Source organism: Scatophagus argus, chromosome 13 (assembly GCF_020382885.2).
Source record: "Scatophagus argus isolate fScaArg1 chromosome 13, fScaArg1.pri, whole genome shotgun sequence".
NCBI lineage: Eukaryota > Metazoa > Chordata > Actinopteri > Scatophagidae > Scatophagus > Scatophagus argus.
In genome coordinates, this window is record NC_058505.1 from 21513261 (window position 1) to 21578826 (window position 65566).

Consider the following 65566-nt stretch of genomic DNA (forward strand, 5'->3'; position numbering starts at 1 on the left):
CTCTTTATGACACCATTAGCAACAGCATCATCATCTCCTGCAACATCATCTATCTCCATCATGGCCCTATACCTAGCAATAAGCAAAGACAAGAGGTGGGAGTTTAAAGAGATATGTACAAAGCTATAAATATCCATTGACATCAAACTGCAGTAATTGTGCTTTCTCAAATTCTACATTCCAAATGTGGCAGCTTTCCATCAAAACACTGTCGTTACTATCCTGTACTGACATGTATGTGACTAGCCCTTAGCCACATGACTCTTCTTCTGATGGCACTTGGGCTCTCAGTTAAACATGGAATTTAAACACTGGGCTAAGAAAATGATCATGTCTTCTGAGTAGGCCAAATGGTGTGTTCTGTCAGGTGATCAGTGCAGGACATTCAAAAGGTTATTTCTCTCCAGTATTCATTGAGAGTTTTCTTTAACCACACATACAAAATACCAAAATTATTGTACAATTTCATGTGGGGGTGGGGGGTTCAACAATAAATTGGAAAAAATCATTATGCTATAAAAGTTTTGAGAAAAAAATCATAATTGTATGAGTATGAAGTTGTAATTTCAGAGAAAAGCTGTAACTTTCAAATAAAGTTGTAGTTTCACCAGAAAAGAGGTTGCAATATTATGAAAATTAATTTGAGATATTCAAAGGAAAATTTAACATTTGCAGAATGATAGTGTAAAATTCTTTTTATATATAGATATAAATAATCCTATTGTCGTAAAATGGTTAGAGTAGCTTACCAGCCTATAGTTTGTTGAGGATCTGAAGTTATGGGTTTCAGAAATACGCACCATTTTATTATCGATTTTAGGACATACACGTCAAGTCTTCTGCAACTATATGAACAGCTGCTTGCAACCATACCATACAACATAAAATATTTTGTTGTTATTTTTTTATTTATTTTTTTTAAATGGAACAAAGCTTTGTTAAAATTATGACAAGGTTCTTGTATCTTGTGCAATTACGAATGAATTCTTGTAATATTATGGCTTTATTGTAAAATTAATTTTTTTACAAATTCTTTTTTTTTTTTTTTTTTTACAAATACTAACATTTTTCTTAAAATTACAATTCTTACAATTCCTTCTGCTTTTGAATGTTTGTATGATATTGTTAAACTTGTATTCTATTCTTGTAATATCATGTCTTCAAAATGACAATTTTTGTGCACAGTAATGATTTTTATATTTATAACTATATCTTTTAATATTTAACTTTTTTGAATCTTTTTATCCATTTTGTCCCTTATTACACTGACTTGATTGCATTTTATTATTACAGTATTTTCATTTTCCCTGTTATTTCCATAATACTGCAACATTTCTGTCAAAATATCATGACTTTATTCTCGATATATTAGCTTTCCAAACATCTGCTTGAAAACTCAACTGTAGTAACATCTATTCTGGGAGACATGATGAGTTCATAACGTTAAGCAAACAAAGAAAATAAAATACTTCCTTCTTTGGACTTGTATATGGTATAATATTGTTCAGATGATTAACATGCTGCATGTGTCAGTGTACAGTACAGCTACTACACAATAAGGATAATTCATACACTGCACACCAATAAAACACAGCATGTAAAAAATAGAGCGCTTATTTTTACTATATTTCAACACGATGTATGCCCCATGATATTGTTCTTATCCAACACAAACACAATACCACCATGAACTAAGAGATACTGTTATTGCCCCAAAGGGACTCCTTATAGCCCAGACACAATTCAGACCATGAATTTCATTTCCACTGTGGCCACCCACAACTCTATGTACAAACACAGCACAGTTATGGACTTTGAATGCAAATTTCCATCTAATGTGGTTACACTGTTAAGGTTATATATGTTACTGTGTCTGACAACAGAATGAAAGCTGAGAATATACTTTATGTATAAATATTGTGATAAGATTGTTATCCCATTTACAGCTGACCTAGCAGTCAGAGAAAATGGGGACAGAGTCATTAGGCTGATTTCATCCTTGCTAGTTGAGAGTTAGGGAACAAGATGAGGAGGCTGGAGTCTCTCCTTCTGTGTGAGTCAAAGGGTCAGCAGTTTATTTAGCCCATTATCATTGTGCCTATAAGGCAAGTGCACTCAATATATAACATTTACAAAAAAATTACTGGTGTATCCAAGATAAAAAAACAAAAAAAAAAAACAAGGAAAAATGTTGAATCCTATGTTGAGTCAAACTCACCCCTGACTATAGTTCTTTCTGGCTGGTTGGAGATCCGGGGCAGGGCTATTTGTATTTGTACTCTCTATGGCTTGTGATCCAAAGTGGATCATGAACCTATTGCTAGTAGACTTAAATAAGCCTACAGTCTCCTAGTAAGACAACATTAATGCTTACTAAATCAGTTGGGATGCTATGGGGTCACAATACACCATATATTGTCCCCTGATTGGTCAAGTGAATAGGTAGTGGGTGGGACTAGCAAGTTTGCCGCCATCTCCTATTAATTGACTCTGGGTGGTGGCGAGAAATAACCAAATTTTCTTTCCGTATGTGAAGTTTTGTTTGGCCCAAGCAGCATCTCCACTGAAAGTAGAGTACATTTTTATCACAGGTGTAGATGGATCAACTTAACACTGAGAGTGTCATTCTTTATAAGCCAACCCCAGGGTAGGAGACGGAGTGTGAGTCAGGATGGGGCGGGGTAAGGTGGGGGGAGGGGTTGGGCCGGGACGACCAAACAACTGCCTGTTGGGGTGGCTGGGGTGGTTAGGGAGGTTTGGGTGGATGGGGTTTTCTTGAAAACTTCGTAGATTTTCATGGAAACGGTTGCTGCTTTCGTTGTCGAGGCGGTTACTGTCATGGTTGTTGTCAAGGTTGGGGGTAGGGGTAGGCCCTCGATCAGGGACATGGACGATGTGGGAGTCACTCTTCCTCCTCAGGGTTGACTCACGGCTGGATGAAGTAACTGACTGGCAGTCTGAGCCGCCGTCGCTGCTGGCAGCTGTTCCCTCCACTGGAGTAACCCTGATGGTTGTAATGGCCTGTGGGTGGGGATGAAAGGGAGGGGCAAAGGTGACAGTGGGGGTGTACGGCATATTGGAGTTAGTGGAGTTGGGGCTGAAGTTAATGTGAGCATTATTAAAGTTGGGATTGTTGGAATTGCTTGGGTTTAAATTGGGGTGCTGGTAGTTGTTGGGGTTGTTGGGATGTAAGGGATGTAAGGGGTGTACAACATGTGGATGGTTTGTATATACACCTCCTCCTCCCATTCCCACTCCCCCTCCATCTCCGCCCCCCTCGCTCTCCATTTCAGTCCCTGTCACACTCTTCCTACCATCCACTGACCCTCCATCCCTCAGTGAATCACAGCTGTCTGTGTGTCTGTTTAGGTCGTTGAGGGTGAAAGTTGACTGTCGCAGCGAAGCTCGTTGTTCTGGTGGTTTCCATCTCCAGGAGCCACTTCCGTCAATGCTGGGAGGTTTCACCACAGGTTTGTGTGATCTGGACTCAGGGTGGGCTTCAACACGAACGATACTGCCACTTCTTTCCAAACCTCCTGATAAAAGAACAACACAAATGAATGAATCAAAAATAACTAAATAATGAATAAATGTCTTCTGTGGCTTAGAAAGAGAGTCCAGAATCAGATTCTATCAGATTCTGATACATCAGCTCACACTCCTTACCATCCTTGTTTATGCTAGAAAGAAAGTATAGAATTAAGCTAGCTCCTTTACCAACTTCAAATCTTTGCGTGAAGAGTAGGTAAATACTCCTAGATGTATAACAGTGCTTGCCATGAATGTATACATACTCTATTAGCAATACAGACCTCCTCCTCCCACTGCTCCAGTGGTGGAGGCTGGTGGTGATGGGTCCTGATCCGTCAGGGCTCGGTACCGTATTGATCCAGTGCAGCTGACAGTGCTACCACCATCCTCTGACCGAGGAGAGTGAAGTAGACCCTGCTGTTTGGATAAGGCTATCACCTAGAATACGAAGGTGACAGTGAAATATGAGTTATTCTGAATTTGGTGCTGGGTGCTACTTAGTCCTGATCAAGTAATCTGCTCTACTAGGTGCCTTTTAACAAAAACACTATGAATGCAGCTGTCCACAAAACCTACAGTATGCACTGACATTTTACAGTTTTATGGCACCTAGAATGAATTTCTAACCTTATCACAAATTGTTGAAAAAAATTTGAAGCACACTGATTAAGAGAGAGCCTGCACAAGGACACTTGGTACTGTGATATACTCAATGGCTTCTCTGAAAACTTCTTTGCTGATAACAGCCAAGTATTCCCTCCCATTTCCCCCATTTGACAATTAGGAGAAGGCACACATCACTACTTGCCTGGCAGGTATGTCAAGGCATTACCAAAGCTCACAAGCCTGTGTTCCTTCAGGGTAAAGGATGCCCTTGCTGAGAACCGTCTATCACCAAATACAACACTGTGCTCAAACTTTACCTTGACACTTGTTGTATCCTAACTATAAAGCTACCAAGGCAGGTAGGGGAAAAGAATGATTAACCTGCATGAGACGAGGCTGTCCTCCAGCACTGAGTGGCCTGCAGGGGATGGTGGTTTTCTCAGCCACTCTCAGCCATTTTTCCCTCACTGAGCCACCTCCATCCATAATGCTGTCCTCTGACTCACTCTCCTGATCCCTGCTAGTGAGGTTTTCCTCCTCAGGAATGTGGACCAATTGGGAGGATCCAGGCCGGGATTGAATAGACACTCTGGCCCCACCAGCCAATCCAGTGCTGCCATTATGGGCCAGGTGATTATGATTGGCCATTGGAATAGAGCTTGCTGCTAGTTTCATGTACTGAGCAGGAATATGGGTACCAGCACGCAGTTCTGTTTCCTGACCAGCAACTGACGGTAGATGTGTTCCTCCACGGAACTCTACCTCTAGGCCCATGGGAGAAGGTTCAGAGGAGCAGCGTAGCTCCATGTTCCTCTGAGGAGATGATGAGGAGGCTGGTCTTATTCCATCCATCACCTGCAGGGACAGCTTCCTGTTATCATTCTTATTCTTCCATTGGCTGAGCAGTTGTTTGGATCGGGTTGAGTCCATTGAGGCATGGATGGAGGCATGACGCCGAGGAATGCGACCCTCGTCAAAAGAGGAACCTCCATGGGACCTGAGGAAGGGGCAAAGAAAGTTTATGAACAAAGAGATTCAAGAGTGATTCTGCATTTTATTGAAGTGAGCTCACACTCTCAATTGCTCACTGCTGACCACAGCTTGCTAGCTTACCAGCAAGCTCAATACTTGGTGCTCTCAAATAAGCAAACTGCTTTCTCAAATGAATATATTGTGCACACAAATGACCATTTAATGCTCTCAAATAAATCTCAGACCAAATTGTACACATTTGTGAATTTTCCTTGGGGATGAATAAAATATAGAGGTTGTGTATCAGCACTGCTTATTTGTTCAGATTTTAGGGGTTTGGAGGCAAATAGAGCAATTTAAAATTCATTTAGCTTGAGGAATACATAGATTTCTTCAGTGTGCTGCTCTGGATCAACCATCCATCCATTTTCTATTCTGCTTATCCGTCAGGGTCACAGGGGGTTGGAGCCTATCCCAGTTGGCTACAGGTGAGAGGCTGGGTACACCCTGGACTGGTCAATCGCAGGGCTGACACACAAAGACAGACAACCACACTGCAACTCACACATGCACTCAAACCTAGGGGCAATGTAGAGTAGCCAGTTAACCTGTTCTGGACCTTTTTAAATCCATGTAAAAAAAAAAAAAAAAAAAAAAAAAAAGTTTTTCTAAGCATCGTGTGCTGTCTGTAAGAATCAAATGAGAGCAGATGTCTGAACAATTTACAGTCTTTAATTCAAAAGTTAGGCAGTTAGCAAAGGCAAACAAACTCTCGCCCGTAGTCAGTTGGGACAGGCTCTAGCCCCCTGACCCTGATGGGTAAAGTGGTATCGATACAGAAAATGGATGGATGGATGGAAGTATGTATATATGCAATTATTGTAATTTAATGTACAGCAAGATACTGTAATTCTACAGTTACATACATCTATATTATAGTCATTTTATGCGCATGGCTGCCAATTTATTGTAATTTACTGTGAAATAGTTCAGGCAAATTACTGTGAAAGTAGTGCAACTAGTAGCCAGTACTTTACTATGAACTGACGGTCAAAAATTTACAGTGCAGTATGCTCCAGGGGTATGCCAGAAACCATGTTTGTCATGCTCCTGTCAATTCTGTCACATCTCAATTCACTTTTCCTGTTCCCTCATTGTTTCCACCACAGACAAAGATGACAGATTGCTCATGCTAATAGAGAAGAGCTGATAAAACATTGTGGGAATGATGGAAGATAACACATGCAATTATATTTCTTCCATGATGTGACCACAGATGACAAAAAAACTGTGATGAGACAAGCTGTTAAGAGACAAACATGAACTAAACCTTTCAATCACAATTTACAGCTATGCTGTAGCCAGTACAGGCTGAGTCAGCCACTGTGTGGGATAATGCTGCTAAATGGAGAGGATAAAGACTCATCATCATCATGAGGTAGCTTTTGAATTGCCCATACCTTGAAGAACAAGACATAATGATCAGTTTTCAGATTTCACCAGAGAGTCAGGGCTTTCAAAAGTGGGAACCATTTCACAACATCAAGACAGCTGCAAAAACTTGTCAATAAGTTATTCTGCAGGCCAGCAGGATAATCTAAGTCCCCCTTATTTGCTCATATGCCAGCAACATTAAAAATACTTCCATAGTTTTGCTGCAGTATTTGTTAAGCAACCAATTATTCAAAATCCTCTAACCTGATACTATAGCCTTAGCTGAAGCTACATCCAGTTAATGTCCAAGAGGCAGTAGGGTAGCTAACGAATGTGCCACCCAGAATCCTTAAGAGGATTATTAAAATACGCATAGTGGTTACAGTGTACAACAAAAAACAAGATTAGAAGAAGACCTCTTATTGAAAACTTTTTATTGAGGCTAACCTTATCTTAAGGCAATTGTGTGTTATGCATCTATTACTAGATTCAATCCTCCCCGGATTAACTGCTTGATAAACCCTTGGTTTATCTTGGCTGTGGATCTCTACAAACCCCATTATTTACTTTAACATGCCTCTAGCTACTTTGTATGAACTAGGTGTTGAGTGTTGGGTGTTGTGAAATATATTGATACACTTGTATTAAAGTATATAAACTATATACTTATAGTGATATTATGATAATGTATCACATATATGTTCTGATGCCATTACTGCATTAAACTCGATCAACTTATTGCCTGCAGTGGTTTCTTCCAATAACTTTTCATGCTAAAAAGGCATGACAAAGTACAGTTCTCTATCCCTAAAATTGAGCATTAAGGCTGTTAGGAAAACAGCATTCAACAGACGGAGCAGTTTGTGACAGCTAAACGTGATGTGTTATGCGTAAGCAAAATTCTAGCACATTATTTTCTCTCCCAAACCATACCTGTGAATAAAAGCTTCGCTCTAAATATTTACCTTGGCAGTGTGCTGCTGCTAAAAGTTGTCATGTTGTCATGGTTGCCCAGGGGACTGGATGGACTTATCACTTCCACCTCAGCACTGGCTCTCTTGAGATTGGACAGAGAGGGCTCTCGGTAGGAGGAACTTCGTGTTAGGATGGGCTGTGGTCGGTTGGGGGACAAGGTGTGGGAAGAAGTCCTTGTGATGATGGGCTCTGGTTGGCTGGGAGCCAGGGTGTGGTGACCTATAATTGGACAACAGGAATAAGTCATACTGCAAAATGTCTTCCATCCAGCCATCCATCCATTTTCTGCTGCTTATCTGAAGTAGTGGCAGAAAAGTAAGCTAGGTAGTCCAGATGCTTCTCTCAACATTTCCAGATCCCCCTGGAGGATGCCAAGGCTTTCAGTGCCAAATGAGATATGTAATCCCTCCAGCATGTTCTGAGTTTATTCAGGCTGTTCTCCAAAGGTATGTGCCCGGATCCACATCAGATGCCCTAACCACCTCAACTGGCTTCGACCCTATCTCTAAGGGTGAGCATAGTCACCTGATGGAGACACTTCGAGTTTCTTTTCCTGTGCACAAAATGACATTTGTGCTTTCCAGCAGCAACCTCTGTGGGAATCGGACAGTCCAAACAATATACGAGCGTGATGACATTTCTCATAAGCACACACAGTTTTAAAACAATTATTATCTAATACAAGATGGAGCAATGGATTGCCACTCACTTCTGACTATAAATTAGTTTAAGTTTACATTGAACTATACTGATATGTTGGATATTAGCCTGGACTCCTTTCAATACCAACAAGGGTCTCTTGAGGAATTCCACCAATCTTGAATTTTTAATCAATAATTTCCATTTTAAACAAAGACATACAGATAGCCTGTTGAACTGGAAATAAGTATGGCCAATTAGCTAGTTTAAAATGAGGGCTTCAGTATCTTATCAGCTGCACATAAAGCATATAGACATATACAACATATAGAAGTGTGTCGTGCTTTTTTACCCCATACCTGCCATGACAGATTTTGTTCAAAAGTAGTGGTTAAGAAGCACTGATCAATAGTGTTAGGACAGTGCTATGCAATATACATGCACCTAACAAGGAAGAACCTGATTTATTTCATGTACAGTAGTTAACAGAATGATAGGAAATATGAAGGGTCAGGACATACTGACATGTGATTTCAATCAGGTAATGGATGGCTTGATTGATAAGAATGAGCCCATTGGTAAGTTTATGCAAGGGGCAGAGCTGCAATTCAGATGCTGACAGAGGATCTGACTGAAGTGGATATAGGGTGACCAGTGAATCCATAAGAGAGAGAATTTACTCTTTACTCTCATTCTCACACTTTTACAAAGGGGGCAATTGAAACAATGGGATAACACTAATAACATTTCAATGATTAAGTGGGATAGAAAGTATTAAAAGGGTAAAAGGTAAAAGATCTTTGCACATGCTAATGTATGCCTAGCACTGAGGAAATGCACTTGTTTTTCTCAGGTTTTCAGTTTCCCACTGTCTCCAGCGAGCAAAAAGAAAACCTGGATGCTCCTGTAACAGAGAAAGAGATTAGAGTCACTGTTCTATCCATGTAAATTGGTAAGTCACCAGGTTTGGATGGCTTCCCAATTGAGTAGTATACACAATTTGTTGATATTCTGGCTCCCATTTTATATGATGTATACTTGGAAGCACTTGACTCAAGCTCACCACTTGGTACTTTCAATGATGCTTTAATTTCTCTTATACCCTCAAAGGACAGAGATACTTCAGATCCATCTAATTTCAGACCTGTAAGCCTTCTTAGGGTAGAGTGTAAGATCTTGACAAAGACAATGGCATTACATTTAGAGAAAGTACTACAAGGCTTCATAAATGGTGTTCAGCTTAGTTTTATCAAAACAGGTCGTCAGCTGCTCACATGTGAAGGCTAATACATCTTATGGGGGTGAATCGCTCTAATCCGACACCAGAGGAAGCTCTTTTGCACATTTGACCGAGTGGAACAGGGATTTCAACTCTTTCAAAATTAGTGTTCGGGCCTAGCTTTTGTAAATGGGAATACACATAAGTGACTTGTATGCAGATGGAGTGTTTTTTTTATCTTTTTCCGACATAGTGCAATGCTTTTCTGAAAGTAGATTGTATCACCAAGGGCCACTTCATTCAGAGTAAGAATCCATTGATGGAATTTATGGATTTACTGAGTATAGTACACAAGGCGGCTGTGCTTTACAAAATCGTTAAAGGATTACAAAAAGATATTTCTAAAAATCTGAGGATCATCTGGCAGAAGGATCTCAGGTGTAATATGAGTAATGAAGAATGGTTAAAAAAATTGTGCAAAATATATTAAGGAGGCTAAGGGGAAATTTATTTAGTATAAGCTAATACATAGGTGTTATTTTACCATCCCTAAGCTTCACAGAATGGGCTTCATGATAATAAAGTTAGGGTGAGGGTGATATAGCTTGTAATTCTGAGAGACACCTGGCAGGCATGATTTTACCTTGGTGGCTGTTGCTAATTGTTGATTGGCTGACATTGGGTAGGGAGGAGAGTGGGGGCTCTCTCAGGGTGGGGGGAGATGGTCGACTTCTGGACCGATCTTCACTGGGCTGGAAATTCCCCACTGCATACACACCCTGCATACAAACGCATACACACAGTGACAGAAGGACATGTAACAAACACATATGCATAAAAATGTTTGGCAAATCCAGTTTCAGGTAGCAGCCATGTAAAATACTAGAAGATGACAGCTAACATCATACACATTATTTAATCTGACATAATGTTTGCTAACATTATATAGGCTACAGTATTATTATATTATTATTATTATTATAGTATTATTATCATTATATACTTTGATAAGATAAACTAACATTATATACAATGTTTCATTTTAACTAACGTTAGCTAACATTAAATATTTCTGTGTAACTGAGAAAGTTTCATGACTTTATAATTACTCTCTATTTGTGCTACAGTTATTGGTGCACAATGGATGCGTCTTAAGTACACTTTTGAAGTACCTGTACATGACTTGATTATTTCAACATGATTTTATACTTTTACTATATTTATTTGACAGTTAATAGAACGCTCAAAGGGACCATTCTGCATGATGACTAGACTTATTTTCATTCTCAATTGCTTTAACTTCTCATACACCATACACCACACTACCACTACCTCATCAGAGCCAGAGCAGAGACACAACCAGTAATATACCAAGGGCATCTGACATGGCAAGATTTACATGCAGTTGAAAACATTCTATTAAAATAATGTAACTGGAATAGAAACTGTTTACTGTAGGTGAAAATTTATAATCAGTAAAATTCCCGCTAAACCTGATCCAGTGCAGCACTTATGCGCTACAGCACAGAGACAAGTGGGGGCTGCCAATCTACTTCAATTTATTTACTTAACACGATACAATGCCAAAAAAGGAACTAGTCCAATGAAACCTGCACTATGCAAAATTATTGCCTGAAAAACAAATATGCATAACTAGAATCACTACGTGAACCCTGTAAAGGGAGGATAAAAATCTTGCACTTTAAGTTCATCACAGAGATTCTTTTCCCACGTCAATAATTCTTTATTTGCATAAAAATAAGGGGCCTCTACCAGTGAAATGTATTTAGTTTAAACTGTGTTAATTAACTGGTGATTCTACATTGTCTGCTGAAGACTTGATGTTTCAGTGCACAACTTCACATTTCTGTAACCAATGTTCCTTCCTAGAGGAGAAGGCATAACAACAAAAGTGTAGGCAGTTGAAAAGGGCTGTGTGTGTGTGTGTGTGTGTGTGTGCGCCCATAACTGTAACTGCTCCAGTGCCACTCATGTTTGTGTGCATGCTGGACATGTCTAGGGTGTGTGGGCTGGAGGCTGATGGTGTGTAGGAGGTATCAAGTATATTGTGTGAATATCCACCAGTTTCTACACAAGAGCTGAACATCCATGTCTTCTTTCAAATCCATAAAATTCTACTGAATAATACACTGACCCATATATACCCCCCACTGATAATTTAGAACATAACATCTGCCTATCACATCCTCTACAGGAATTTATTAACAAAATTAACAGAATATACATCATATCATGGAGGAAAAATACTCTTCTTGGCTGATACAATCCATGTAAGGTAAATTTACATTGTGGGTAACTATAGCAACTGTAACACATGGTACCACTGATGAGATCATGGGTTAAAGTGCGTACAAACAAATTATTAACAACTGAACATGAAGAAGATTTTCTTTCTTTCTTCCTCTGCGATGGAATTAAGTGGTCATAATTTCAGACAGTAAAAATAAGTGTGCCAATATAGAAAATAATACACTCTAACACTAAAAAGGAAGTGCCTACAGCTTATCCATTATTTTTTATCACCATACCTTGTGTCACCCATTATGCATGTACATTTCTGACTTTTAATACTCATTAAATATTTATTAAATACTAATATTCTTCTAATTCTTCAGGGGTTGTGTTAGGCCCCTTACTTAGAGTACTTGTGCTTCAGCATACCAATACATTTTGGTCAATTCTGTGCTTCCAACTTTGTGGCAATGGATTGGGGTCCTTTTCTATTCCAGTATGACTGTACCCCAATGCGCAAAGCAAAGTCCATAAAAAAAAAAAAAGAATTTTTTTTTTTGCAGTTTTGCAAATGTGTTTCTTCCATAATCTTGGCTATTTCAATGTAGTAGGAAAGTGTATTTGTAAGAATTACTAAAATAAATGTAAAAAAAAACACAAGAAAATAAAAGTTACACAAAAAACAAGCTTGTAACTATGTGACAGTGTTACCAGATAAACTGCAATGGCAGCTCCCAGTATCCATCCGCAGTAGACGTCGACGGGATGGTTTCTGAACTGGATGATCCTGGTTAACCCGGCCAAGATGGCCAGCATGACAAACGAGAATACCAGGAGAGGCTTCAGCAGCTTGGCCGAGTCTGTCAGCACTGTGTTGAAATACATCTGAAACATACAGTTTCACTTGAGCCAATCATATATAAAAACAGATAATCCTACACCTGTGATAGTCAACTCAGATAAGTGAAATAAAAACATGTATTTTAATATTTGTAAATGTTAAAGGCCTTATGAGTGTGTGCTTTAACCGCTTACTGAGATGTAGACAGCAGCAAAGGCAGCCAGAGTTGCATGCTGGGAGGGGAAAGACTTCCTAGAAAAAAAGAAAGAAAATAGTGTTCTTTCTGCTAATTAACATGTTAAGACAGCTAAGGACAAAGCTGAATATTCATCTGCAACTGGCGAGTGACTTTCAAAGAAACTTGGACATGTATGTGTGATTGTGTGTGTGTGTCTGGTGGTAACTCTGCCCAAGCAGTTGCTTCATAAATGCAGTGTATAAAGGACAAAGGGAGGCCAACGACTCAGCATCTCTGATGTGTGTTTTGCTACTTTGTAGCCAAGTATTACAAAAGTAAATCCTAGTAATGAACTAAAGTCGTACCACTTACGCTGACAGTGCAATGTATGATTAAAATGAACTGTGTTTAAATCTAAATAATGATGAAACATTAATAACTCATTAAAAATTTAGACTTATTTTTTCTAAAACGTCAAAGCAAGCTGATTTTGAGAATGCATTGATAGCAGAATGATTACCCGACATGCAATGTGGCCACATGGCCTTTGCAGTGTTGCTGGTTTGATTCCAGTGGTGACGTTTGTTGCATGTCATAGCCCTGTGACTCCCCTGTTTCCTGTCTGCTTCTGCCTCTGCTTCTCAATAAAAGTGAAAAGAGCCAAAAACAATCTTTCTCTCGCTTATCGTTTCACTGAGTTATGGTTATGAGGAGTGTGATTTTTCATGCAAATAGTAGCAATCTGTGTTTTAAAGAGCCTTAGTTGCCTCCATGAGTTGTGTTTCCCAGGCTGTGCTGCAGCTCCAACTGCTGACTATGTTGACAAGTGAGTCAAATCAGTGGGACAGATTGCACACTCTGTCAAGACAAGTAGTAGGTAGACAATGAAGTTCCATTTGCAAAATGTTAGTAACAGAAGTGTCTATAAAAAAGTAAATAAACACAGGTCTGTTTGTTTAAATGCATGTGTATTGGTGCAATATATACTTTATGATTTGAAGTAATTCATTATGCCACTGCTTTGTCAACATTATTGGAACTTGTCCCCCATGTGTCTACCAAATGGAAGAAAACATCCTTGACAGGCGGAGGAGACATGCCACTTTACCAAAGGACAGTCAGCAACCCTGCTGCCACATGGCAGTCCACACTTCACCACAGGAAATTATTTTTCTTGGGTATCATAAAGAGACTACAGCTTGGATTTCATTGTGCAGCCTTGTGTTGTGTAAAGACAAATAAATGAACCCTGAATCTTTTTACTTTTTAATGCCGTTGTTATAGTTCACTAAAATGATTGAACAGCTTATATTGGAAAACTCATATGCACAATCATGTTCCAACAGCAAAATTGCAAATATTGAGAGAAAAGTAAAAGCTATTTATTCAGTAAACACATCTGCATGATGAAAGCCCCTCCAAATAGTACTGTTTTCATGACCGCCAAAAATAGTATTCTATTTGTGCAGAGAACTTGATGTTTTAGAGATTTATATATATTTAAAAAAAGTAAGATAAAATTAACAAGAGATTTTTGAAAAGCTCAGGATGTATTTTTGAGGATGCCTGCAACTTTAGAAAATTTCACTGCACCAACTAAGAGTCTGTGTGGAACAGCTGATCAGTCTGTTGTGTAAAGAAGTACAGAACATTCTGTAACATCTTCTCTAAAAAGCCTGCCTCTCTGTCAGAAGGTTTAATTGAAGCACACCCACATTTTGGGTTGTGCACAATTGTGTCATATTTTGGTAAAATTATACATTTTACATTTGAGAGAGGTTTTGTGCTTGTGCCTCTTACATCTAATACTGTGAAAAATGCACTGTGCTACTTGCTATCTATATGCATATGTTTTAGCAGGCCAGTAGCCATTTTATACTCAGCCTTAGCATTCGTGTAGCTTTGTCTTCTTGATAAAGTTTGTCATATAATAAAAGTCTGTCTGTGCTAAGTAAAAAATAAGCTTGACTAAAAGCAGACAAGCTTCCTGCATGCATGTGGTAAGGAAAGGAGCAGAATGCATGACTAAACAAGCTGCCACTGAAGCTGATGATGAAGTGGGCAGGCAAACTGTGGTCTCCAGAGCAGAAGTGGCATTTGCAATAGAGTACAGTATAGCGAGAGCTGTATATATTGAAAGCAACTTTAACTTGCAATATAAATAGCAGATAAAATCAGTTATCCCTGAAACAGTGTTTCCAGAATTTAATCATATTCCTGCTTAATGGGTGACAACTGCATGCTACAGGCACACACACAAACACACACACACATATATATCTATATATATCTATATATATCTATATAGATATATATGTATGTATGTGCACTATATGGCATGCCGTTCAGGAAATTAATATTTGAATATAAACCTGACTGACGTCATCATTGCTGAATATTAATTTCCTGAACTATGGCATGCCGTAATATGCCGTAATATATATATATATATGTTGAGTATGCCAAAATTAATGAATAGGAAGCTACATGCTACACGCAGTCACACATGCAGTATCTGTTACTAGACAACAGCAGCACTGGATTGCTGTCATTTGTACCTGGCTGAAATAATAAGATGACTCCAACAGCGGCTCCACAACTCCATTCATCTCCAACTGCATGTTGATACTGTGATATCTTCGGCCATTATTATTTTGTACACTTATTGAACTACTGTAGCGCTCTTATTTGTTTACATTCTTTAATGAGCTGATTAATTATTAAGTAACTGTTCTTATTAATTACCCACCATCAAAATATGCTTTGAAAAGATCATTATTATTATTGTTGTTTTTAAAAACACCAACATGGCAGAGCTTGTTGGTGACAAAGCAGCAAACGACTGTGAGCTAGTGTCAATGAAATCAGGCTAAAGAGCTTCTTTTAACATGAACATAGACCACGTAGTATAATTCATACTACTCTTTTCTGAAATGCACATAATAGATTTCTAAGCTCTGTATGTGTTACCACATGCCTTTATACAGTAACTAAAATATGGTAAATGTTTTGTAAATATTAAATAAGTTAAATTTGAGTACAACAGTGCTTTATGATCATGTCCTATGCTTTGTTCATCTGTTCAGTTTCAACATTTTGGAAAATTTACATATAAAATTCTATATGTAAAGGAACATCAACCTTTGCCATCTCAGTTACATCAAATCATATTCAATCAGCAAACAGTATAATACTCACTATGAACAGTAAAACAACAGCATTAAGAATACTTAACAATGCTCTATAGAAATCCAACTATACAGAAAGTGTGTATATTTCAATTCAATTTATTGTCAGACTGGAGCACCCGGAGTAAACCCTACCATCTCTCACAGATCTGTTGATCTGTTACAGCCTTTGTGTGCGCGTGTGTGTATGTTTAACTTTCACTTGTACATGCGCCAGTGTTTCGGGGTGAGAAACTTTTTGAACCGTCTCCTCAAAGAAGGTCTCTGTGGTGTATCTTCAACCTTCTGTGGAGTTTTCTCGTCCTCATCTGGTGTTTCTTGGACCAGATTTAATGTTTCCTACACCATACTTGGTGTTTCTTTCTGGAAAGTATCTGGTTGTTCATGCACTGTATCTGGTGCTCCCTGGACCATATCTGGGGTTTCTTGGACCACATCTGGTGTTTCCTGAACAATATCTGAGGTTTCCTGTACCTCATTTGGTGTTTCTCGGACCATACCTGTGGTTTTCTGGACCTCATTTGGTGTTTCCTGGACCATATCTGGGGTTTCCTGGACCTCATTTGGTGTTTCCTGGACCATATCTGGAGCATCAACTTCTCCAATGACCTCTATGGTCTCCTCTATGTAAAAGACCTTTCTGACCTGCTCACATATTTGGATTTGTATCTTCCCTTTGAGTGGCTCCACTTTTTTTTCCATGTGTGCTTTCAGCTTTGAGTCCAGCTCAAGGCAGGTGTGAGTCTTTTCCTCCAGCTCCAGACAAAGGTGTTCGATTACTTTCAGCCAGGTTCAGGACTGTGTAAAGTCTCTCCTTAAGCTCAAGCCTGATTTCCGCCACTTCTTTTTTTTCTGCCTGAAGATTTGCAACCTGAAGCTGAATGTTTGTAAGTACAACAAGTCTTTGCAGTTCTCTCAGGCTCTTGATGAGCTCCTCTTTACTTTTACCATTGTAGGTAGACTCATCTGAAGGCTCAACTGGAGGGGGTCTAAAGCTTGCAGATGCAGATTCAAATTTTGGATGTACTCTTGGAGCCTCAGCAGTTCCTTTTCCTGCTTGAGTCTCAAGCACTCTTGCACCTGTGCTTTCTTCTCCATCTCCTTGAGCTTGGCTGTGTCCGTGTTTCTCAGGTTCTCTGCCATTATCCTCATGTGTCTTTCCTGCCACAGATTTTTTTAGAGGTTTCGATGTGACACTTTTCCCCTCTCTGGGCCAGTTGAGGATTGGGACTGGGACATATCCTCAGCTGTTGGTTGTGCGGGGAGCTCTTCATTTTCCTGCATTTTTGTTCCTAGTAGAATCAGTTGTTGTAAAGTGGTAAAGTACTAAAGTCTCTTTCTAACTCTTTCCACATTCCACATTGTGAACAGTTTTTTCTGCAAACAGCTTTGTAACCATAACAACAGCAGAGAATGTGTCTAGGAGTGTAACCTGCATATGTGTGAGTCTGTGTGTCAGTGTGCTGACACAAAACATTAAAAATGACTCCATAAACACCCTCTTACAAACACCTACACACTTCCTCTGACACACTCACTAGTTCGATCCCACACTGACTCGCTTACAAAAAAAACACTAGGCCTTACCTCCCAGCATTGATGAGCCCAATGTCTTGTCCAGAGCAGATATCCTCCAGAATAAAGGCTTCATCACAAGTGGACATGTTAATGTGGGTCAAGTTGGGTTTACACACATCCAACCAGTAGGGAGTGTGTTGACCAGTAGACAGCTGGAGAATATCAGTTATCAGTGCTGTCACACACAGGCCAAAGATATGGACACCTGTGAAAAACAGTACATTTACAACAACAGCCAATGGATCCGTACAACTTGGTACACTTAGTTTTTGATTTTTTATGCACCAACATTGTGATTTACGCACAGTTATGTCACTGTTACAGCTGTTCCTATTGTTTCTTTCAGTCACTGAAAACACACATATAATCACTTGAAGGTATAATACATGTGTCCTCCCACCTATGAAGCGTACAGCCCTGCGAATGTAGGAGTTGAAATTACAGCCTGCAGCGTTGATGTTGGCCTCAGTCTGTGTGGCTGATGACCTCCTGGACAGATAGCAGTACAGAATGGCCTCTCCTATGAGAATCTACATTCAGATAAAAAAAAGACTGTTGGCAATGTAGATTTTATAAAACCAGATTTGTGTTACTGATCAGCTGAGTAAATTAAATATTATTGGACCATTTATTGTTGTTAATATCTCACCGTTGCCTTGACAGACCAGTCAAGAGGCAGTTTATATCCATGTCTGTCCAGCATATAAAGTATGTAATGGCAGATAGAGAACTGATAGAGAACAACAATCGCCTGAATTTCAGTGTTATAAACAACAGTGAGCTTGTGGTGGACTACAATGTTTTAAATATGAATGCTGCTACAACAAAGCTACAAAGTCTAAAATGTAAATGCTTCATGCACATGTTCAACCCAGCAGCACAGAACATCTATACACTCAGCACAGTTTCAACGTGGACACCCGAGATTACCAATTCACTATCTGACCAAATGTAAAATATGGTCCTGATCTGCCCTTCTGTTCCTGAGTTAACTGATTAATGGATGGAAAACATTATGATGTCACACTGAAATTAACCATTAACCTTTTGGTTATAATCACTTTATCATTTTATCCTAGTTAGTCATGATTAATGCATGGATTCTTGAGTTATGGTCAAAAACATTTATTGTTGTTGAAATCAGCCTACACAAGATCAAGAAAAGTCACTGCAAAATGAAGTTAAAACACCAGCAAAGAAGTTAAACTAGACGTGCTTGTCCACCCCCACCCCAAAAAAGCTAACAGCAAACGTTAAATTTCAGACATAAACAGGGCTTTTAGATTACCTTAAGCTACACAAGATTTATAGAAATTTCTAGCATCTATGCAAGCACATTCAAATCATAATTGTTATTGGCAGGCAGGTACAAACTTGTCATACAACACAAAAGGAGCAGCACAAGTCAAAGCTCCTCTGGGGGCTGCAGTCTGACATTTAGGGGGTCTTCATCAAGTGAAGGTTACATGAGATAGATGTATGAGTGTTCTATATATAGTAACTGCTAAACTAAAAGGGGACATTCAGTCAGACTTCAGCAAGGTTCAGCCTGACTATTTTGTTAAGTTGAACCTATTCACCAAAGGCAATTGAGAGAATTCTCTGGAGTTGACCCCATACACTTCATTCTCAGTTATTTCAACTGCCTTCTGAAGGCCCCTTACTGAAAGGTTGTCTAAAACTATAGATAAACACCACTAGCCAAAAGAAAGCAGAGATATGTGCATGTTGGAGTCGGCTCAGTTCAGTATGTAGTGTTATCATCAACATAAGATGGTGCTGCAGGAGCAGCAGCAAGTTATGGCAGCTCTGCCCCCTCTTCTCTTCTTTTTAGTTTTTTCTACTGTCTTTTGGCGTTTTACCTGTTTTGTTTAATGTGATCGGTTCCTGTCGCAAATGTGCACACAGCGACACCATTTTTATTAGTTTTGTTTCTTGCTTTCTGCTATTTTTCGACCTTTTTGACCTTTCTGGGGGACCCCTTCAGCCTCAGCCATGGCTCGATGGTTTTATTTTACACCAGGGATCAGCTGTTAGCTCTATGCGGACCTACTCTTCTCTACACGGAGAAACCAGACATTCCTGTGGAAATATGGAAGGGAAGGAGAGGCTGCAGAGCTGGACGAAAGATCCAGGCGAGTATACAGAGGTACATACCATATCTACCCTCCGTTATTATGGGAAATGTCTTTTCCCTCTCCAATAAGACCGATGAGTTTACGGCGCTGATGATTTGTGCTGTTCTTCCCCCTCCCTTCTGGGGGACAGACAACAGTGGAGCAGAAGAGAGTTCAGTGTGAACTCAAGTACGCAATCAGGCGGGCCAAGAACAGCTACAGTAAGAAGCTGGAGGAGCGGCTGGAGCAGAACAACACATGAGATGAGTGGAGGGGCCTGAAGACCATCTCAGGACATGGACTGAATGGAGCCAGAGGGGCAGCTGAAGGCGACCAGCACTGAGCAAGTGAATTAAAACTGTTTTTCAACAGATTTAATTCCAACCCCATCCCCTCTGCCACCCTTCCTCTCCCTTCTTCATACATCTCCAGGCCAGCAGACACCACCACCACCACCCGACCATCACTGTCTTCACCTTTTGTCTTCGCATCACTTCACACCAGGCCCCTCCACCACCATCAGCCCCCCCCCCCCCCCGCATCAGACCAGGTGAGGAGAGAACTGAGGCGGCTGAAGAGCAGGAAAGCTGTAGGACCAGACGGGCTCAGCCCCAGACTGCTTAGGGACTGTGCTGACCAGCTCTGTGAGGTGGTCATGTACATCTTCAACCTGAGCCTTAGTCTGGAGAGGGTCCCTGTCCTGTGGAAGACCTCCTGTGTGGTTCAGGTTCCTAAGACTGCACCTAACCACTACAGGCATGTCGCCTTGCCCTCCCACCTGATGAAGACCATGAAGAGGCTCATTCTTAGCCATCTTCGTTCAGTGGTGAGCACAGTGATGGACACGTTGCAGTTTGCCTACAAGCCAAACATCGGGATGTATGACGCTGTCATCTACCTACTGTACAAGACGGGCCAAAGTCACCTCCACCTTCTGAGGAGACTGAGGTTCTTTGGAGTGTGCAGGCCCTGCTACGGACATTTTATGACTCTGTGGTAGCCTCTGCTATTCACTACGCTGTGGTCTGTTGGGGAACAGGCAGCACGTACCAGGACGGAAAGAGACCTAACAAGCTGGTCAGGAGGGCCAGCTCTGTCCTGGGCTACCCAGTGGACTCTGTGGAGCAGGTGGGTGAGAGGAGGATGTTAGCCAAGCTGACATCCATCATGGACAACACCTCTCACCCTCTGCATCAGACAGTGGAGGCTCTGAGCAGCTCCTTCAGCAGCAGACTGCTACACCCTCAGTGTAGGAAGGAGCTACAGCAGGTCCTTCATTCCCACTGCTGGTGGACTGTAAAAGTCAAAAGTCTAGTCCTCATTTCCTTCCTTATGTAGACTTGTATATAGCTGTATATTGTACTGTGTTTACTTGTAAATTGTTAATTTGTTATCTCTATCTCTATTTTGCACTCTTTTCTGTTCTTGTGAGCTGCCATGACAAGTAAATTTGTAACTGTGGGATCAATAAAGTTAATCTTAATCTTAATCTTAAAATCATCTTAAAATTAAAGCAACCAAATGGATACTGTAAAGATCAAATACAGTTTTGGTTGGGCTGTAGTAGCTGTTAACTTCTCAAAACATTTTCTAAAAAGCCCTGGAGGAAAGTTTACAAAATGAATAGAAATTGAATACAAGATTGCACGCCCTTTATGAAGCTGTATAAGTTCTAATAAATAAATTCTTAACAGGGAATTTGAAGCAATTTGTGGCTGTTACCAACAGTCCCTTACAGTGAACTGAAAACAGAATATTACTGAGAGCTGTGCTCAGCAACTTATCTCATCAAATGCTAGTTAGTTTAAAAGAATTCTAGTCAACACAGTTAAAATGGCTGGCTTATTCCCATCAAATTAATGTTGCATGGAAACAGCTTAGTGCTTTCACTTGTACTCCGCTCAGTGTGGTCAGACTCCACCAGCATTATGGGCACATTTTTAAAAATGTTACTTGTAGGAGATCACTTCTGGCTGTGGGAAGATGGCTTTTCCCATTCAAACATCTTTTACTGCCTATATTTGTCCACATTTTATTGTCAGCTAACAGCACTTACTACTCCTATAAGTTGCTCAGAGGAGGAATATCAGTCACTTAGTTAATTTATGGATTATTCATCCTAACAGTGTAACACTAGTTGGCAGAAACATTTGCCTTAGTGTGGACAATAGCTAGGCTACTCCTGTATAACATGTATAATCACACACACAGTCCATGAAACAAATGAGCCTGTTAGCTACCTGTAGATGTTACTGTGTGAGGTTTACTTACAGTGACAGTAGGAGCGGCAAACGCCAAGCTGAAGAGCAGAGGCAATGGGCAGACTTCCTGTCTGGGCAGGATGTAGGGCAGAGATAGACTACGATCATTACAACTGTACCCAGAATGCACCGGCTGGAAAATATCAGTCAGCTCCAGGAAATAAAGACTGACAACAGAGGAGGCCAGGATAGGGAGCTGCAGTGAAGAAACAACAACACAAAAGCATTTAATAATTGGAGAACCACAGAATACTCAGCCTTGTTTTGGTCACATATTAAAACAGCCTTCCCAACTCATTCCCTATTTTGGTGTTATTGATGGATAATGGTAATTTTAACTAGTTGATAAAAGCCTTTCTATCAACTGACTGCTTTCCTCCAGTCAGGTCATAGCTGTTTTAAAGTCCCTTTCAGTATGCAGCTTATACAATGATGCAGAAACCTGAAACACAGTCTGAGCAAGGACATTTCAGTGAAGAGAGAGCTGTTCTATATGCAGCTAAAATTTTGACATGCAAAATATTTACATATTAATAGATTCTAATTTGCATCAAGACAGAATGCGTAGAAAGATTTTAGGATTTTTTAACAAAGCAACTGAACTTTTCTGTGGTTTAATTAGAAATGTTAGAAATGTCTTGTTTAGTATTTATTATTTATTCCCCCTTTTGTGCTAGTGACACAAAAAATTACAGTCTTAAAAACTGATGGCATGGAGGTCATGAGGCAGTACCTCATGAATGGGCCAGTGCAAAATTGCCACAGCAAATTGTCATCTTATTTTCCCATAGGCTGACAGCAGTCCACAAAGGGAACAACGGCAGATACTTTTGCCCATGCAATGAGTCAGTGCATCTCTACTAATGAAACTACAAGGGAAATAACATCATTTACTGCAACATGCTGTTGCATGGCAACACTCAGCATGCCATCAGGTCTGTTACTATTCAGCTCTTTTTGCCTGGATCCTGTCGTCTAGAGGTGAAGGCTGCATTTGCATGTTCATGTTTTTACACAAGCACACTCTCACAGTATAGTAAAACACACTGCTGAGATTGAGTGTTGCAAATTTATCCTGAAGTTGTTTGTCCTTACACACGTTAATTAGTACTTCATGTCATTTCATGTCATCAACCTTGTGTGACAACCTTCAGGCAATAATGCAAAGTTGTTAATACTGCTTTAAATGCGGCAAAGTAATGTCACATCTACCCTTGAAAAGTCTGTTATATGAACTTTCATACAAGCCGCAGCAGAGCTGAAAAGATAAAAATAATAAATTAGTTAATCAGCCGATCATCAATCAGCAACAATCTGGATTATGAATTTATTTAAATCAACTATAAGGCAAAAATTGTCAAATATTTTCTTGTTCCTGCACCTCAAATTAGAACTTTTTTCTGATACAGATTATTGTAAATTGAATATCTTTCAGTATAGGACTGCTGTTCAGACAAATCAAGCACTTAAAGAATGTTGTGTAGTGGAGAGTTGCACATTCGCATAATTGCACATTGCAATAATTACAATGACAAGGTTAACATACTGATGTAAACCCCCAGAAAAGTCAGGAGATCATCAAAGTCATTTTGATTCATCCGGTAGGGAACATGGAGGTGTGTACCAAATTTTAGGTATCCATTCAAGAAATTTCAGTCTGAACCAAAGAGGTGGATCCACCGACTGGCAAAGACACACTGCCATCCATATAATCCTGTTTGTGCATGGCTAAAACATGGCTTGGACGGTATTCGCAGATGTTTCTATTGCTGAAGCTACGTTTTTAACCCACCACACCTATGACATCATGGCAGTCATCAGGATCTTCTGTAGTTCAAGCAGTGCAGCTATGACCCTAATCCTCTTCCAGAGATTAATTTGCTGATCCAGTAGTACTAATTTATTATTTTCATAAATGGTAACTCTCATTCTGAAACAGTATTTTGACATTTCTGTATTTATCCCTGGTGAGAAACGAAACAAATCATTCCAGTGTAGGAGGGTTTACAAAACAGTTTCAATGGTGTCAGTCAATAGTACCTGCAGTAAAGCCTGCTTCCTGCCCTGAGGAGCTGCTCACCCACCTACGAGAATTTCACTAAACTCTGATAACTCTGGGGGAACACTTCACACTTGCCATTTATCTTCATAGAAATAGCGAATTAAAAACATATCTCAAGCATATTACATTATTAGCACATCAAGACAGTTTAGGCTCTACAGACCCTAGCTTGTAGGCAGGAAATATCAACCTTTATCAGCAATGCAAAAAATGGTTTGTTGTTCAGGTCTGAAATGCAGTGAAGAATCGGTACAGCTAATGGACTAAAAAGGGGGTGCTGATTAAAAATAATTAACTATGGACAGTGTTGTAGTGACCAACCTTCGAGTCCAAGTCCAGTTTCAAGTTCCCAGTGTTCGAGTCAGTTCAGTTTGAGTCATCAGAACTTAACGTAGATATTATCTTATGCCAAATTACTATGGTATATCACCTAAAATTAAATAAAAATCTGAGGACTCGTCTCCAATTTACGAGTCCGAATGCAAAGTTCAAGTCCAGTCCTAAGTCAACAGTTTTCAAGTCCGAGGCAAGTCACAAGTCCTTAAAATTAGGGCTCAGTGAAGACTTGATTTTGACAAAAGTGTGGCATTAACCATTTAGGAATTACAGCCATTTTTATGTACCCATTCTAGCTCATAAATGATGGGACAAATGGCTGAAAAGCAGTTTCATGGCCAGGTGTGGCCTGTTCCTTTGTTAGTCCATGACAAATCAAGCAGATAAAGGTCAGGGGTTGGTTCTGAGTGTTACATTTGCATTTAGCTGTTCACTGGAACACTTAACATGAGGTCCAAAGAGGTGTCTACATAACTGAAAGAAGCCATCAAGAGGCTGAAAAAAATAAAATAAACCCAACAGAGAGGTAGCAAAAACATTGGGAGTGGCCAGAGCAACAGTTTGGAACATTCTTTAAAAGAAGGAACTAACTGGCAAGCTCAGCAACACAAAAGGCCTGGAAAACCACTGAAGACCACTAAAGTGGATGACCGCAGAATTCTGTCACTGATGAAGAAAAACCCTTTCACAACATCTAGCCAAGTCAAAGACACTTTTGAGGAGGAAGGTATGTCATTGTCAAATACCAAGAGACAGCTATACTCTCTGCTCACATTCTTCCAAATTATGAAAACTGATAGGAGGCTGCTTCTTATTGCAGACGGATAATCACCCAAAACACACAGCAAAGGCAACCCAAGGCCTTCTCGGGGCAAAAAATGGGATATTCTTCACTGGCCAAGTCAGTCACCTGATCTCAAGCCAATGACCACACTTTTCACTTGCTGAATACAAGACTGAAGGCAGAAAGAACGACAATCCAGCAACAGCTGAAGACTGAAGCTGCAGTAAAGGCCTGGCAAAGCATCTCAAAGGAGGAAACTCAACATTTGGTCATGTTCCAGACTTCAGGCAGTCATTGACTACAAAGGATTTTCATCCAAGTATTGAAAATAATCCTTATATTTGTAATCATGTTAGTTTGTACCATCATTTATGAGCCACCAAAAATGGGGGTGGGTGTTTAAAAATGGTTGTAATTCCTAAATGGATAATCCACACTTATGTCAGACTCCTTGAATTAAAGCTGAAAGTCTTCACATCGCTTGAGTATTTCATTTCAAATTCAATGTGGTGGTGCACAGAGGCCAAATGCCAAAAAACTGAGGGCAACTGCAGGGCTGGGAGGCATATACACTTATACAGAGATGGGGACGCGAGTTTGTGACTTGGAACTTAACACTTGGATCCTGCACAGAGTCACTTGAGACTTGACTTGAGCCTAAGATTTGGGACTCGCTAACAATCATTATTTGTTGTTTTTGTGGTACATTAACATTAAGAAAATATGAGAGGAGCATGAACTGAAAGTCATTACTCTCCTTATTATCATTACACATCTGGCCACGGATGATTGTGAGATAACAACACCATGTAGAGCACCCCTGCAGCTGCAAAGACATTTGTCATAGCCTTTGGTTATAACAACCTCACAAAAGAGCCAAACAAAAGAATCCCTAAATACAACTCAGTCAGGCACCTGAAAACATACTGGATAAGTGAGTTTCTTTAATGTGAAATTAACACCTATGGACAGTTAGGAAACATGTTTAGCTCAGCAGCAGTTATCTAACATTAGCCTGCCAAGCTTTGCAGCTAAAGAGGTTAATTTGTTTAGACTGGTGTTTGCTGAATATGTTAAAGGATGAATAAGCGGGAGTTTGCTTGCCACAGTTGTTCATATGAGTGCTGACTGTGGTTTGTTCCAAGGTCTTCTCTGGGCTCTTGGATTCACTTTCATCTTTGGTTTTTCTGTGACTCACTCTGTAATGAGTGTTTTGACAGAGTGAATGATATCAGGTGATTCAGTTGTGTGCTCTTCCTCTTGTGTTTGCTACCTTTTCCCCTACTCTGCTCCTCACTGGACTGTTGCAGTATGTAACCTTTATCACAGCAGTTGACTTTATTTGTTTCCAGCCTTTGTACCTTCATGGAGAATGTTAAATATTCCGCTGTGCTATACAACTGGGGTGCATAAATGGTTCTGTGAAGCATCATGAAGCATTACACAGTGGCTTGATATGCTTCCTACTGCATTGTAATAACCTGCTTAAAGAAATCTGAAAAACATATAAGTTGTCAATTCTGGTAACAAACAAAGGAGTGATAATACTATAGCACATTATCTTAGGTAGTGTTTTAAGCAGATCTTATGGCATGCAGCAGATTAAAGAACACTCGTTACAGCCAGAAGAGACTTGAGACTTGATTTGTCTTTGTCCAAGTCATGCAAAAAATGACTTGTGAGCATCTATAACATATAGTCAATGTTGTGTGTGAAAGCACATTTATTCCGAGTACAAATTTGAGGTACTTGTGAGTTACTTGAGCATATTTTTGCTTTTTATTTTGATAAATGTTGCAGTCTAGTGCAAAATAATTAATTATGAACTCCACCTCAACCCATGACAGTATGAGTAATGATAAAGAGGCCATTTTTCTTCACTGATTACTTTTAGTGTTAATACTTTAAGTACTTTTACTCAAATAACATTTTGAGTGTAGAGCTTTTAGTTGCAACCGAATATTTCTACAGCGTGATATTGGATTTTATGTAATTTATGTAATCTGAGTACCTCCACCACTACATGTAGTCAGCTGATCAAATGTTAATCAAAAAATATTGATTACTGCAGCTTTACATCATACATCTAATGCATTTTGTTACAAAAGGTACCTATCAAACAAACACACAACATATTACTAACAAATTATGATTCAGAAACAAATACAGTATGTCTTAAAAGTACAAAAAATATATTCTTTAACAACAACAAAAAAAGTGACTTTTGGCACAATCTTCCTGCATGTTTCCATGCTCAGGATTTTTTGATTAATATCCTTCGCCCTCCACAACAGCAGGTGACGCAATGAGCCGATTTAATTAAGCAGTAGTGCAGAGCAGAGCAAACTGAACTGTTGAAACCACATTTGATTTTATTATGTACATGCTGCAGTTAGTAGCTAGTTAGTTGCTAAATGGCTTCTTGTACTGCACATGCATAAAACATGCTACTGCATTAGATATGAGTGCTGCCTCTGTATTGTCCATGCTATTTTATCATGTTCCTTGCCCATTACATCATCTATAAATTCTTCAACTAAACCATTTGCATCTGTACTCAAAATGAATTATGTGAACGGATATTGCAACAACATATTAACTGTCTTTCAATTGCTCCCCAACATTCTTTAATATATTATGACTTAGTTCACCATGTGGATTATCATAAATAATTACTGTATATCAATATTACTGCTGTCAGTCCATCACTTAATCACAAGGGATTCACGAACTGTGCTAACTGTGCTACCTCTCGCTTAGCATGCGAGAGGTAGCGGGATCGATGCCCGTATCCTCCAATGATTTACTGCTATTGGGGGCAGCCGTGGCCTAGAGGTTGGAGAAGTGGCTTGTGATCGGAAGGTTGTTGGTTCGATTCCCCCACCAGACGGACAGGAAAAATTTGAGTGTGGTGGAATGATAATGTCCCCACCCCCCATTAGCTGGCTGATGTGCCCTTGAGTCCTTGAGTCCCCGTTGAGCAAGGCACTCAACCCCCAATATGCTCCCTGGGCTTTTGATGCAGCCCACTGCTCCTGTGTGTTTCACTGCATGTTGCATGTGTGTGTGTTTCAATCAATGATGGGTTAAATGCAGAGAAGTAATTTCCCAGCTTGGGATTAATAAAGTAACTTTAAAAAAGCACACACACACACACTGTCTAATTGGTCCACATCCCTTTATAATAAAATCCAATAGATATGGAGACATGGTTTATATTTGCAAGTGCACTAGTTGGCCAGCAGGGGGCAACTTCATTGGTTTGAAGCTCAAAGCAGTAAGCTTATGGTAAAACTGACCTATTTCTCACTTGATTTATTACCTCAATAAACAATTTCCTAAAGAGTTTATACTCTCAGTTGCTACTTTCAAGTCAGATAAAATTATTGTCCCAAATAAAGTAAAATAGATGATCAAGCAGAGTATACTTTGGGGTATGGCTACCTTGTGATTGACAAGTCGCTACCATGGTGTGTTGTCCCCAGTTCCACTGTCTTCTCCAAATATGTTCACTTGTGGCTCCAAAATAAAAAAAAAAAATAAAAAAAAATGCCAGACTTGAGCTTTCTAAACAAATGGGTGACATCACACTGGCTTTGTTCATTACTTATTATACCATCTATGGATCTGACAAAGGCTCTGTTTGAAGCATACTGACAATTGCTTCTTAGAAATAATAAAATGGAAAATAAGACAAATTTTCTCTGAAAGGAAAATACATTGAAAATGGCAAGCTAGCGAGAGGTAAAGTCATGAATGTGTCTCTGTTTCTCCAGTGGTCAATTTAATGTCATGATCAACCAATTTGTTAAAATCCAGGGCTGAACTAATGCCCTTTAGGAGCAAGGTAACGATGTCACAGCTATAAAAACGGCGATGCAGTTGCTAATGTAAGTAAGTAATGTAAGCCCTTTGAGACAAACTGCTTGTAAAAATGGGCTATACAAATAAAGTTGTCATCTTGTCTTGTCTAATGTGCTTACTGATGTATGTTTGAACGGTGTTCCAAATGTTAAGCTTTTAAAAAAAAAAAAAAAAAAAAAAAAAACTATAATTTAAAACTTCCGGAATGTAACTCCTCTGGGGTGTACTATGTCATACAAATCTGAGGAAGTGAATACACTGTGATGATAATTTGAAAGACATATCAACCAAAGCCTCAGTGGCCACTGTGCACACAGAGGAAACTAGGCTGCAGGAGGGATGTTTTTCTCCTCTTAACGTCTCTAGCCCTGAACACACAGATATAAAAATACACCCCATTCAGAGGGCCATGTTGCCTAGCAGCCAGTTAGTGGGTAGGATGGTGTGACAGTGTGTGAGATAGAAAATGTAGGAGAGCAGCTCTGTCAGGAAGAGATGAGCAATAATTATGATAGATTCAGAATATTTTTTAACCCAAAGGAAGGAAAATTCAACCCCATTGCCCAACACAGACATAAACATCTGCATAATTTTGTGTTCTCGCCAAGCTTCACAATATTGTTGAACCAAGCTGAAACTATCCTTAATCCTGCACTCTATTTACAGTTAACATGGTAACATTTCAAATCAGCAAAATCAGCAAAAACTATACGCCAACAGGCTTTTCCCTCATTAGTCAGTCATCCATAATTCAGAGTTCTGTATACATTACGTACAGCACCGCCTGTAGCTTGGTGGCAACATAGTTTGATCATTTTGTGTCTCCATTTGAAAATTGGAAGCACGTGTGCACTGGGCAGTGGGCAAGGAGACACTCCATCGCCCACCAACACATCGAACTATGACAGTGAAGATGTACTGTGACACACTGTTTTGTGATGCAGAAACATGACAGCTGAGAAATATCAACTAAATACCAACTAACTTGCACACTGGGTACATGAGTGGTGTGGGGCCAGAGCACCACTGCACAAGATGCAGACAGATTTAGCTTGCCTTGACCACTGGTCTGCACGTTATGGCCACAAACAGGCAGTTCATGACTGATACAGCAGACAGCGACAATTAATAACAACTCTGACAGCCCAGACAGTCTCATTTACAAAGTGACTAGAAGCTCCCGTTCCACTGAGTTTCCCCAAGATCATTCATGAATACAACTCAGAGCAGTCACACATTTTACACGTTTTGCTACACTGTTGAAACAGTGACAGCTATGAAGGGTCCTTTAAATAACGTAAAATGACAGTAATGGTGCTTAGTGGTTATGGCTACACCTGTCACCAGTGACACTGCTGTTCTGTATTATGAAAAGGCAACAGTCTGGCACAAGTTCAGTGCTGCTAGATCTGATAGTAAAATCAAACATACCAATACTGTTATTCAGTTGAGATCAGCTGGCTGGTCTGTTGCTAGTACAGTAGCAGCCTCTACTAACATAGTTTGCAGCTGTTGCTTTAACTGACATCGCTAGCATGCATTCAGCCTTTTGTCAGATCTGTGTCCAGGCAATCCTGACAGGTATCTCTTACCTACTCCCAAAATGCCCTTGTTGGAGCATTATCTGTAGGTGCTCTTTTTATTATAGCTACCTTGTGACTGTTCAGAAGAATCATATCCAGGTTTCTGCTATCCACCCAATTCAATCTCATTAGGTAGCTGATCAAAGACAGTTTTGGGTGGAGATAAAATACAGGGAATATATAATACAGATGCAGGGAAAATGAGCTCTTGTTTTTCTTTTGTTTTCTGTGGTTGTCATGGTCACCTGGTGAGCGACCATGGCATCTAAAAAGCGTTTTACTGCTATCACCCTAAATGACAAAGCTTGTGTTAAGGGACTCTGCAATTTCATCCAGAGGAAGAGGAAGAGAGAATATCTACACACCCCCTACATTTTATTACTGTGTTCTGGAGACTACTCCAAATTGCCACTTTTACTTGTCATTTCTGTTTCTGGTTCTACTCTAGTTTTAGGGAATCTTTGTTAATTTAAAGAAAATAACTGTGATAATCTCATCAGTTTTATCAAGTCCTGGGGTTGGAAACCATATTACAAAACAATGTCAATAGTACAAAGCAAGAGCATGGAGTCTGAAAGATGTTGGAGTTTACTGATATTATACAACTTTGTCAACACATACAGTTTTTTCATATCTTTTCCCCTTTTAGTATATCTGGTGAAACAATTGTGAAAAATGTTGCAAATGAATAGGCAGAACTACTTCGTGGTTCAATATAATGGACTGTTATACCAACAACATGCCTCTTAGACCGAATCCCAACTAACCTGCTCAAAGAAGTTTTACCCTTAGTTAGCAATTCTCTACAATCAGTCCGTCTCTAATAACACGCTATGTACCACAGTGCTTTAAAGTAGCTGTTATCAAACTTAATTTATCAAACTTAAAAAAGCCTACCCTTGATTCAGAGGTTTTGGCCAACTATAGACCCATAATCGTCCATTTGTCAATCAAGTATGTGACTTTCTGCATAGTAATAGTTTATTTGAGGCTCTTAAATCTGGTTTTACAGCTCATCACTGCACAGAGATGGCATTGGTCAAAATCACAAATGACCTTCCACTTGCATCAGACAAGGGACTCTCTGTACTTGTACTGTTAGACCTTAGTGCTACATTTTACACCACTTATCATTCCATTTTGTTATACAGATTGGAACACTTAATTGGTGTTAAAGGAACTGTATTAAGCTGGTTTCAGTCCTATTTGACAACTCAAACTAAGTTTGTTCATATTATAATGAATCCTCCATACACACAAAAGTTTGTCACGGAGTTCCCCAAGGTTCTGTGCTTGGGCCAATATTATTGACCCTTCATATGCTCCCCATCGGTGATATTATTAGGAAACACTCCATACATTTTCATTGTTATGAAGATGACACACAATTATACTTATCAGTGAAAAAGATGAAACAAATCAATTACCAAAATTGAGGTGTTCTAAAAGACATAAAAACCTGGATGACTTGCAACTTTCTACTTTTAAACTCAGACAAAACTGAAGTTATTGCTCTGGGCCCTAAAAACCTTAGAAACAAATTATCCAATGATTTAGCAATGCTAGATGGCTTAACCTTGGCCTCAAACTCCAATGTAAAGAATCTAGGATTTATTTTTGATCAGGACATGTCCTTTAACTCACGCATAACACAAATTTCAAAGTCTGCATTTTTTCACCTATATAATATTGCAAAATTAAGCACATCCTGTCTCATAACGATACAGAAAAATTAGTCCATGCATTTATTACTTCCAGGCTGGATTATTGTAACTCCCTTTTATCAGGTTGCCCAAGTAAATCTTTAAAGACCCTTCAGCTAATCCAAAATGCTGCTGCAAGCATACTCACAAGAACCAGCACTAGAGATCATGTCTCTCCCATACTGGCTTCTCTAAACAGGTTGCCTGTAAAATTTTAGTTGCCCTGTATATCATGAGCTGCACTGGGCCCAAGCTTTAATCGTAATTCAGTTCATATGGCCAAATGTAGCAAAGTCAGTCAGATTATGGTCGCAATATTGTATTAGAACTACACTGGGTACATCTAATAGTTCAGTACCCGTTGAAAATATGGCCACTCGACATGATTTCAGATTACTACATGTGCTGAACCCAGTGGCCACACAGCAGCAGGGTTTTTCACTGGCTTTACCCATACAGAGCAGATGAAAGTGGTGTGATATATGTTGTACATATAACAATTCGCACGTAATTTTACAGGGCAACCATATAGAGTGCACTGTCCCTTCAGAGAGGGGCAATAACAGCCGAGAAGAGCATTGGGACTTCACCTTCTACCCACACTTATTGGGGACTGTTTGCCCTTCTGCCCTCCACTAAGACATACTGCTGCATAAGGTTTAGAACTGCCAGGTTTTGCAAAAGTTACTTCCCTCAAGACATCAGACTCCACACAAACTCACGACTCACGCAGACAAGGCAATGTTTTAGATTTTTAGTCACATGTCCAAACAAAGGTGATCCTAATGGGTCATTACAACTACTATTACTACCACCACCAGTCCTACTAATAGTAATAATGCTAATAATAAATTTTAAAGTTGAAAGAAGAGTACGTTCGCGATCCAATGCTGTTCCTCGATCTGGGGGCGTATTAACTAAACGCAGCATCGCTGTAGGCTTTAGTCCCGGGGCGAAGAACAATCACTCTGAGAGAATCAGTGGAGCACAGTGATCTGACGGGGCCAGACTAAACTGAGGCCATTCATTTCCTAATACTGATGATTAAATTAAATATTGTGTCGAAATTGTGTTGTGCATCAAATTGAAGTATATGCTCATATTTGGACGGTAGTCATTCACAATCATTTATAAACACTGTGGGTTTGGCTAATCATACATGCATGACAAGGCATTTGAAATAATTGTCTATATTGGACAGGCTGTATAAATCTTTGTACCAAGCCCCGCAAAACTGCTGTACACACAAGGAATATAATATCCTGTGGAGACTGCAGTGTCACTGGCTGGGTAAACATGGATGAGCTGAATACAGATTCTCAGCATCAGGGCCATCAAAGTGCATGGGTTTGATAGCAGGCTGTCTGGCTCATTGTTGTGAGATATAGTATGCAGTACCTCTTGTACATGCACAAGTACATGTAAGAGCATGTAAGAGTATCCAGAATGATAACTTAATTTCTATTTGCATCATTAGCCTAACCTGACTGTGGTCTTCATTGTGGTTGCTTGCTTCCTTAGACTGCAGGCCAGAACTACATCTACATATTATTGAGAAAGAGCTGCTAGATGCCTGACGATCATCTGTCAGCACCATCCACCCCTCTGTGCTGTCCTCACTTCCAAACCAGATGCACCCAACAACAGACAGCCCTGAGCCTGACTGACAGAGAGCATTGACTCGCCGCCTCTGATCTGAGGACATGTCATTTTAAACTGGTAGTCAGCTCACCGGTCAGTCGACTGGCCATTTAGTCAGTGGCTAATAACCAGCAGTCAACCAATGTATCAGTCAGCTGAACCAGACAGACAGCAGTCTGTCAACCAGTCAGTCCCATCTGAACAAATTTGCACCAAATGTATATGATAGATAGATAGATAGATAGATAGATAGATAGATAGATAGATAGATAGATAATTCACCTCTACAAAATAAAAGCACGGCAGTAGAGTTACGCTGTCCTTGGTCTCATTCCCGCCTTTCAGCCGCTCCTTGGCACGAGACATCACGAGCGGCCGGTGGTCTCTCCCGTTGCCGGGAGACAGGGAGCTGTACTTGATTCCCGTCGTAATTTTGGCAAATTTCTGACCGAGTGCGGTGCTCCCAAGACCTTAACGGCGGACCTTCATCTCCCGGCGATGCGAGCTAGAAGTGTCGATGCCTGTTAATGTGATTTTTCCGCGCTCAGCCCTAATTTGTTGGTTTTGGGATTCAGAAAATTGTGCCAATTTAGGACTGGCACTGTATCCCCGAGAGCTGTTCGCTCTATGTGCTAACATTAAACTAAGATGGAAGATTCATCCTGAAACGTAAGGCCTACTGTGTTCAGGGGAGAGGATTACTCCAGTCACCCCCGGGTACCTCACTGCCGCTCATCCTCTCGCTCTCCTCCTCCACTCTGCTGCAGCAGGTGACCACCGTCAAGTTAGTCAGTAAGAAAGCTATTACATTTCCACATTTCCTGTCACAACTTTCAAAATAAACACATTAGACTGTGTATTAGCACTGCTGTTTCCTGTTCAACCCATTAATTCTACGGAACATTTCTGCAAAGCTTCCCAGTGTTGCTGTCATTTTCAGAAGGGTTTTGCTTTTATTTTTGATAATGTAGCCTACTTACACCTACTACAACAGTAACATTCACATCTGGTAGGTAACATTACGGCTAATTTTCGCTAGCTTGACTCTCATCCGCAGGTGACAGACAGTGGAGGAAAAATTAAGGAGGTAGCCATAAACTTAATGACGTCTCACTCTGCACCTATTTTAGTCTAAATGGCGACTTTTTACGACCTCGTTGTTTTAATTGAGAACCATTTTTGCTGAAATAAATCGTTATCATTAAAAAATGATAATAATAGTAACAACAACAATAATAAATGCAAGCCTTTACTGACATGGCTCCCTCATGGTGACGTAGCCATGTCAATAAAGCATAAACAGTACATGTTAGATAAAAGCTGAATGTGAATGAAAACCCAAGCATACCAGGCTTCTTCAGGGTGTAGTCACCCACATATAGCTTCACCCTTGATAGACACATGATAACTACAAACACCTGAAACGAAAGCAAATTAACTCACATGTAACAAATACAAAATATAACTACTAGGTGATCGTGCAACATGTATGTAAAAAGAAAAATAAAATAAAAATCGAAAACAGATGATGTACTAATAATAGAACGGTAATCAAATCAAAAATGTCCAACTCCTTCTCATCTGTATAATAAGAACTCTTACTAGGGTGAACTGCCATCTCTTCAGCTCAGCATTTAGGGCCTCGATTACATCTACAAAGTGATTCATCTTCTTAATATACAATCTTAGGAGGACAACCAAAACCGATCGGTGGGTGTGACGTCTCAAGTGTGCTAAAAACCCATTTTCAGTACGGGCAGCGCGCACGAGTGTGTGCAAGCGCCGCCTTCCCGCACCGCAGAGCCGTACTGGTGATAAAATGTGGGACATGAGGCCCTCAGGACACACGGGCACAAAGCATTGTGCCATGTCATGGCCTTAGGCCGCTGCCTGCAATATGTTGTCAGCCTGTTGGCAGACTGCCGCCATACCTACAAGTGCTAATAACCACTTCAGTGTTAGGAAGAAAGAGGGACCGAGCGGAAGCAGGTCACTGTCACACTGTCATCTCCCGACAGAGACACGGGAAACAAAGACAGTCATTGTTATTGATATTATTGACACCCGTGTTCTTCCAAGTCTCTGCTTTGAAAACAGAAAAGAAATCCATCCGCATCTCCATATTGTAAACATGTTATTTGTTATCGTGTCTTTTAAATCAGAATCAGAAAAACCTTATTGATCCTTGGGAGAAACTCGGTTAAGCAGCGGCAACAGGCTACACGCACGATCGGCGCATGCGCGCATATTTAAAGAGACTCCTTGACTGAATAACGTCTGACTACTACTAACTAACTTGTAACAGTAGCATGTTATTGCACTTACTTAGAAACTTTTTGTGTTTGTACAAAATAATACAGAATGTGTTACAGCTGCCTGGCTAACTGTGGAGAGGTGGGAATACTTCCTAATTATATTTAATTATTCATCAAAAATCCCCTCTGGCAACAAAGTGACAGACTCTACACCAGCTGGAAGATATGAACCATGTTGTCAGTGTTGTGCAAAAAGACTACACTGAACTTCCTTTAGATGTCGCTTGTGTTATCAAGCCGTCAAAAATGGATGGAGATCTGTGCAGCAACCTTATGCTGATCTTAATAACTGCACGTGCTCACATGAAGCTCAGTGTGAGTACAGTTTTAGTGCAGGTAATCTATATTTTGCATTTACTTGTAAAAGTTACATGTCATGATCTTCATCCACACAGACTTGATTAAGCTTTGACTGTGCTGGTGGTGTTTTAGATTTTTCTTATTGTCAGTAAATCCCAATCACAGACCAGCAGTGACTCTTTTCTTCTATCAAGTATTGTGTGTATCAATGCCACCAGGGCTCCATTGTTCAAAACACATCCATGAGCCATCGTGTGGCACTGGGTGACATGTTCCTTCATCACCATGAACACACACACACACACACACACACACACACACTGTAGTTTTTCAATCTATCCCAATTACACTGCAATGCTGCCACAGATGTGATTCTAATGAAACATCTCGACCAGACTTTAACCATAGTCTAAATGTCCACACTGACAAGTTCTGAGGGGAAAGCCCAAACACTTCTCTCAGTCTTTGACCATGAAATTGCCAAAATTTAAAACTCTCACAAAATACTCATGACGTCTTATTAGCAGTGTCTGATCACACTAGTTTTCGGCCGTAAAAAAAACCTCATTAGAAAGCACTAAACTGAACAATATGAAGGGACGTAACGATGATGGTGAGAGGTCAACACTGCTGACAGGACTGGCAGCGTTCGCAGTAACTGCAACAATCTCCTACAACAATTCAGACACCATGTGAGTCTTTTGTCCATCACACCACGTGATTGGAATCCAAACACTTGACTCCTCTGTGATAGCTTACTGCTGGACATTCATTCAAGTTGGTGATCAAGGAGCTGTGACCGATACTGTCGTTGCACACATTAGAGGTCACTAGACCATGTGAATGGAGTGAGAGAACAAGAGTGAGACTGACCTGTGGTCTGATCATCATCATGTCCTCATGGCAGAGATCCTGGACTTTGTCACTGGGTCTGCTTCAGCTGTTTCTCTAACTACTGTTCTCTGATCTGTTGTCATTTATAGGTTCTGGGCCAGTCCAACAGGGGATAAAATCTCTCTCTCTCTCTCTCTCTCTCTCTCTCTCTCTCTCTCTCTCTCTCTCTCTCTGTCTGTCTGTCTCTCTCTCTCTCTCTCTCAGTCTGTCAAATATGGAGTTAGCAGTTTCTTAGAGACAATGACAGAGGCTTGGGCTGCCACTGGGACATGATCAGAAACCACGAACCAATCTAATCCAATGTCTGTTAAAGTTTTATGCTAGTGCATTATGCTTTGCAGTAACAATTATATTGCAACATATATTTTGGACCAAAATGTAACATTAACAACAAATAAGTAATCCAGAACAACAAGTAATGAAAAGAAAAGCTTGGCCCTAGGGAAAAACTTGAAGTCGCTCTCCAATTATTTAAAATACACTGAAAATAAACTTGCACAGCTGTAGTGAATTGATTATAATTACACCTTACACCTTAAAAAAAGCTGAAGTTGTTATTTGTTTCTTTATTTTTTTTTACAAAAGAAATAGTAATATGTTCGTAATAATATGTTTTCATTTAGTTATTTATTCAGTGTGGGAAACATTTATGGCTTTTATGTCATTTTGTATTTATTCATAGTTTTGCTCATTAAATAGTTTATTTCTTAGTCTGTATAATTTGGTCACATTTTGTCTTCAGCATCTTTTCACTTCTCTTGTATGTCCTACAGTACAGCAGGGGGCACTGTGCGGTCACGGTTCATATCTCGGCCGCCATTTTTACTGCAGAAGAAGGATGAACACTAACATAGCAATGCTAGCGACTTGCTAGAGTCTTCAGAGCGTACGATGGAATAAAGATGCGTTTCAAAGTTTTCCCGCTTGTGTGCCTACGGTTCAAGAAACACACCGTGACCCCGTAACGCCAGTAGCCACGTGAAACGACTAACTATGGATAAAACGTTTAGTCAGTGGAAGAAGCAGTGTCTTAACAAGCTGGACCTGAGTAAGAAGGGCAGTGTGGATGAAGCTATCAAACACGTAGTGTCTCTGATCAACAGCTGTGAGGAGTACTTCACCACCAGCTCCTGCTCTGGTAGAGTCATCCTCATCGACTGGGTGAGAGAGGCTAATGAACCACAAGTTTTTACACACGCGCACACACACACATCCAAAGAGACTCACTATTAATCATAATATTAGCCTGCTATGTTGGCATTGGTCCGGTTATTAAAAACTTTTCCTGTCTTGTCTCTTCCCCTCAAGGCTCCAGAGACAAGTGATGTCCAGAAACAGAATTGTGTTTGGCTGTTTGTCTCACATCAGAAATGCAAATCTGATGACCTGGTGAGATATGATGGACGGCTGTACAAGGTGATATTTTATCCAATAATGTGGATGTAGTATTGACAGTATTGTCTGATCTCCAGATATCTGGTCTGGCTGAGTCCAGCAGAGATGCAGTGTTGAAGTTTGAGCCCTTTGTCCTCCATGTTCAGTGTAGGCGGCTGGATGATGCACAGCTGATGGTAAGAACAACAGTTTGTGTGCGTCTGTGTGTACACTAATGAACTGTTAGTGTTGAGTTGCGAACTCTTTGAAGGGTTAGAAAGACATTTAGTTCGTCTCATTCATTTACATAATGACTCACTCTTCCTAGAAGAAGAAGAAGAAGAATCAGCTTTATTGACAGTATATATATTTTTACATACACACACTGAATTCGTCTTCTGCATCCTTAGTTGAACACACACATGCAACACCCAGCGAATTACATGCAGTGAAACACACACAGGAGCAGTGGGCAGCATCAAGCGCCTGGGGAACATATTGGGGGGTTAAGTGCCTTGCTCAAGGGCACATCAGCCGGCTAATGAGGGTGGGGGGGCATTTTTCGTATTAATCAATCCACCACACCCAAATTTTTCCTGCCTGTCCAGTGGGGAAATCGAACCAGCGACCTGAGATTAAAGCAAAATACCAGCCATTTTTACATTTAATCAACCATTACACACATTTCACAATATGGTCAGTTATCTTACTGCATGACTTCAGACTGATATGCCGACTGATATCCCTATATATTTTCCTTACAATAGCTACAGCAGCCCAGTTAAAACAAAATCCAAACTTAGTGCTTGATTGATGTGTGAAACCAAACTGGCGAATGCCATAAACTGGCACATATTGCTGCAATTACCTAAATAATGATAATGAAAGGAATTTCATCATCAAAACCCATCAAAATCTAATCTAATTAAACTATATCTACAGTATCTACCACTCATACTGAAAACATAAAGAATTTTTTTTTTTAAACCGTAAAAATTACATGTCGGGACCACAGCTCCATACACCCGGATTCATTTTGGACTGAGAGATTGTGAAGAGTCCACTACATTGTTGATCTTTTTCATTTGTGTTTATTATTTTATACATTTGAATATATATTTTTACATTATTCATTTTAAAGAGAATTCAGGAAGTTCAACAGGAAAGGTAATAAGGGACATTTCAAAGTTCAAGGAAATTCACGGTTAAAAAACGTTTTTAAGTTCAATAAATGCAACTTTTTTAAGTCATCGTGTAGTCATGTTAAATAATCATGATTATGACTTTTACCATAATCGAGCAGCTCCACCATCTACTAAACTGCTAGACATTACAAACAATGTAGCTGGAAAACCAAATCCAGATTAATATGATTCTGAAAAGATTAAAGTGACATATTTTGTCATTGGAGGGAACTCACTCCAACGAAATTTGTTCTCTGCATTTAACCCACCCAAGTGACGTGCACACACACACAGCAAACCCGGGGCAGTGGGCGACCGCGTGCAGCGCCCGGGGAGCAGTGGGGGTTAGGTACCTTGCTCAAGGGTACCTCAGCCATGGACACCGGGACTGGGAATCGAACCAGCGATCCACCGGTTACGGGTCCGACACCCTAACCACTGATCCACGACTGCCCTGTATATAGTTTATTCTGCCTCATTAGACCTTCTCGTGGGGTCATAACAGACCACTCACTCATCAAAATGTGTTGTCTCTTTTCTAGCATTCAGTGGCCATCAATTCAGGCTTCAGGAACTCTGGTCTTACCGTCAGCAAGACCGGAAAAATCATCACGGTAGGCTTTGACATGAATCAGACTTCTAAGATCATGCGAAAAAAAAAAAAAAAAACATCTTGTCTTCCATTACTCTTTCTTTACCATGTGATTCCTTGAAATAGTAACCGGAACAGTCCATGCAGTAGAACCAGCCCTTTGGTTTGGGGCATGCATTGCTTGCATGCACTGCGTGAAAGGTCTGAATGTACCCTTGCTGTATTTTGTCACTCTAGGCAGTCCGTAGCACCCATGGCCTGGAGGTTCCCCTTAGCCGCGAGGGAAAGCTCCTGGTTGAACATGAATACATCCATTTCCTAACTCAGATAGCCAATCAGAAGATGGAGGAGAACTTTCGACGGATCCACAGGTCAGTTTGCCGCTTGGCTCCGTGCTCAGTATTGGTCAGAGTAACAATGGATGGCAGCCACTAAATAAAAAAGATCTCACTAATTGTACACACTAGAACAATGAATGAATAAATGTAAACCCTTTGTTTTGCTCCTCTCCAGGTTCTATCAGAATCTCCAGTCAGCCCTGCCTACAGAGAAACTCCAAAAACTCCAAATCCCAGATTCTCCCATTTCACAGGAATTACACGATTCCTCTCCAAGACTGGAGACAGTAAAGGGGGAACAAGAAGAAGAAGGAAAGGAGGAGAAGAACAAAACAAGTGTGTATAAACGGAGGCGGAAAAGAGAAAAACAGTATCAGACAGACTGTTGTCATGGCGATGGGTCCAGCAGTGTGCCAGAGCTGGATGACTGTCTGGATCTGTTCTCATGAAGCAGTGGCTTTGTTGGACGATCGGATGATGGCATTGCTCTTTTGTGGATCTTTAAGTGCCGATTATTTGTTTTAATATGCAGAGGCTGAGGCCTGTATCACAAAGATCACCACACTAAGCTACACTGGGCCTGGTTTAACTCAATACATGTGTTAGAAATGAGAATACAGCCAGTGCAGTGATGACTGAGCTCACTGGAACAATGGAGCCATCATTTCTATAGCATCCCAACACGGACAGAATTGCTGCTTTTACATTAAAATGACAATAAAGACTTCTTATGTATCAGCAGAATCACTGTGCTTTCCATCTTTTAAGAAATGAAATAAAATCTTTATTTTTCTTCCTAATCATTTAAAGTACAAGCTGTCACAGCTAAAAAGAATAACAATAATAAATAAAGTGTTTCTTTTAAAACTCTGCACATCTTAATGTTTCAGTTTTTAGGGTTCTGTTTAGGGTTAGAAAAGATACTTTTTTGCCACAAACATGTCATATTTTTTGATTTGAGGTGAGTATCTTTGAAGCAGTAGATACATGAGTAACAGTTTTCATCAGATGTGATGACATAGATGACATGAGATATATATCAGATAGATTCGAAGGCGTTTGTTGTTATTTATTGTACATTATGCTGCATTATTACCACAGGAGGGCAGCAGTGCTTATTGTTTCCAGCAGTGACTGCAAACTGGCTTCAGTGTCCTCATTTTCACTGATGTTACTGTCACTATTACTGAAAGCTAGTTGCTTTTCCGCCCTGGGACAAGCAGCCATTCTGATGGATGCTAATCAGAAACACAGAGTTCATGAATTAAACTGATGGTTGCTTGTTGTGTTGCTATTCAACAATAAAGAACAACACAAGGGAGAAAAATCTAATAGAGAAATAAGCTACTCCCAGCTGTAGGATCAGCACCACGGACAGAGACCTGGCTTGTTTTGGTCCTCGTCCCAGTCCTCAGTCTCGACAACTACTCGTATAATAAAGCAGGTAGTTTTGCAGGCTGGGTGAGGTTTGGGTAGTTGATTAGTGATTATTTTTATAGTTCAGGTTTTGTGGATTGGCTGCAGGTATCATAAAACTCTGACCCACCTTTGAACAGGTAACACACAGATCTAGGTAAGCAGTGATTTGCCTCCGATCTGGAGACTTTTATCGCCCATCCCCAAACAGTCAGCGAGTGGAAAATCAGTAGTTGAATCCAGATATTTCCCTCAGGAGTTGGAAGAATCCAAACACTGATGTAACAGAGAGAACACTGGACTTTACTTTCATCAGATGAACACAAACACGATTACATATAAATGCTATTGAATTATTGAATTTTTCATGTTGTAAAATTTTGAACAACCTGTAAAACCAGTCTAGAATCTTTGTCTTATTTCACAAACTCTGGAAAGTCAAGATGCGAGTTTGTGTTCAGCAGACTGCAAGTGGCTCTTTAGAGATTGTTCGGTGAAACAGAATTAACTCCCTGGTTCACTGCAGTCAGATGATTCAGGAAATTCACAGGAGTGGAAGGACAAGGTCTCCCTCCCACGGAATTACAAAAAAAGCCAAAGAAGGACTGTCTCTCAGGGGGCAGATCGCCATCATCAACATCATCTTCGCTGTAGTCACCCTCATCTGTGATTTGGTATTTGCACCGGAGTATTCTTCAAGAGTTCTTTAGCGGGATTATACATCATAATTGTTTGGACAATTGGATTTCAAAGCATTATGTTGGGTGACATTAGCCGAGAATGATTAAAAGTGGATTGTTCACCACGGTGAAGCAAGCTAGAAATTGACAGAAGTGGATCTGAAACATCAGCAGTGGTTGGAGCCTTCATCCTTCATCATCACCGTGGTAACATGCTGTATTTCCAGGTGGTGATTTTAGCAGCCACAGTGATGCTGGTTTACTACTGTGAGTTCACTGATACTTTCAGTCCAGCACAGCAGGGCTTCATCTGCAGAGACCCAAGTTTAACTAAACCAGATCCTGGACCTGAACAGGACAGCCGCATACAGCCTGTTATACTGTACTCTGTGGTGGGTGGACTGCCTGTTGTACTGGTGAGTGTGACTGTGATTTAAACTCACTCAGCAGAGGGTGCAGCTATTTTGTTGTTGTTGTTGTTGTTGTTGTTATAAAGATAATGATGCTATTGGAAAGAGAGCTAAGGAGAGGCCTGCAGTCACACTTTTTAAAGGGACAATAAATATGTTTTAAGATGACTTAATATTTAATATCTGTGTTTCAGTTGTCAAATTGCTACTAATTTCTGTGTTTCAATAAAGACAGAGTATGAACAAATGTTTATTTTAACAAATGCAGGCGATAACGTTAGCGTTTAGCGATGAGAATGTATGCATTATAGCATTATGTTTAGGAGCTAATATATTGAGATCAAAGTGTTTTCATCGTACTGATCAATATTTTCATTATTAACGACGGATAAATTAACCATAACACTTCCAAAAAAAGTTAGGACTCTGTTAAACATAAATAAAACAGAATGTGACATTTACTAGTTCTTTCTGACATATGCTCCATTGAAAACAGTATAAAAACAATATATTACATGTATTATATATACAATGTATAATGTTTGGCCTCATCAGTTTCATTGATTTTTGTAAATGTATACCTTTTCTGTATTTGATGCCAGCGACATGTTTCCAACATATTGTGTGAAATGCTTAAAAACCACCTGTTCGGTACATTCCACTGTTAAACAGGTTCGTTGGCAGCAGATGACAGCATCGTAATTGGGTGTAAAAGGGAAAATCTCGAAAAGCTCAGTTGTTTACAAGCACCATCCTAACTAGATTCAGGGTCGTATGCAGAATGTAATGTGTAATGTATGACTCATTATAAAAAAAAACTACAGAAAATGATCAGCAGCTCTGAAGCCTCAGAGCTATGTAATGATTCAATGTTTTCCAGGTCATTGTTTTGGTTTCAAAACGTGCAGCTTCACCGTCGTCATCCACTGTGTTTCCAGCGGCAGCAGGCAGTGGCTTTCAGTGAGAAAATCTTTGGACACCCTCCTGAGCAGCAAACCACAGTGGAGCTATTTTAGCAGCTATAAAGAGCCAGAAATGTCCCTCAGGAACTACTGAAGAGACCCAAACAAAAGTAAAGGTGGAGTCTTGATGGCTCTTACATTCAACATTACTCTGCTGGATTCTCTAAATTACAGGCGACTGTGTGCTAAGCAGCATGTTCTCACTCCCAACTCAACATCAAATACAGCAGCTTCAAACTATGATGCTCTGGTTAACCCTTTGGTATCAGTTTTGCACATGCAGAGCTCTGCGAGCTAGTAGGTGATAATCAATACGCAATGTCTGATTAGACTATCAAAATAGAGCTTGTTGACAGACATTTATACATTATAACTCACATGCTCAGGCCACACAGGGCGCATGAGCGGTGCATAGGACTTTGATAATGATCAGCAATCGTGATCAGCCTCATCCAGAGAGAGAGAGAGAGAGATAAGACAGGGTGGAAAGAGACATAATAATAACTATAATTATAATAATAGTTGCAGTGGTTGTCAAGCAGGACAGCAGCAGGAGGTCCAGCTGTGGTCTCTGGTGAAAGAAAGCATGATAGCAGAAGCAGCATGCATTAATGGGACATGAATGTATACAGAGGGAGGGGCAGAGCAGGAGACAGAACTAAAAGCTTTATCACAAAAGAAAGTTTTATCTCCTTTTTTTCATTCTGTTTGCAGATTTCTGGCGTAGAGCTGGTTATCTTCCTCCTTCATTACAACTCAAACAACCTGTATGACCAAGAGAAGGTCGTTATCATGGGTGACTGTTGCTATGTGAACCCCATGGTGCGCAGGACCTTCCGTTTCCTTGGTAATTAAAGTATTAATATTAATATTAATAAGAATATTCCAATAAATTAACTAAATTTAGAATTTCATATCTTTACTGATTTAATCAAAAGCACTAAATGAAATATTTCAGTTGTCTTAATGTATGTAAATGTGAAATGATATTGCAGCATGTTGCTTTTAAATGTTTTGATTTGCATAGAGATGTAAAACATTAAATGTGTGTATGTTTCTCTCTGTAGGTGTGTATGTCTTTGGTCTGTTTGCAACAGACATCTTTGTCAACGCAGGTCAGCTTGTCACAGGAAGTCTGGCTCCTCACTTCCTGTCTGTTTGCCAGCCCAATTACACTGCCCTCGGCTGTCAAGACACAGCCCGCTTTGTCAGCCAATCAGATGCTTGTACCGGTGACCCTGATGACATCATGAGAGCCAGAAAAACTTTCCCCTCCAAAGAGGCTGCGCTCAGTCTGTACACAGCAGTTTACCTGGCAGTGAGTGGCTCTGTTTAATGTGTTTAAGATCAGTGTAAATGATCAACAGCCAGTTTACCTTCATCGCTCCTAAAGACTTCATAACACTGGTTCCTTTTCAGATGTATGTCATGTCCTGTGTTGGTTCCAGTGGAGGCCGTCTGACTGGCCCCCTCCTCAGTCTCTCATTGGTCAGCCTGGCTGTGCTAACAGGCATCAACAGAGTGGCCGAGTACCGAAACCACTGGAATGATGTCATTGCGGGACAAGCCATTGGGGGAGCTATTGCTGTCTTCCTGGTCAGTTGTTATTCAGCTGTAGCAGCGCATTAGTCTAATGACCATTCTCTAGTGGTTAACTGAACGTTCAGAGTTTTTTTGGTTTTTTTTAAAATTATTTTTATTGATAGAGCTAAATAGAAGTGCTAATTAAAGTTAACCATTTAATTATTTTAATAACTTCTGCAGTGATTTAATAATTACACTATGTATGATTTTAATGTTAATTCATTCATGGGTCGCTGAGTGGTGAATATGTTTCTAAATTCGGGCTCATAAAATGATCTTCACAAGCCATTCAAATCTAACTTGTTCCTCAGGTTGTGCTAATGTCTTTATGTGTTTTTCTCATTCGCGTTCAAGCTCACGGTTCACTTCTCCGCTTCTCATTTTTAATCTGATCCAATCAGGGTTCTGCCATTGTTACTCTAGTCTCACTCATCATTTAGTTTTCTAGCTGGTCATCACTTGCTTCCTGTTAAGTTGATGTGAAAATATTTGCTTAATAACCGAGGAAAAATGAGACGAGCCTTCTGGGTGTTCCCTCTTGGTTTTAGTTGTTTGTTTGCTCTTCTCACTTCTGTCTTCTCGTGCAGCGATTTGCTTAGCTGAAAAGCCAATCAGAGTTATTTCTCTCACCAACTGCAAGTGCCAGCTGGTGCCAGTGGTGTGTCCCTCATTGCTGGATCAGAGCAGATTAATAAGTGACACAGTGATGTATGAAAAGGTAGTCGGAATCTAGGAAAGGATAAATATACCGGTCAACTTTGTCATTGCCTAACCTTTACGCGAATGCCAGAGTGAATGTACTTTACTTCTTCACATAAAGACAAAGGGCAGATGGATAAATCATTCACAAATCAGTTCACTGAGCTCAGTTTACAAATGGCAAATCATTTTACAAATCAATTAATCAGTCAGATAAATGAAAAGCGATCAGTACCTGGTATTTAACATTTCTGTAAGCCACACCAAGGAGACAGACAGCAGACAAAGACAGATTACCCTGTTTACCCTGGTTTAAAATAAAAACTGTCCCCCACATATCTTTTAGGTGGATTTTCAATGTAACCAGGCAATCTCAGCCTCTTTTGAGAGAGCCAGACCACCACTCTTCTACTGTACATCAACCGTGACAGAAAACTGGATTAATGGAATAACTTGCTGCAGGACAGACATGCACAAAGGGACACAAGTAGTTCTTGCTTGAATGAACGCGAATTCCTCTTTTGTGCAACAAGCCATGCGCAGCAGTCTTGGCTGGGACAAAAAGCTGGGTCACGGAAACGATCTAAACAAACATGATGAGGCTCTGTCTCCCTCCAGCACAATACAAACATCTCAACTGTCCCCAAGTGCAGGACTTTATGTTAGCATCACTCTTTGCTTGTATGCTTTCTTTCTTTCTTTCTTTCTTTCTGTCTTTCTTTCCAGGTGGTGTTTGTGGTCCAGTATTTTAAAAAAAGACCTGAGATTTCTCAGAGTCCGTCAGATGCAGGCACGGCTAACACTGATGAGGCTTCACCGCAAATTAATCACACTGCGGAAAGCGCAGACAAATACATTGTTACACAGGTAAGGCACACATATTACACTTTTATGCATGCAGGGTTTTGTTTTCATTTTCTTAAAATGTAATGTAATGCACAACATCCCATACTGCATATGAAAACCATTCTATCTGTATTCAGTGTTTTTTTTCTAAAGCAAAAAAACTAGCTGGTTTCACTCAGAACACCATGCAAACTTTCAATAAAAAAAAGAATATTCTATTATTGTTCTGCTCAATTTGCAAATTATGTTTTTGAGACATTTTTTATATCTAGATGTGCTTATTTTCTGCTCCTTCAGAGCCCAGGATCCTGTACAGAAGTCACATGACTATGACCCCCTCCCCACATGACTGAGGGGAAATGGAAGCCACTTTGTCTACACCACACTTGGACCTTCATGTTTTGATTATTATAATCCCTGTAAACAAGTAGTCATATTGTTATATTGTGCGCCAAGTCATGGTGTTTTTCTCCCTAGGTGATATCTGGCGGGTGCGGTTGTAAAAGATGCAAAAAAAGCAAAAGAGTTTATCACAAATGTGGCACCAATTTTGGCAACAGCGCTGATATCAGACAAAGCTACTGTAATAGGCTCTTGTCAGTGGTCGGATTACACCAAGGAATATGATATATTGATGCTATGCTGTCAGTGATGGTTTAGCACTTTTACAGTATCCATAGGCAACAAACTAGAGACATTTCAAGCCGCATCTTCATGTTAATATGTTATATAGTAAAACCATATAACACTGAATTCACGTTATATATCATATAATATAATAGTAATCTCTAAGTTATGGGGTCCTTTAAAGGAAAACTAAGTAAATAAATGATAGTTTGGTTGCATAAGAACAATTTTGTTGATTTGGTTGCAAATAGATTTATTTTGTAATTATTTGAATGTCTTGTTGTGAATAAACTTCCTACTGTGGAGGGGGGAAAAAACATTCATTACCAAAGATACTTTACCTAATGTGTGTTCTTCTTAAAGCTGTAATTTGGATGATATGAACAGAATTTTAGTTTAAAACAAAACTCAAGTTAGCATGCTAAACAGCTAGCCCTGGTCTGTCCTGTCTTGTAATACCACTTTGTACCTCTAGAGGTGATAGTCTGATAGCCCCCCGTAGTGTTAGCAGGTAGATGTAGCAAAAAAAATAATGTAATAAACCAACAAACTTGACTGTTGTGTCAACTGCCTGCAGTGAAGTCGAGGTCCACGCAGCTCCACAGCTTTCTGAGCTAAGGCTAGCCATTGCTACTTTGGAACAAAACCACTGCAAAGACTATGGTGCGTAATAGCTATCACTTACTCTGGTTATATACTGCATCCTAGATTTTTGAGGCTACCTTTGAATTGCCCCTTTAAAACATTCTATGGTATGTTTTCAGCTAAGCTCCATTACTGTTGAATATGTGTTATGTTTGAAAGTACAGTGTTATGTATTACTCAAACTCACAGGCCAGCAAAGAGATTATTCCTTTTTTATACGCTTATTGTGTTTTGTATCTCATGTGATATGCCTTGCTACTCATCCTATCATTCTAATAAATTCTACCTTGTATCCAAACAGGAACCACAGTCAAAAACTGCTATCTTAGATGCTATTGATCAAAGTTATGAAGAGACATGAATATATCATGATGTGTTTTGTTCTCACAGACAGTGGTCATTTTCTTCATTAATTCTGTAAAAATTCAGAAAGTAGGCTGATGTGGTATAAATATGAAAAGATACTTGGCTCTTCTGGATTAGTTGTATGTATACAGATGTAAATATACCATTTATTTAGTGTCACAGCAAAGTAAGACCTTGACTGAAGTTGCATGCAGCTGTCACAGCTGACCCATTGAAGTCTGATTAAACTTATGCTGAATATTTTTGTAATTTCCCTATATACACTGTATAGACAAAATTATTGGGAATCTGACTATTACCCTAACAGGGACTTTAATGCCATTGTATTCTAAATGCACAGACAGCTTTGCAGCTATAACAGCTTCCACTCTTCTGGGAAGGCTTTCCACAAGATTTCGGAGTGTTTCTGTGGGAAGTTTTTGCCCATTCATGCAGCAGAGCAATAATGAGGTCAGGCATTGATGTTGGACCAAAAGTCCTGGCTCACAATCTCTGTTCCAGCTCATCCAAATTTGTTCAGTGGGGTTGAGGTCAGGGCTCTGTCCGGGCCAGTCAAGTTCTTCCACAACAAACCATGTCTTTATGGACTTTGCTTTGTGCACTGTGGCACAGTCATCCTGGAAGAGTCTTCCCCAAACTGTTGAAGCATATCATTGTCCAAAATGTCTTGGTATACTGAAGCCTTGAGGTTTCCTTCAGTGTATGAAAGGGGCCAAGCCCAACCATCATATATCAACAGAAATATGATGTTTCAAGGTCTTTCAGTTACCTGAAGTTGTTTGTTCAGTGATGTTTGTGCTGTTTTGTGCTGTTGATGATTTGTGTTTCTGTGCTGTGTGGATCAGGAAATAAAAAGTGTCAGACAGATAACTGCTTGAGCAAAGTCTTAAAATAAATAAATAAAACATTTAATGACATTTTTACTGCTCTGTCTTGATTCTACATTCATCACTTCATGATTTCAAATATAATCACTTGAAGAAGGACCCTTTAAATAATGATAATACTCGTTTTAAGTGCTGATCATCAGTAAATGATACAAGACTCCCATCTGCTGCATGTTGACTTAACTGCAGTTGACTGATAATGTGAGCTGTGCCAGGAGATAAAAGAATATTGAAATATCGTGAATAAAGCCAGTGTCCCACGATGAGCTTGTACCAACTGGAAAACTATTGATATTGTGATAATTTGTCACAGTATCATCACAACAACTGATTATGGCCTAGATAGATAGATACATAGATACTTTATCGATCCCGGGAAATTCAAGAAAACTCAGTCGCCCAACGTGGGGCTCGAACCCACGACCCTGAGATTAAGAGTCTCATGCTCTACCGACTGAGCTAGCCGGGCGATGACGAACGTAGCCCAATGAATTACCAAAACACGTATTTCTCAAATACATTATTTTATTATAAATTATATCTGTAACTTTGTTTTAGCCATTCTGATAATGAGCAGTGATGAGGAAGTTTAACTACAGCGGAGCTACTCAAGGAAGAAACTTAGTTTGCTTAATTAAAGCTACTTAGAAAAAGTATTTCAAACTACACTGAGAACAAAAATGGTTGGAATGACAGTGTACGTGTGATATGAAGTATAACAAACCAATACAAAAAGGTACATGCCTGAAAAAAATTACATTCAGTTCTATTTGCTGCAAAAACTGTCCACACATTCACAGGTCAAACAACCCCCCCCCCCAAAAAATAAAATCCTTCACTACTCATGGGAAGATCGGGGATGTCAGCTTTGGGATTGTAGTCAATGTCCATCAGTTAGAGACTACAGTCTAACTTGGAACTATTCCAATTGCTATATGCACATATGAATGCAGCCGAACTACCAGCAAGGTACTACAAAATGTAGATTAAGTTCAATTATGTAGTCCACTATACTTTACTTTTTAAATTCTCATCAAAGAGTACAAAGTAGTAGAAAATGGAAATATTTAAGTTAAGCACTGAACTTAACTTGAATATATCCATTTTGGGCACACTTACAGACCAGTCAGCTGGGCAGGATACATTTTATCTTCACGTGTTCATGGACTCCAGACGATTTACGTGGACTTTCTTGTGGCAAGAATTATCTGAGCGTTATTGGCTGACAGGAGGACAGCCAACTGTCAATCAACCGTAAAGAATAGCGACACGAGGCCGCGCACACAGCCCCACCCACATTCACCTGCAGCCGGGTGTCCTCGAGCGCCCCGTGGGACAAGCGCCCAGCGCGAGAGGGGAGTGAGCTGCTGTCAGGTAGGCTAACTGAACGCTATTTCCCGCACGGTTTTCTTTTGTAGCATCCGGTTCTGTACAGGGTTAGCATCAACTAACTGTTTCGTCATTAAGGTCTCAAGTTAGCAACATGCGACGACATTGCGTCACAGTTCTAAATAACCGCCAGCATTCAAACAAGAGTTTTCGAAGTTTTCACGTTGATAAAGTGTTGAGTTTATTATCCCACGCTGGCCAGCCAACATGAGTAAACTTGTGTTGTGCTGGTGTCACGCAGATAGTCGTGGCAGGTTTAAAATGAGAAAAATGTTTGAGAAAGACTGACGGACTCTGCAAAGTGGCCGGACTGAAGGAAAGAGCGACGCAGAGAGACGAACGGAGAGGTGGAGATAATTCCTTTAATTCTGTTTAAGCTTCAGTTTCTCCTTGCTGCTGCTGCTCTGAGCTTCGTGTATACACTGCAGGCTCCAACAAAGTAGTGGTACACTGACCCAGTTCATATTTTGAGACATTTGTAAATTAACTTAACAAACTGAGTAGTATTACACAGATACGTTTCAGATAAAGCTGTGTAATGCTCTTTGGGGTGTGGGTAGCCTAAAGGGCCTCAGCCTCTGTTGTGATTCCCAAACTTCACCTTACTCAATAAAGTGCAGAGTTTTGCTTGCACAGTTTCCTGTTTTCATTAGCTGAGTTTTGGAAGCTTACTGCATTACTTAAAGAATTCGTTGTTGCTAATTGACATGGTTTTCACTGGACAAAATGCTGCTATAATGCAACTTTTCCTTCTTTCCTACATATTGTTGATTTGGCTCGTTGGGCCCACATCTGAGCATCAGCGCCATTAGAATTAGCACCATCATTTTGTGCTTTCTCTATACTGGCAAAGCTTCCACTCACAGTGAAATAAGACATATGGACAAGACTTATATGTAAATAGGTATAAATATCTATCAGCATGTTTAATGTTTTAGAAAGAGATGCATTAATAGTATTTATTTGAATGAAGCTGTGACTATTCATTTTCATCTTGTGTCAAACCCTGTGAAATGATGAATTTTCAGATAGCCAGGTACAGAGCACATGGTGGTCATAGCGATCAGCCCACATGGTCGTTGTGTCTGCTGTATAGCTGGCAGGCAGATGGTTTACGCAGATTAGCAGCCTCATGAGCAGATTAGCTCAGTGTGCCCAGTGCGTTACTGACCGATTACCTGAGTAACTGACTGACTGACAGGCTGACAGTAACTCCCAGGTTTTACTTCATGGAAATGAGGAAAAAGTCCCAACTGATCACTGACAGGCTGGTCAGCAAATGTGTTTTTCTTCATTTAGGAGATGATGATGTGACAGCCTGTATATTAGAGGTGGGTCAGATTAAACCCCCGCCTCACGCTGACAGGCAGCGTGCCTTGTTTGAGGGAGATAGGGCAGAATAACACTTAGCTTCTCTCCTTCAGGGTGGATCAGTGTTGTTTGTTAAGATGACTTAGAGCAAAATGAATGTGAGACCCTTTTCTCCTGGCTGACCTGAGGCAGTGGGTCAACAACATGTTACAGTACTGTTTTTTAGCTCGTTTGCTGGGTTATCCTGCGAAATGCACGTGCCTCACACCAGCCATCTAGGTTTTTACTCGGAGTTTGGCAAATGGTGACCTGGAAATAGAAGCAGTTAATGTGTATGTTTCTTTCTAAGAATACACTCCTGCTCCTTATACATATTTGAACCTTCCTCTTGACCCACATCTATATTAAACACAACCTCCTCTCCGAGATACATACAGCTGACTCTGTAGGGCGGGAAATATATATATATATTTATATAATATCTTAATTTGCGATAAATAAAGCATCAACGGAGGAATTCCTGTGATACACTCAGGGTTTTCTTTGATCAAGGATCCCTCCAGGTTCTGCACCTGAGGCAGGCTTTGTTATAGTTCAACATGGACAGTATCTGTGCATACTCTGTCAGTCTGAAGAGGATAATGTTGCAAGATTGTCAAAAGTACTGATAATTTGATACTTTTTTGATACCATGTGTTTATAGTGTCAGACCAAATATCAGATATTCAACATTCTTCCAATTAGTGGTATCAGTATTTTTTTTTTTTTTTTATTGTACTAATTTATATTAGTAGTAATATATAGGAGTGCTTATTTTTTATATTAATAATCAGAATCTGCAAAGTAATTAGTAACTAAAATGGCCATGTAACTGTATGATTATTCTAAATTTTGTCGACCTGCCTCCTGACGCAGAGACCTTTCACGATCACTGCTGAAAAATAAATTGTTTGAGCAGCAGGCCTAGTTAATGTTCAGGGAACACTGGGATTTGGGTCAAAATTATGACTGCATTACATTTTTCATATATATATATATATATATATATATATATGGTGCTTTCTGTCAGTTATATTTAACCATAGACTGCTGAAAAAACATTTAAAACCACCACAAGGCAATTACATGATACACACTGTGACAGCTGGACCAGCAGGACATCCGCACTCCCCCAGCAGACAGCCCACTGACCCACTGGATATAAATAAAGGATTTGACCCCATAGTATTTAAAAAGCCACAGTGCTGAATTTCTGAATCGTAAGTCACACCTTTACTCCATCCAGGGAGGACCCTGATACAGCAGCTGTCAGACTTTTACACATTTGTGGGAAAGAATAAACATAAAAGCACCTCGTGAACAGAATGATTGACAGGATGCTTAATCTTTCTACTGTATACAAAAACACAGTCCAACCAGAAATATGATCACTTAAACATGTCAGTAGAAAGATTTAGGCTAAAACATGATACAGGGGTTGCTTCCAAAATGATCGAAAGACTCTAGGACGCAGACAGCCAGTCTGAGAGAGGCGACAGCGAGAGGCTACACACACACACACACACACACACACACACACACACACACACACACACACAGAGCAGCTGTATTTAAAGGAGAGTCTTGTAAATCAGGGTCCCTGTCAGACGGTTGTGTCTTCATTGAACAGACTGACGGAGTGAGGACTCACTGCTACAGTTTGCAGTAGGTCAGTCCTACTGATGCATGCTAATGCCAGACCGATGCTAATGTTTACTGAATGTCAGTTTATGCCATGGATAGCACCTTTCCAAAATTAACATCAAATACGTTAACAACATGCATATTGCAGTATTCTTAAATGCTCAAGTCAGAGGTAGGAAGTACTCCATGGATTTTTTACTTCAGCATTCATAGCCTAAGCGTAAGTCCTTGGAGTTAAAAGCAGTATAACTTCATTTAAATGTGAAAATATGGTGAAAGGTGTTAGATATAATTTCTCTCTTTTCTTATCCTCTTCCTCCTCACTGTCATTTCCCACCTCTTTCTGTCTCGTTCTCTGTCCCTTTGTCTCTGTCCCTCATTGTCTGTCCCCAGGCAGGATGGAGGAGTCGGACCTGCTGAAAGAGAGGCTGCAGGCCATCACTGTAATGCTTTACTTCGTTCTGCTCAATGTCTGATCATGTCAAACACCAGAGTTTTATACTATCTGCTGAAGTAAACTAATCTAAACATGCATTCAAAAATAAGTGAAAAATAGAAAAATAATTTTAAAAAAAGACATGCATTACTTGGTTGACTTTACAACAGTACGATCAGTTTTGGGATTTTGCGTTGCTGTTCTGTAAATTCACTCATATATCTGTCTGTAATGTAACAGGAGAAGCATCGCATTCAGGAATACATCAGACAGAAGAAACTGGAACTGGACCAGGAGAAACTGAAACTACAGCATCTAAAGGTCCTCTATACTCATTTACACTGAATCATTGTGTGAATACATCTGACATTAACACCAGATGAGGTAACCACTTGGATGGATGGGTATTATCTGTCATTAGCATGAATAATCACTCTGTCCATCTGCTTGTCCACAAAAGTTCAGAATATTATTGTTCCTGTAAGTCCTACAGGGACTGTGGCCATTATTAAAGGTGTAATTTGTAAGATATGACCAGAATTTGAGTTTAAAATTGAACTAACCTTATCAACAGAATGTGACGAAACAACACTGTTGACCTTATGTCAAAGACATCTGTGTATTGTGCTGCAGAGATGCACAAGCAGGCTAGCCCCAGCCCTTCCTGTCCTGTAATACCACTCTGTACCTCTAGAGGCCAGAGGGAGTTGTTTCAAATGGGAGATATATATATGATCAGTGAGTTTGTTAGGTTTCACGAGCTCCCTTAGGATTTAGTGTAATAAACAAGCGAAATGTGAAGAAAAAAAATATTCTTACAACTGCACACCTTCTGAAATCAATTCAGTTCTGTTCAGTTTATCTATGTAGTGCCAAATCACAACAAAAGTTGCCTCATGACACTTTCTAGACAGATCAAGCAGATCACAACCAAACTCTTTAATCTGATGTTCAAGTTTCTTGAACTGAGATGAGCTTAGCTGCCTTGTTAACTCATCGTAAAACACACTTCATTCAAAGGAATGAACATCCACAAAATAAATTTTATCAAGACTTTCTTCGTTTCTCTTTCCACAATTACTTCTGGTTTTGTTGGAGCAGCTGCAAGTCATCTCTGCACTGAATCTCCGATTGTCACACTGGCTGCACTCAAATACAATTCAAAAGTTGCCCATTTAACTATTTAACAATGAGTTGAAATTGCACCAGGCATTAGATATATGTAATTCTGAATTGCATTTAAAGAGACCTTAATCAGCTTCGTTGAACACTGTGTTCTGTCCTTTGAAATCAACAGAAGAAAGCTCTGAGAGAGCAGTGGCTCCTGCAGGACTCAGCTTCCCACAATGCAACTGGTTCCACACAGCAACAAAGCCTTCTGTCTGACCAGCAGCAGACCAGAGCGCTGCAGCTCAATGTCCACAGGTGCAAAAAACACAGAAAAATACACACACACACACACGCACACACACACACACACACTCTTCCAATTATGACCTACTTGGGCTCATGCTAATTGACTCCTCTGCCCACTAGGATAGAAATGGAGGTGGAGTCTCTGGAGAGAGAGGAGTCTATGATTTCTACCAATGAGAGCTTCATCCTCAACAGACTGAAGGCCGTGGAGAAAAGTTCAGAGGATATTATCAAGGTACACACACACACAGGTCTTTCACAGCGTTATTATGGTGCTTCTATTACATTGCTTTGACAGATTTATGTCTCTTCTAGGAGGCCCAGGACAGCTTTGTTCCCGGTGAGTCATGATTTTTAAGTGTTTTAACCAACACCAAAGATGAATTTATGTTAACCCTTCTGTTTTCCGTCCCACAGAGCCAATAGAGGTTACCACAGTGATCCCTGATGTCCCAGAATGCCTCTCTCCACCAGCCAGCAAACACTCTGAACCAGACACGCCAAGAAAGAGTGAGATAATTTCACACTGTACTTTGCAGTACAGGTGATTTGATAAAGTGCTCTCGACTTCGGGGTTCACTACTCATGAAGGCAAAGCTCCTTAAATAAATGCCTTAAATGAGAGCTTGTATCTTGCTCCCTTGCAGGCAAAAATGTGAAGGGACGGACAGTGAAGTGGTGACTTCTGCAGAAGTCTTTGAGATGTTTCTAGAAAATAATACCGCAAAACAAAACGCAAAAACAGCACATCCCTACTGCACCAACTTTAACTTATTCCTATATGAACTTATCACTGCTGTGGACTACTTTCTGAAGATGCATACTTCTACAAAGAAGATCTTTATTTTCCAGGTCCGCTGGACTAAGTGTGTACATGATGGAGAAAACAGTGTTCGAATATAAATGTGTTGGGTTGTCTGAAAATGACTCCCTCTACCTCAGAACATGAACCTCAGCCCCACAAACTGATATTAACATGGACTCTGTCTTCTCTCTGTGTCTCAGCTCTGTTTGCTATGGAGATCAATGTGAGTAAAAACCTGTCAACGGGGGAGAGCACGGTACTTTCTACTGCGACGGTTCCTCCTGATGAGTTGAATCAACATGCTGGGCTCAAGGTTTATGATGACGGCAGGAAGTCTGTTTATGCCCTGAGTGCACAAGAGGTATTGACAAAATAGTAATAATAAATATGGCAAAAATGTTTGTTCTGACATAAAGCTCAGTTAGCTCAGTTGATAGAGCGTGTGACCCATGTACTGAGGCTGTCCTTTGCAGCTTCCCTACCTTTTCTGCTTTTCTGTACATTGTGTTCCACTAAAAAAAGTTCATAATCATTTCCATCTTTAGGGATCACATGACCAGAGCTGTGTGTCTGAGCTGTCAGCCAATGAGGTAGAACAGTTGCTGAGAAGCGCCACAGTGCATTGCCAAGCAAACCACCAAAACTACCCTCAAACTCACAGCACAACGGAAGAGCGTTGCCGTCGTAACGGCCAAGACGAGAGAGACAGAGTGGACCTCAGACACCAGAGAGGACTTTACAGGAACAACGTAATGGAGAATGAGTTCAGCTGTAGGGAAAACTGGGTGAGAAAACCAGGGGTAGAGCATCACCATGGCCACCTGAGCAGCCAATACAGAAGGCAGGAGGAGAGAAAAAACCAAAGCAACCTGAGGGAACGACATCACCCTGGAAACTACAAGTGGATGGGGCATCAGAAAGATGGTCGCTACAGTTCGTATGTGATGAGCAACTGTGTTCAGGAAGATCGGTCTGCTAGCCGACACAATAACGGCATCATCAGAAGCAATAGTATGGTAAATGGAGGCAGAGCCAGTGGCTGCCCTCTCCCCAGGTCACATGACCAGGAAGTCATGTCCACCTACCGCCCACAGCTCAGCTTCACGCCAACCAATTATATTCCTCTTACACATTACATCAGTGTGGACGAAGAAGAACTTTCTTATTGCTTCAGCCCACCTGCCTATCACAGCCATGATGGAAACCCGCCCACTGCTCAGTACGCTGGCACCACCCACGCCGACAGAGTGCCATCCCCCATTTACGGAGACGACACCCCCTATACCATCCTCAACACCATGGAGACCACTGAGCCAATCACAGCGATCTTCATGGGCTTCCAGACTGCGCAGGATGACAGTGGGCAGACTCAGGAGTTTGAGGGCTCCCTGAAGGCAGAGCTGGTCATCATTGAAGACAACGATGACAACGGTGATGACAGCAACATGAAGCAGAAGAAAGACCTCGACCATCTTGGGGGCAGTTGTTCAGCCAATGGAAAAATGGCAGTTGGAGACATTCAGATGGAAAGACAGGTGGGACCAGGTATTAGAAAGATAAAAAAAAAACACAAACCCTGCTGCACTGTCTCCTAACCAGCCTTATTAATGTCTGAGTGTCCATCTCAATAACCAGCTGTATCTGCCCACTAACCTAACAAATAACTGCAAACAAGCCCACCATTGCTTTGTCACAAGCGCTCAGTGTAGTGGGGGCATCAATGGGTGACACAGAGGGTATATAAGAAATAGTGAATGGAGCCGTGACATCACCTATTGGTTTGTGAAGCCTCAGATTTGGCTTTATGGCCTTTGCCGTCGTGTTCTTTTGGTCTGTTTTCCTCTGAATGGGACTATAATTTAAAAAATGAACACCATGCTGTATTGAAGAAGACTTGAAACCAATAACTGAGACCATAAACTCATTTAGAAACTGTTTACTGAAGGAAATAAGTCAAGTGAGTAAGCTCATCTGCCTCTAAGCTCAAATGCAATCGGGTGTCAGGACTCGCCCCCTGCTGGCCTTTAGGAAGAACGCAGGCTGTGCAAATCCACTGGAAAGCTGTGCAGTCCAGTATTGTTTTTACAGCTGGGAAAGCAGCAATACTGACTAAAACTAAAACTGACTGATTCTAAGTCAGAACACTGCTTCTGAATACTAGAAACACAGAACTAACTATAAAATTTACACTAAAATATCTATCCTAGCAGTAGTAAAAGTGAAATAAGTTGCTCACAATAACACAATAATTAATCCATGTAATTTGCTCAGACCGGTCCTAACTCTCCACAGTCTGCAAAGTGGCAAGATGTCAGTTTTATAGGAGGTGTGAGTGTGTGTGTGTGGTGTAGGCTTCCTCCAAATATGTCATCTGCCTCCAGATAAACCTCTCATGGCCAGGAGGTCAATTGCTATGCATATTTATAGCACAAAATGTGAAATTAAAATACTTTGTACTAAAATATCAAGACTTTCACCTGAATTGATCAGTATTGATTTTCAGCAAAAAAAAAGTATTCAGGGAGTTAGTTACTCTAAACATTAAAGCATGCTCAGGTAATTGTCAAACCACCTGCAGCTACACCTCTCTGCTAAGTGAATGTCAAATAATACATGTCATCTTTTTTCTTATGAATAAATGCATATGTACCATACAGTGTGACAACTAACTCCATACAGATTTTGGAACAGCATGTTTTGAATGAGAAGGGTCTGTGTAAATGTATGAATTAGATGCAGTTAGGTTTAGACTTCAGCGAGCGACTGTCATGTGGCTCCCTCTGCTGGTCTAAATGTGCTGATGCCACCTTGTTCATAATAATGAGCAGCTACAGGTAAGAATGGCAACAAGGTTGGACCTGGAGATAGCAAAAAACCTCAGTATTTCAGCTAAAGCTCTATGGATTATGTACGATGAGCTCAACTGTAATTTTAAATAGGTAATGTAATAATAGTGTAATAGTGTATAGTGATATTGTACACCGGTTTCAAAAGCATGTTCCAGAGATCCATAGTGGTGCTAAGAGATCTCAGATCCATTGTCTTTGCTAGATGTTAGCCCAGTGAGAGAATATACGAGAGGGTGAATTCTGGTCATTTGTGTGACTTAGCTACACAGCATCAGACCTGGCATCAAAGTAGACATCTCTGTTGAATTAGGTCTGAGGTGTGACACCATTTTCTTGAAATAGAAATGATGACATAGTTTTAAATTGATTATGTAACCTGACACAATGTATACTTGATACATATACATGATGGAAAATGTAAGTCACACTTGGGATTTACAGATTGAAAAATATCTTGCTGTTTCATAATTATATTGGAAAGAATATAATCCACCCAGATCGACAACTTTTGTAAAGAACACTAAATAATCGTTTTGTCTTTGTTTTTGTCTTTTTTTTCTTTTGTTGTGACTTACATTCCAACTGCTGATGCTTTCCACACTTTTATACTAACTTCAAGTGTTTAAACTGTACATTATGCTTGTCTACAGTTGGTCAGATGATGGGCGTGTGTAATGGTTATGCTAATAAACCTTTGTTACTAATGGATGTTAACAGCTCGTTCTGTGTGTGTTCTGCTCTAATCCTCATTATAACACTATGACTACGCGTGTGTGTGTGTGTGTGTGAGTGATATTAATCCTGTCTGATGTGAGTCAGCTCAGATGTCCCTCACAGAGTAGAGTCATGCTGGATATCAGTTTGTATTAGTTTATATTGACACTGATGCCATCCCAGTATACCACAGTGTGTGTGTGTGTGTGTGTGTGTGTGACATGTATTACTTCTGGTGCAGCAACATAAATCTGTTGACACAGTCACATTATGGGGACTAATCTTCCTTTTGGGGATGAAGGACAAGTCCCCATAACATAAATAATTTAATTTTAGGGTAAAGGCCTTGATAAGTATAGCTCAGATCTTGTACTTAAATAATAGCTATACCAGAGTGTAGAAACATTATGTTTACACTTAATAGGAGTGAAATAAGTAGTGATTATGGTAAGTCACCGGGAAATGAAAGTAAGTCAGTGTAATGCCCTCTGAAGTATGGAAACTGACGGTGTGTGCAAGTGTGTGTGTACAGGATTCATCCTGTACCTGACATTGTCAAGTCCAATGACAGTATAAACAGTAAAAGTATCACTGGTACTGGCAGAGAGCCAACATTAATCAGTCATTGGATACAGTGGTACTACTGTTACAGCTGCAGGACACAATCAGTCCACAAGTTACATTAGCACCAGCAGCACCACCACCTCCAGACGCCTGCAAGAAAAATGCATAGAGGACGATGTAGCCTCAGCTCGGGTCACTTTGTCTGCTTGTTCTGGAGCTTTCAACACAATATTATGGTTGTCATCAGCAGGTGGATTTCTTTTGTTTACAGACATTTCTAAGACAAGAATGAACAGGAAGTTCAAAAGAATGAAGTCTAAATATGTACATTCTGCTGATGGGCTGCCAAGTGAGCAAACTGCTGACCATGTGACAAGGTGGAAAGTTCCAGGCCCAGAGCGGATCAAACCATCTCAGTTCGTTTGTATTGTTATAATTCTATATTCAACATCTCAAATACGCTGATTTCTATCAGGTAGCACACTTTTAAGTGCAAAGTATTGTTTCACTCTGTTAAACATGAACTAGATATTTGCCTTTTCATCTGAAACATTCCATGAAATAGCGATGCCTCACTTTCCAATTTAGTACGCACAGTTTACCGAGTGTAACTGAACACATTCATTTCTGTTTCCACCATTTTGTCTTTGAAACAAGAGCCACACAGCGTGATGCTGCACTAGTGACGTGTGTGTTGTGTGTGTGTGTGTGTGTGTCAGGTACAGAGGAGGGGTGAAGGATCAGGGTTCATCCATCTGACATGCTGATGCTCTCCCGACTGACCACACTGACCAGTTCATCATCAGCCTGCTGCTCAGCCTCCACTGCTGCCTTCAAACCTCTTCCATGGCACGACGATCGTTTTAAATGGTTTTTCTCCTCTCCGTGTTCCTGCTTCACACAGTGATGAACATGTGGCTTTACTCTGTTTAACATTTGTGACTCTGACCTCAAACACTCGGCTCGTTGTCCTCTTATTGATCAGAATGACTCATCATCTGTTTTTTTTTTTAAAAATCAGTGTTGGCAAGATGCCGAGTGTGTTGTTAAAAGTGTAGTTCTTTGTAATGCTGATCTTGCCAGCACCTGAACTATGCAGAATCATGCATGTGTTCTGGTTGTCCAGGCTGCTTGAGAATAGAACAAGCATTTAGTGCAGGGAGTAGAAACTGCGGGGACATTTTCGTTTGGCGTTTTTGGCTGTGTGTCTTTGCCTAAGCTTTGCTGCATGTAGTAGGAATTTAAATCAAGCTGTTATCACAGCTTTAGCTGATTGTAATTGCAGTTAACTGCATTTTACATTGTTTGCTTTAGCAGTCGTTTTAAAATTTTATAGATTTATCCGTAGCAACATGTTTTTTTTTCTTTCCTTTTTCTCTTGTCTTTTGAGTTTGTCACTGACTTCATGACTTTGACGTTAAAGACTTTCTGTCGGTTTCTTGATTTGGTTTTTAGGAAACATTAAAGAAGTTGTGGTGCAGTTGAGGAGGAGAACATGCCCCCCCTCACTTTTCAAAAACATATTTTTGTTCACTCATTCATTTATAATTTCATTTTGAGAACCAAAGAATTACACTGTCAAACCAAATTCAGATCTGATGGTCCTGATGGTTTCAGAAAAAAAAAAAAAAAAAAAAAAAAAAAAGGGGGCAGTCGTGGATCAGCGGTTAGGATGTCGGACCCGTAACCGGTGGATCGCTGGTTCGATTCCCCGTACCGGTGTCCATGGCTGAGGTACCCTTGAGCAAGGTACCTAACCCCCACTGCTCCCCGGGCGCTGCACGCGGTCGTCCACTGCCCCGGGTTTGCTGTGTGTGTGTGCACGTCACTTGGGTGGGTTAAATGCAGAGCACGAATTTCGTTGGAGTGAGTTCCCTCCAATGACAAAATATGTCACTTTCTTTCTTTCTTTCACTGGTGTATAACATGCAGTATTTCAATGAGGATCACTGTGATTATTTACTTTTTATAAAATTCTGTCTGTCTATAAAAAGTCTGTCTGACCATCAAAATGTTGACAAGTAAACAGACCATGAACACACACAGTAGGTTTCAGGCGTCATTCGCTTTATTGAAGATGTCATCACCAGACCTTTCATTTGGCAACACTAAATGACTGAATCTCAAGGCAAATAAACTAAGAAATAAACAAAGTAAATGACACTAGTGAGGAAAAGTTGTAATAGTCAGGACAGCTGTTTATATGAGTCCACACAGAATATTCTAGCAAGAAGCGTGTGGCGCCATCCAGTGTTACCTCTGTATTCACTGAGAAGTGGCATGAACACAATCAGAAATGTTAAAGAACTTAAGGACTAAATGCACTTTTTTCTTCTCAAAACTAAAACGTTATGTTATGGAGTAATAAAGTATCTTGGATAGTTAGGGTGATGAAAAAGAAAACTGCATCAAGGCTAAAACAGAAGCCAAACACCTAAACTACAATGAAATCACAGAGTAAACACCGAGTGTACAGTAGTATGTGCTGTTATACAGAATAATCTAACACAGTAACATCATGACATGCTGACTTTTAAACCTGCCCTGCTTTTCACATAGCACTTATTGTTGTGCATTCAGTATATCTCAGACTCTTACATGACATCAGCTCCAAGGATATGTTCAGATTTTTTTAGGTCTACCTTAACACAATACTCACATACTATGCACACTGAAACTGTACGCTGCAAAAAAGTCCTCTTCTTCATGAAGCGATCGCTTCTCAGTGTGATTATGAATAAAAGATGGAGGACAAAAACCACGCCAAATTCTGTTCAAAGATGTGTTGAAAAGATCAGCTAAAGCTAATACGTGCATGGTTTTGTGTATAAATTTTGCACAGAAACAATCAAGTCTGAGAGGAATTTGTAGACTTTCTTGTGTTTCATTTTAAAACAATTTTTAAACAAAAGTCCAACTCTAGCACATGTTTGACTGTCACTTGCTGAACAAATGAAGAGGACTTTCTGTTCCAGTCACTCAGTTTTATTGATCAGATTTTATTTTATGGATTGGATAACCCCGAAATAAGTGGCTTAAAAACTATTACAGCTTCATGAATGTAATGACATTTATGAATTTCATTGTTCAAATACTCAATTCCGAAAGCAAAATTTCAGTAAAAAAAACCACACAACTTGATGAAAACGTATTGAAAAGTTGGGTTCAGGTAAGGGGAAACAAAAATCAACGGGCAACTATCTTTTGCATAACACTAACAGCAGACCTTAAAACCTCTGGCTGGACAAATACAGCTGCTCCATTGATCTAACTCAGAAAATTAACTTCAACTAAACTTTATCAAATCTCTTGTAGCGTAGTTGTGATCATGATCGGTTTACAGTCAGTATAAAGAAGTGGAAAACAGCAATCAGCAACTCTTTAAGCATATATTCAATGTAGTATTGCCAGAAGATAGACTTGAAAAAAATCAAAACTAGCCTCGCAACATTTAGGGCAGAAAGTACAGGCTACATTTCATGTATAGACACAGCTTCAGGTTGCACAGTGACTAAAAGCTCAAATGTATTTAATAAGTAATAGCTCCATAGTTGGTTTGATCCTTTCTGTAACACAGTCATCAGACCTCGTACCGCAACCAGAACACCGTAATGCTAAACTGAAACGGCTGCAGTTAGCTTTCCACTTGCTTATTGTTATTTCACCCTGGCAGTTAAAGTCGTCCCGCTTCTGAACTGACTTGTTGCAACATTGTTGGGCAAACTGTTGAGTGAGCTCGTTCTGGAGCTATAGAAGACAAAAGACACAGTAAGCTCCGACTAGCTGATGTATGGAGGATGGCTTACTGTAAAACACCCACTCGTACGCACATGCACACACCACGCACAAAAGTCATCGCCTAAAAAACACGGCAGACTTCAAATAGTCATTCTGACACTATATATTAGAAACCTTTTACAAATAAAAGCTTTAAGGATTTATAAGCCTTGCTCAATTCATAAATATATGCAGCAAAAATACAATACAATAAATCTCTATAGGAATCAAGACAGGACATAAAAATATGTAAAAATCTTCACTAGACTTCAGGATTAGAATATCTGATTCTTTCAGAAGTGCTTAAGCTCTTTTGCTGAAACAACAGAACCACAGATAGACAAGAGTTTGGCCAGGTTGTATCATTCAAAACAACCGAACATTTGTCTGTGTTTGACCACATGCACCATGCTAATGCTTCCAAAGCTAAAACATCTGGGCTGCAAATATGCATTAATGACATCCTTAACACCACCAAGGAGACGTGGCAGCTCATTTTAAAGGTTTGTTCACACTGAATTTTCTCTTTGAGTTTGACACATAAATTTGACTGCTGGCGTGTTTTTACAGTCTCACCCCAGTATTCACCCCAAATAGCAAATGTAATGTGATTTACATGATAATGTAGAGTAAACTTAACACCCTGTTGGTTTAGTGCAGCTCTCCATGTGATTTGTCCAAGTGATGTCACCGTAACTATACCAGATAGCAGATGCACTCATGCTACCAAAGACCCTT

The 65566-nt window shown here is 40.1% G+C and overlaps 4 protein-coding genes and 1 non-coding gene across 10 annotated transcripts; 3 read left to right on the forward strand and 2 right to left on the reverse strand.

Moving 5' to 3' along the window:
- Positions 1-216: 216 nt before the first annotated feature.
- On the reverse strand, positions 217-34883 carry LOC124069753 (phospholipid phosphatase-related protein type 4-like). The gene is made up of 11 exons (XM_046409167.1): positions 34048-34883; positions 21803-21988; positions 17815-17944; positions 17424-17619; positions 12665-12722; positions 12341-12514; positions 10020-10155; positions 7509-7737; positions 4519-5134; positions 3813-3969; positions 217-3536 (listed from the first exon to the last, which is right to left on the reverse strand). Exons 1-11 carry the CDS (start codon positions 34129-34131, stop codon positions 2623-2625), a joined length of 2880 nt encoding a protein of 959 aa, XP_046265123.1. The 5' UTR covers positions 34132-34883; the 3' UTR covers positions 217-2622.
- A 3204-nt stretch (positions 34884-38087) lies between these two features.
- Positions 38088-41503, forward strand: tyw3 (tRNA-yW synthesizing protein 3 homolog (S. cerevisiae)). Its single transcript, XM_046409581.1, has 6 exons — positions 38088-38435; positions 38583-38663; positions 38747-38845; positions 40375-40446; positions 40662-40795; positions 40938-41503. Exons 1-6 carry the CDS (start codon positions 38268-38270, stop codon positions 41209-41211), a joined length of 828 nt encoding a protein of 275 aa, XP_046265537.1. The 5' UTR covers positions 38088-38267; the 3' UTR covers positions 41212-41503.
- Positions 41504-43023: 1520 nt separating this feature from the next.
- On the forward strand, positions 43024-45859 carry LOC124069475 (phospholipid phosphatase-related protein type 5-like). Its single transcript, XM_046408672.1, has 4 exons — positions 43024-43274; positions 44945-45052; positions 45258-45548; positions 45602-45859. Exons 1-4 carry the CDS (start codon positions 43071-43073, stop codon positions 45857-45859), a joined length of 861 nt encoding a protein of 286 aa, XP_046264628.1. The 5' UTR covers positions 43024-43070.
- Positions 45860-50280: 4421 nt separating this feature from the next.
- On the reverse strand, positions 50281-50353 carry trnak-cuu. The gene has a single exon. It is a non-coding gene; the product is annotated as a tRNA-Lys (tRNA).
- A 643-nt stretch (positions 50354-50996) lies between these two features.
- Positions 50997-62267, forward strand: palmda (palmdelphin a). 6 transcript variants are annotated; one of them, XM_046409395.1, is made up of 10 exons: positions 50997-51258; positions 54661-54710; positions 54944-55024; positions 56001-56128; positions 56240-56354; positions 56435-56459; positions 56537-56629; positions 57125-57285; positions 57470-58459; positions 61777-62267. In XM_046409395.1, the coding sequence occupies exons 2-10, from the start codon at positions 54666-54668 to the stop codon at positions 61816-61818; spliced, it is 1680 nt and encodes a 559-aa protein (XP_046265351.1). In that variant the 5' UTR covers positions 50997-51258; positions 54661-54665; the 3' UTR covers positions 61819-62267. The 6 variants fall into 6 exon arrangements, with proteins under 6 accessions (XP_046265351.1, XP_046265352.1, XP_046265350.1 ...); XM_046409396.1 differs by having other exon boundaries at positions 50999-51258; positions 57470-58469; positions 61771-62267; XM_046409394.1 differs by having other exon boundaries at positions 50999-51258; positions 61771-62267.
- The last annotated feature ends 3299 nt before the right edge of the window (positions 62268-65566 follow it).

What these genes read in the sequence shown, in the direction of transcription:
- LOC124069753 (XM_046409167.1), bottom strand. Translation starts at nt 34,131, where the DNA reads ATGTCTCGTGCCAAGGAGCGGCTGAAAGGCGGGAATGAGACCAAGGAC. An exon ending in CGTGCTTTTATTTTGTAGAG is followed by an intron (nt 21,989 to 34,047) that starts GTGAATTATCTA and finishes TCTTCACTGCAG; the next exon opens with CTCCCTATCCTGGCCTCCTC. An exon ending in TTGCCGCTCCTACTGTCACT is followed by an intron (nt 17,945 to 21,802) that starts GTAAGTAAACCT and finishes ATCTGAATGTAG; the next exon opens with ATTCTCATAGGAGAGGCCAT.
- tyw3 (XM_046409581.1), top strand. Translation starts at nt 38,268, where the DNA reads ATGGATAAAACGTTTAGTCAGTGGAAGAAGCAGTGTCTTAACAAGCTG. An exon ending in GAGTCATCCTCATCGACTGG is followed by an intron (nt 38,436 to 38,582) that starts GTGAGAGAGGCT and finishes CTTCCCCTCAAG; the next exon opens with GCTCCAGAGACAAGTGATGT. An exon ending in AGACCGGAAAAATCATCACG is followed by an intron (nt 40,447 to 40,661) that starts GTAGGCTTTGAC and finishes TTGTCACTCTAG; the next exon opens with GCAGTCCGTAGCACCCATGG.
- LOC124069475 (XM_046408672.1), top strand. Translation starts at nt 43,071, where the DNA reads ATGCTGTATTTCCAGGTGGTGATTTTAGCAGCCACAGTGATGCTGGTT. An exon ending in GTTGCTATGTGAACCCCATG is followed by an intron (nt 45,053 to 45,257) that starts GTGCGCAGGACC and finishes TGATTTGCATAG; the next exon opens with AGATGTAAAACATTAAATGT. An exon ending in ACACAGCAGTTTACCTGGCA is followed by an intron (nt 45,549 to 45,601) that starts GTGAGTGGCTCT and finishes ATCAACAGCCAG; the next exon opens with TTTACCTTCATCGCTCCTAA.
- palmda (XM_046409392.1), top strand. Translation starts at nt 54,666, where the DNA reads ATGGAGGAGTCGGACCTGCTGAAAGAGAGGCTGCAGGCCATCACT. An exon ending in TGAAACTACAGCATCTAAAG is followed by an intron (nt 55,025 to 56,000) that starts GTCCTCTATACT and finishes TGAAATCAACAG; the next exon opens with AAGAAAGCTCTGAGAGAGCA. An exon ending in ACCAGACACGCCAAGAAAGA is followed by an intron (nt 56,630 to 57,124) that starts GTGAGATAATTT and finishes TCTGTGTCTCAG; the next exon opens with CTCTGTTTGCTATGGAGATC.